Here is a 72,089-nt window from a genome sequence, read left to right on the forward strand (position 1 = left end):
GTGGTAATGGAAGCTGAAAATGAAATCTGCCCCACCCCCACTCTACTACCAAGCTACATTCCGAGGCTCCAAAATACTGTTTTAATAAGGTGCCACCTAATGGTCCTCGGGTGTTTATTTAGGGACCACCACTTACAATTTAAACTGGTATTCCAAAGGGCATATGTTTAAAAAAAGAAAGAAAGAAACATACAATTAATACAATTTCTCTTACTCTTCACTTTTCTTTTTATTATTCAAAAGTCAAGTATTACTTTTAAATCATCCATCCTCAATTTTGATTTAATGTACCGTCATTTCCCCAAGATATGAAATTTCTGAATCTCTTTGGAATACTAATTTCATGTTTCTAGGTTTAACAAAACTGTTGAAGTTTTAAATTCCACTCTATTTCCCTGAAATCTCAAGACAGCTGCTGATGCAAATTTTAATATAAAATATTTAGTCACAAAATAGTATTGCTTTTGTATGCACATAGTTGTAAGATTACTTTGCTTTTGTCAATAAAAACTATACCATCTTTCATAAAACTCTAAACAAATTAAGAACTGTGATGTAGAACACAAATTACACATGTAAAGCAGGTGCCAGCACATTAGGCTATATTACATCAAAAATGTTTTAATGGTCCCAAATATATATATTCAACAACTAATCATACACTCAGGGGGAGAGAAAAAACAAAACAAAAACAGAAACAAACTGAAACAGAAAGAAAAATTATGACACAAGTGACCACATCTAGAATTCCACTCAATCTTTAATCAAGTAGGAACAAATCCCCACTTTAAAAAAAAAAAAAAAAAAATCTGCAGTTTGAAGGGCAAAGGGAACAGATTAAAAAAAAGAGGATACTTTATTTTGCCCCTCCCCCACAGAGGTTTTCCAAACCTGTTGTAGCTTGACTAAAATGTTCAGAATGTACGATTTTAAAGGCAGGTCTCTTTATACAAAGAAACTGCTGGCATTCTTTTCTAGTGAGGAACTATGGCAGAAAGACTCATTCTTCTAAGTCTCAAACATGGTCCAAGAAAGCAGGTTCTGATTGTAGCAACTGACCAATCAATCCAGAGTTCCACTGACAAAACCCCTGCCCTGTTGGCTTTTTATTTCCATTTCCTTCCCTGAGAAAAGGGCAATGTGTGGTCCAAGCTGGAGAGCTCACAGGCTTCTGTCTTCCCCTAACTGCACGGTATCCCCCTCCTCCTGCTCCATTGAATTGGCACTTGATGAGCAGAAGTCCAGTGTGCTGCTGATTCTGTGTCAGTCATTCACAAGAGACCACTGCGCTTTGATGTGGATTTTTAGGGGGGAGGGGTAAAGAGCCAGTTTTGTCAACAGGTACTGATCACAGGCAGTTGCTATTATTAGGACTCAAATTTTGCTTTCTTTGACAGTGGTAATGTGTCTTCCTTGTCTTCATCCTCATCATCATCTTCATCATCATCAGGATAATCTACCAGACCCACGAGTCCTCCCTGTTCAAAAATAAGGATTATTTAAAGAACACAACAAAAACAGGTATTTAAAAATACCTTTGTTAAGTCTGGAAAATGCATGCCAATGCTGAAAACTATTTTATATACATTCTAAATTTTCCATATTTTTAAAAGTTTTTGTTTGTGTGATTTGAGACAGGGTTTCTCTGTGCAGCCTTAGCTGTCCTGGGCTCACTTTGTAAACAAGGCTGCCCTCAAACTAACAGAGATCTGCCTGCCTCTCCCTCCCTAGAATGCTGGATTATAGGCATGTAATGTTAAGCTACTTACAATTAAAATAGCAGCAACAACAAAAAATTATAATACTAGAAAACCACCCAGGAAACAAAACACCACTTAAAACTGGCTTATGACTAACAATGTATAAAATTAATTTTTTTGATGGTGTATGGGGATTCATACCTGCTGCTACATACCACTGCTACATACCTGGCCCTCTTCTGCACTTTTTGAGCTAGAGTCTCAAGTTGCTTGAGCAGGTCTTGAACTAGCAAGCTTCCTTTCTCAGGCTCCAAAGTAGCTAGGATTATTGGCCTGCACTATAATGACCGGCTCAAATTTATTTCAAAAGAAAGTCTAAAATGGTATCAAAATTAAAATGCAGAAGAAGCTGGGCATGGTGGCACACGCCTTTAATCCCAACACTCAGGAGGCAGAGGCAGGTGGATCTCTGTGAGTTCGAGGCCAACCTGGTCTACAAATGGGAGTCTAGTGCACAGTATAGCCAGGGCCACACAAATACCCTGTCTTGAAAAAGCCAAAAAAGAAGATAGAAAAGTAATCCTTCTTTTAGCTCTGCTTTTTTACCAGAAACTACTATAGTACAACTTGAATGGCTGTGAAAATTTGTATTGCTTTGCTCTCAGCCTATGCCTTCAATTCAACATTTCTGACTCAATCTCAGCCCTGAGGGATTGATCTCTTGCTGACGTCAGATAAAATGGGGCCTTTGAGATGACACAGGGAAGGGCACTCTAAGTTCAATCTTTGGGACCTACACGGCAGGAGGAGAAATGCTTCCTGCAAATTGTCCTCTGACCGCCACACACATGCTGTGTTGCGTCCACATACGTACAAAGAGGAATCTCCTGCTTCCCCTCCCAAGTTCTCACCTGGGTTCTGAGAAAGGTAATAAAGATTATGAACCTGTAGTTCATAAAAGCACACTATAGATTTGCACTGGACACGTAAGTTCAGGCAATGGTCCTGATGAGGTCTCACCTTCAGTTCACAGCATTAGCTAGCTCCAGAAGAGAGAACTAAAGAGAGAACCCAAGCATAGAGACGGCTGAGAATGCTTGAAGGACAGTAGGGAAGTCAGAAGTGTACCTTTGTGGTAATAGCTGCCGTCTGAGATGTACTCTTAGGGACGGATCCAGGAGAGCCTGGAGAGCCTGGGGACCCAGGTGATCCTGGAGAACCAGGCAGGCTTGTTGTCGATGACTGGCTGGTGAGGTTAGTCTTTGTCCCACTGGACAGGGAAAGTTTGAAACTTGGGCTCTGCCGTCCAGAAAGATTAGTTTTCAGAAGCACTTCCTTTTCTTCACTTTCTTTCACTAAAAATAAGAATGCAAAATAGCTGTCACTCAGTTTAATTCCTCCAAATGAAGTGACACTAAAACACAACTAGCCAGCTTATTTTTTTTTTTTTGCCAAGGAGCAACTGTGAATGAAGTCCAACCTATGAACAAAGCCTATCCAAGTACCAAATGCCACTATCTAGCAGATTTTACAGTGTAGATGTATGATCTTCAGTATTATTTAGTATTTGTAACCTCCAAACTGTTTTTCTTAAACTAGGAAAACTCAGCCTACACCGTCACACGGTCTGCGCTTCAGACTGTGAACTGTCATCCTATTCAGAGTAGCTACTAATTGTTTTCAAGAAATAGGACCACAACTGAGAGCCTCATTTTCCCTTCCCCGCCACTTCAACATACATTTCTTCCTTTCCATGAATTTACTTATTGGATCCATAATATCATCATCATTCTTAGTTTTGTCAGATGGCGACACCACAGCTTCTCCATCTTCCATGTCATCTTCATCTGTGTTAAACCACATCTCTTCTTCATCTTCTAGCGTTCTGGCATCTCGTCGATATCGATGATTCCTCAAGATGGACCGCATGCTATGAGAGAAAATGGAAATCATAAGGGGTGAGGCGTAGCTTAACAATGTCCTGCGCCCAATCCCTGGCACTACCAAAAAAAAAAAAAAAATTACACTCAAACAAATGCACAATTAAAAGACAGACCCTGGAGCTGGAGAGATGGCTCAGTGGTTAAGAGCACTGACTGCTCTTCCAGAGGACCTGGGTTCAATTCCCCAAACCCACATGGTGGTTCACAACTGTCTGTTACTCCAAGATCTGACAGAAAAAACACCAATGCACATAAAATAACAATAAAATAATTAAAAAAAAGATAGAACCTATCAAATCTAATATAAACCAGTAGACTCAAACTTCCTATTTGTATAATGATCACTGTCATAGATCAATTATTAAGCTCTGTAACATGAGGGGTTAAGTAATTAATGTACAGTCTTTTAAACCATACTACAGGGACTAGAGTTGGCACAGCAATTAGGACCTGGGCACCCAGTACCCAACAGCAGCTCACAACTATTTGTATCTAAAAGTCCCAGGGAAGCCAGCACACTCTTCTGCCCTCTGTGGCTATGAGGACAACATCCTCAACCCCACACCCACCCACAATGAATGGGGAAACCCAAAAACAACTCGAACTGCAAGTGTGGCTCTAGTTATAATTTATCTATACTTTCAGGAACAAATAAAGAAGACTAGCACAGGGGTCACCAAGATGGTTTAGAGAGTAAAAGGTGTGTTCTGCCAAGTATAACAAATCTGAGTTTGAGACCCAGAACCCACGTAGTGAATGGAAAGAACCAACTCCTGCAAATTTTCCTGAAGATCTCCTCTCCAACCCCCACCACTGGTCACAGTGTACATGTGCGTGAACACACACTGACAAACATCAAGAAAGCCAGCACCACACTGTATATTGCTGAGCAAAGAACACGTTCAAATATGTAGTAACTTACCTGTCAAGTTTGGGATTGTCTTGCCTCTCTCTTTGTTGTTCAAACCTCAATTTTAATCCTTTAAAAGTCTGCACATAATCTACATCTTCTAGTGCTTTCCAGTAATTTTCAATTACATGGGCAGTTAATGATTTTATATCTTCCTACAGAAAAGAGTTGTAGTGAAATAAATCAGATATGAAAATATCACTTTAACAAGATAAGGCATTAATGTGGCAATTCCCAAGGCTCACCAAAATTTCATAGTTATAATTTTAAAAATAGTCAAATGGTGAAAATGGGAATAGCATATACTACAGTGGCTCCTTCAATACTCTGCAGTTTTCGGTGTACCTGGGAAGTGTCCAGAAGTGTCCCCAGACTGTACCTTTAAGTCCTACTCTATTGATTCTGGTTCCCCAAGACTGGACACTGTGGTATATACACTGCAATCCCTGCATTTACAGGGTTGAGGCAGGAAAACTGTCATGATAGATCAAGGCCAGCCTGATGCAGAGCAAGACTCTCCCTCATGACAAAACATAGTAAAGAAGAACAGAATGTTCTGGAGCTGGACTTCTGTGGCAGTCCTGCAGTCACCTAAAACACCACCCTCAGAGGATCTCCTTCAGAATGGTAAGCTTTTCAAGTTCTGTGTGTCATTTTTGTTTGTTTTGTTTCTGAGACAGGGCTTCTCTGTGCAGCCCTGGCTCTGAGCACTCTGTAGTCTTAGAGATCCACCCGCCTCTGAGTGCTGGGATAAAAGGTGTGTGCCACCACTACCTGGCACCCAAGTTCTGTATGTATAGCTTATCACAATTCTTTCTTTCTTTTTTGTTTTTTTGAGACAGGGTTTCTCTGTGTAACCTTGGCTGTCCTGGACTCACTTTGTAGACCAAGCTGGCCTCGAACTCAGACATCCACCTGCCTCTGCCTCCCAAGTGCTGGGACACAATTCTTTCTTTTGTTTGAGACAGGGTATGAGGAGTACCAGGATTAGACTCAAGCCACCACCCCCAGCTCTATAAAGCATGCCAGATAGTTTTCAGGTTCTTAAAATTAATCTGAAGTGAATTACGTTTTTTTTGTAGCATGGTTCTTAAATTATCCTCACAAATTCTGAGGACAAAATGCCAGTAGTAGATACTCAAGTTCTCAGAGATTACAAACAAAACCCTAATGAAAAAGATAGAACCTACCACTCTAATAAATTCAAACATTTCTATTATGGCGGAGTTCATCAGATTGTAACGCGATCCATTGTTGAGAAATGCTTTGACTACAGGTTCAAATAAAAAACTTTTCATTATGTAGCGGTTATAAAATTCATCTTTTAATCCAATGATTTTTCTCTTAAAACGGAGGGCACCTGAAACATAGAGGCATTGCCGTTTAAACTTCTACAACTTAGAGTCAACAAACAACAGAATCTATTTAACAGACATCAGCATTCTCACACTCATTTGTATGCAGCATTTTATCCTAAACACAAGGATTTTAAGACTGCTAGAAGAAATAAAACAGTCTATGTCAGTAGGTTGGATAATTCATGCCTACAACCCAACACTTAGGAGGCTGTGGAAGAGGTCTGTTTAAAGTTCAAGGCTAGAGGGAAAGGACAAGAGATCCCCCACCCCCACAAAGGTAGTGCATGTTATCATAGAACACAAGTCTTAGAAAGCCAGAAAAGTTCTGGGAATACACCAATCACAATTGGCAAAAGTGCAATTTAGAGCTGAGGCAAGGACTGTGCTATCATATTCCTTCATCCCTTTAAATAGATTTTAAAGCAACTTAAAAAAAAAGCATTGTTTTATTAGGGCAATCCACTGTATTTTAATTTGACCTTCACACTTCTGGACACTCTTAATATTTTATTAAGTTCGTGTATTTACACTGGTTTATTTGTATGTGGTTAAAAAAAGACAATAAACCACAAAAATCTGCATGCCCCCAATATTGCCTTCCCACGGTTTAGGTGTCAATTTAGATTGTTTTAAAATGCGGTCCTCTATTCTCATTGTAGCGAGTATGCTTTTTAATTTTCCCCTGGTTTTCCTTTTAATAATTAATTAGGCTTTAACTTACAGATCAGCAGATATATATTTGCATCTTGAGGTGTGGACTGTTAAGTCACCATTCATCAAGATCCAAATATACTTAGACAGTAGACTTCAGCAAAGCCCTCTTTAACCTATATGGAATTATCAGTAAGTTAATGCCCCAATTACTGTAAACAGTTTAAAAAAGCATACTCACTTCATGTAGTCACATCGTCTTCGGTTGGCAAGATTAAATATTGTGTTTGTATTTTGGTTTCTTTGGAGATCATGGAAGTGGCTCGTTAAATTGCCAATTTGTTATTAATCAAGTCCTTCATGAGCAGGTAGCCAGGCAACCATGCTGACACGGTTTCTGGGTGGGAAGGCAGAGGAGTAAAGCAGCTCAATTTTTCTTTAGTTGGCACAAAGAGGTCCACAAGTGAATGCCCAATTAGGTACAGTTGGTTAGAAACTGCCCTAACAATCCAACTTATTTAAGAGTGTATCTTCATAAAGAAACACTCTGGGCAGGGAGTTTCAAAATAGTTTAGAGTAATAACTGCGGTTTATTTTTAAACTACTGAAAAAATGTAAAAGCATAGGTGTGGCAAAGAGCTTTTAAGCAGTAAGAGGCATTGGTCCATGTGGTGAGTGACGGCCTAACGAGGGTTTATCTCTAACACAGTGACTTCTTTTGGTTTTGGTTAGCTGGCAAAGCTAGCTTTACTTTCTTAGATAAAAACCTACAGCTCATGCTAACATGTAAATTTAAAACTTTTAATAATTAAAGCAGCAGCTATTATTAGTATTCTAAGATTTGGTAACCTAATGCCGCAGGCTTTGTGGAGACTTGTGCTCTATCAAAACATCACGTTAGCCCCAATACTATTTAGATATGCAGTTCCTAGGCATGTGCAAAAGTCTTCTACCTTCCCAGAATTCAGTGAGGCCAGGACATGCAGACAAGACCCTTAACCTGTTGAAAGCACATCTACCAAGGAAGTGCTAACGTGGATAGAATGTAGTTCTTGGTGGGCTTTTTGCCTCTCTCTTGTATTTCCATTAGTTCTAATTTACATCAATAGCATTTGTTTAAACTCACCCCCCTCCAATACAAAATGTCCAAATACCACTATTCTTCGCTATCGAACAGCAAGTTGTTTCCCATATTTTACCAGTCAATTCTTTCTCTCTTGGTTTCTCTGTGTAGCCTTGGCTGTCCTGGACTTTGCTTTGTAGACCAGGCTGACCTAGACCTCAGAGATCTGCCTGCCTCTGCCTCCCTGAGTCCTGGGACTAAAGGTACCACCACTTCTGGCTTACCAGTCAATTCTATAAAGTACAGTCATTCAAAAGAGATTAGAGAAAGCTCCCAGTTGTGCTGAATTGATATATGATAGCATTTTCAATGTAAACTACACTCTACTTCCACTCATAACACCATCAATCTTCATTAGGCCAGGAATCTCTTATGTTCAGTTTTGATCACATTTTTTGTGTAGTACATGACATGAGATTTCATGGAGCAAGTAGGAAACTCATTACCACACATGGAACTAATACTAGAAGCTTTGTAGCAAGGCTCTGCTACTCCTCCATTGATGCTGGGGATTGAAGGCAGCCAGGGCCTTATGATGTTAGCACTCTACCAATGAGCTGCCTCTGGCCCTACAACAAAGCTTGAAAAGAAATTTATTCTTTTTACAGAGCTCTGTTTCTGTTCTCCATTTAGTACTGTGGGAGTGGAAATGTGTGTGCCATGACTCGTGTGTGGAGGTCAGAAGACAGCTTTTAGGAATTGGTCCTCTCCCACCATGTAGGTTCAAAAGACCAAACTCAGCAGGAAGCTGCTTTTACCCACCAATCCTCCTCTCCAGCCTGAATTCAATACTTTGTAACAACACTATCTAGTTAAGATAAAAGTGCCCCAAGTCTGGGGCTGGAGAGATGGCTGAGAGGTTCTGAGTTTAATTCCCGAGCTCACAACCATCTATCATGAGATCTAGTATCTTCTTCCGGCATGGGAGCGGAATATTATATAAATAATAAAGAAATAGATCTTTAAAAAAAAAAAAAAAAGCGCCCAAAGCCTTTAAAAGGCACAGTAAGTAGAGTTCTTGTTAAGCTATATTTAAAAAGTGACAAATACTAATTAAAGATCAACATATAAAATTTAAGCTCCGTTACGTCTCCAAACTACATTTAACTATTCACTGTCTTTTTACTTACAATGTGTATGTAACTTATAAATTTCTCTCTGAAATAGCATGTCTTTTTATTTCAATGTATACTTTTCTTAGAAGAACCATGAGGCTTTTGTTTCCCCAAATTTACACAGTTCTCACTGCATACTATAAACCCAGGCTTTATAATGGGCTCATTCCTGCTGACTGCTATTGTCTGAGATGTTCTCACCCTCAAGTCTGGGAAGAGAGGCCCACTGTGAAGGAGTTAGGTTTCCAAGTAACTTGTCCCAGTTATAAAATACGAATAGAATATACCTAAGAAGGAAGAATAGTTTCCAATAGGATTTCCGTCTTATAAAATGATACGTAGCCCTTACTGGATTATAATAAACTCTTTTTACACAAGAAAAGAAGACAAAGGAAGTGCCTGAACTAAAGAAAAGGCCTTCTCTTCAGGTTCCATGTCCTGACACTCTCCTGATCAGCAAAACACACCACTTTCCTACACCTAATATCTTAACTTCACATTTTGTTAACAATGTCATTCTCTCTCATGAACAAGACAATTCAAGCTAACACTTTGTGAAAACTTCCTGATTTGATGCACTTAGAACAAGCTATTACTATAATTCTCTAAGTTCAGTTAAGTTAGGTCTTGATTTTCACCTAGCACTCTAACAAACTATGAAAGCAAAACTAACTATAAATGCCATGCCATCAACTGTAAGACTTACCTTAGTTTGAGATGACAAATATATAAAGACATGCATGAAATATAATAGTAACCTGTTTTTCATCTCCTCCTTACAGAGTCTCTCTATGTAGCCCTGGCTAGCCATGAACTCACAGAGATAGGCCTACCTTTTGGAGTACTAGAACTTTAGGTGTCAAAGTATCTGGCTATTAAATAAAACTATTTTTTTTAAAGATTTATTTATTTATTATGTATACAGTGCTTTGCTTGCATGACAGAAGATGGCATTAGATCACATTATAGATGGTTGTGAGCTACCATGTGGTTGCTGGGAATTGAACTCAGAACCTCTGGAAGAGTAGTCAGTATTCTTAACCTCTGAGCCATCTCTCCAGCCCAATAAAACTATTTAAACTCAAACTTTGTATTCAGTTTTCCCTTTCTTTCTCCTTTCCCCAGATACAGACCTGAAAGAACTTGGCCTTGGTACTACATCACCTTTCGGGAAATGTTTTTATGTGTACAGTGTTTTGCCTGCATATATACCCGTGGACCATGTGTGTGCCTGGTGCCTGTGGGGGCCAGAAAAGGGCATCAGCTTTGCCCTGAAACTGGAGTATAGATGTTGAGTCATCTTTCTAACTCCTAAAGCCCTTCTTTATATGTGTTGAGCTCTCTGGTAGATGATTTTTTTTCTTTTTTGTAGTCCTTGTCAATAATATAGATACTATAACCAAAGTTATTCAGTGGAAAGTAAATGAACCCAATATCTTCTTCAAGTTGTAAAAAGGCATATTCCAAGCACATGTATTTTCACCAGCCGTGTCAAACAAAGAAAACCGACCAGGGGAAACTTAAGTAAAACATGAAGCCTTTGCGGGGAAAAAAAAAAAAGATCAAACACACATACACAAAAACCCAACTTACCTTTATTTAGTTATTGATTGATTGGTTTTTTTTTTTTTTTTTTTTGAGACAGGGTTTCTCTGTGTACCCTTGACTGTCCTGGACTCACTTTGTAGACCAGGTTGCCCTTGAACTCAAGAGATCCGTCTACCTCCCAACTTACCTTTAAAAGCCAACTGGCAAAAGTTAGTTGGCAGTATCTCAGCCTCCAGAGTACCCCTAAACTTCGTCAATCAACTTACCAATAACCTTAGTCAGGAAATGCAAACTCATTACCTAAGAAGTCTAGCTATAGCATGACCAAAGCAATATTGATTAGCTTACTTCTGATTCACAAGTATGTTTTACTATAATAAACTAAGTTCTCAGCACCGTGAATGTCAGCTTTAAAAGAGCAGAACTAAGTCAGGTGGATCTTTGTGAGTTTCAGGCCAGCCATAAAATAATTTCCTGTTGCTCTTTGGCTAGGGGTACAGTGCAGTGGTCAAGGGTATGCAAATGTTTTTGGTACTGGGCTCAATTCACAGCACCATACACAGAAACAAAAGTTACAACGTGTAAAGCTAAGAATGGCAGCTTATATCTGTAACCTCCGCAGTCAGGCAGCTGAGGCATGGAGATTTCTGTGAGCTTAAGTCTGGGCTGCAGAAAGACTGTTAATAAAATTTTAAAACAACAGAAACAAAAATGGACCCCACCCACTCCCAGCAAAACCAAACTAACGAAAGCTATATATAGTATGAAATAGTTCACAAAACCTTCTCCAAAAGGTCCACAAGTACATATTTCAGGCTTTGTGGGCCATGTAGTCTCTGTGTTGTTGTTGTTGTTAAATTAAGCTGCTCTTTTGACCAGGGAGATACCTCCCACTTCGGATGAAGTGTCTTCCTTAACCCCTGCCAAACTACGACATCAGGGCACAGAACTTGCAGTAAAATCCGAGGCCTGATGACCCTCAGTCAGTGATGTTCTCAGCAATTAAAGCTAGTAACTGAACACTACAGAAAGATAACAATTCTTTAAGAAGCACTTACATAATGCCAAAAAAGCATGCTTGGAGGCCATAAGAACCAGCACTCTGCGAAGGATGTCCTTGTTGATAATGTAGTTCTTTATGTGGTAGGTATGGTGTTCCACACAGAATGTTAGCAATTCCAATACAAGTGCCAGTAATTGTGCAGTTTGAAAATCATCTAAAATAAGCAAAACACGATCATATATGTGGTGGACAGACAAGAAACAGTGTAAGAAGCCACACCAGACAGATAACCTTCATTTCTGGTATAAATATGCTCTCCCTGCTTCCAGTGATTTCATTATACTCTGTGCTGTTTATTACTAACCACAGTGAGCTCACAACACAAGATTAATTGATTAATCTTTAAAGCCACCAAGTCTCTCCAGGTTCCACCGCCCCCACACCCCCCGTTCCTACTGTTTAGCTTCCACAGATTATGGCACAGTACCTTCTGCAGGTTATTAGTAAATGCTGGGTGTTTTTTGTTTTTGTCTCTCTCTCTCTCTCTCTCTCTCTCTCTGACACCCTCGCTGTCCTGGACTTACTTTGTACATAGACCAGGCTGGCCTCAAACTCACAGCCATCCACCTGCCTCCCAAGTGCTGGGATTAAAGGAGTGCACCACCACACTCAGCTAAATGTGTAAATTTGGAAACAGATCTCAAATTTTACCCAATATAAATAATTATAGAAAGAAGCAAAATGATATTTTAAAGACTTGATTTCTAGAGTCATACAAGGCAGAAGCCAGTGGATATTTGTATGTTTGAGGCCAGCCAGGTCTACACCTGAGTTCTAGAACTCAGGGTTTCTCTAGAAACCCTGTCTCGTGCCCCCCCAAAAAAAAGTAAAAAAGAAAAGTTAAGCTACCTCTTTTTTCTTTAAAAAAATTATTTATTTTTTTATTTAGTATGCATACAATGCTCTGCCTGCTTGTACCCCTGCAGGCCAGAAGAAGACATCAGATCACATTATAGACGGTTATGAGCCACCGTGTGGTTGCTGGGAATTGAACTCAGGACCTTCAGAGGAGCAGTCAGTGCTCTTAACAGCTGAGCCATCTCTCCAGCGCCACCCCCCTTTTAAACAGAATTAGTTTCTATTAACACCATGAATAATACTATAGGAGTATGCTTTAAATTAAACATACTACATTATGAACTTATTAAGGGGAAATAATATATGGGTTCCTAGATAGAACTTCAACAGCATTTTCCCAGTAACAACTATAAAACACACACATAAATACAAGTCCTAAGAAATAAACTGCAATAGTTTGCCATGTACCATGGCACATACCTGTGATCCCAGCACTGGGGAGGCTGAAACAGGAAGATTTGAGACCAACAGAGATCCCATAACAAGAGCTCTCAATCAATCAAACCAACGAACCAACTAACCTCTCACAAACAAAACAACATGAAAACAAATTACTTTTAAACAAATTTTATCTCAAAGTCTCTTGAAAATCCATATTAAATCTCACTCAACCTATTTATATAACTGTAAGGATCGCTACTTCCTTCTTAGGGTGCATCCTGCTGTCCCTGCCTTTGTCTCTTCTTTTACAGACTTAATTTATTTTTTATTTTATGTGCGCTAGTATTTTGCCTGCATATGTTTCTTGGACCATGTGTGTGTAGTACCCACAGACGCCAGAAGAGGGTGTTAGATGACTTGGGCCTGGAGTTACAGACTGTTTGCTGTTAGCTGCTGTGTGGGTGCTGAAAATCAGCCAGGATTCTCTGAAGAGCAGCCAGGGCTCTTTAACCACTAAGTCATCTCTCTAGCCCCAAAGTCTTAAATCTAGACTTACTCACACCAGCTTTGAGTTTCACAGTTCAAGAAAGCTACGAACCTGTATCATCTTACCTTTACTAGGCTTGTCTTCTGTTGTATTTGCTAGTAAGGGAGCAGTGAGAACATGCATACAGTGCTTGTAGAAGAAACCCAGAAATTCAGTCTTTTCTGTTTTCTATGGAATCAAAAATACTTCGATGAACTTAAACTGTATTGGTTCCTACCAGCAATAAAAGCATACTACTATGAAAAAGGAGAAATGGCTGTGGCTTACATTGGCAGTGGCTAGCATGTTCTCTGGGTCAACTAAAGTTCGAAGCAGGCCCATGAGTTGGACTGCTCCTCCAAGCTCAGGATCTGTATCACAAATCATATGTTCTATAATGAGGTTGATGAGCAAAATATCCTGGTGATAAAAATATACATAATACAGATTACTAAGACACATATTATAGCATTACAGCTAGATCTAGCCATCTTAACTTCAAATAAAATAGAATGACTGATTCATTGAATATGACAGATGGAAGTGTTCTTTCTTTTAATGGGTGGTACAAAGACATTAGAAAGTATCTGTAAAAGTTTCTTTTTCTATTATCTTTTTTTTTTTTCCCTCCCCCTTGTGAGACTGGGTCTCACTATGTAGTTTTGGCTGTTCTGGAACTCACAGGCTGGCCCCCAACTCGTGGAGATCCGCCTGTCCCTGCGTCCTGAGTGCTGGGATTAAAGGCGTGTGCCACTACTTATGGCTTTTCATATTCTCTTTAAACTTGTCTGATCAGAGCGGTGAAGGGCACAAAAAACCAAAACCCCCTACAAAGGTCAGGCTTGATGTTAGACAGGCTTCGCTTCTCTAGTAACTCCATCTACCTTCTGCCGAAAGCTCACGGGCGTCATGGCGTCAAAGTAAGAATACTTAGTTACAATCTAAAACCTGCTTTACTTTCATTGTGTTTACTTTTGTAGTTTTCCATTTGTGGAAATATTATTCGAGTAAAGTAAGACTGGAATGTACAGAACACTAGTATATATGTCGATTCCATGGAAACCAATTTCTGGCTCTCCTAAGAACCTTCTAGGTCTGGTGTTCTTGGCCCAAGAGATAAATAAAAACCAAGAAACATAGTGAGCAAACTCCGTCTATGTATGCAGTGGTAAGACAGACAAAGACAAAGAAAATTACAGACAGTATATGGAAATGATTGGTAAAGTAAAGCCCAGAGGTCTGATACATGTTCGTGAAATGTGAGGATGTACAGGCTTGTATGTCTGCTCACCCAGTGGCTACAGGGCCTACAACAACAGTCTTTAGTTTTAATTACTCAAGATATTCTGGTTCTCAAGATAGGACTATTTCACAGAAGAAAAAGGTGATAAAAGATTCAATAGTTCATGGTGCATTTCTGTATGTAATCTAGCGCTATAATTTTAAAAACCATAAATATAGATATTATAGGCATTCAACTTCAAACTGGCACAGCAGATTTTTAAGAAGTAATAAAAGCTTTGTTTTTTGTTTTTGTAACAAACACTGTAAGCTCAAATTCTGTTGACACCCCTCCCCGAGAAGAGACATCATTTCCCCTTTCTCAAAGCATTTAAGATAGCTTCAATTTTTTTTTTTTTTTTTTAAGTTTTTCGAGACAGGGTTTCTCTGTGTAGCCTTGGCTGTCCTGGATGGAATTTGTAGACTACGCTGGTCTTGAACTCAGAGATCTGCCTGTCTCTGTTCTCTGAGTGCTGGGATTACAGGTGTGTGCCACCATGCCAGCACTTTAATCTATTCTTAAGTAAATGTGGCTTCCAAAAATGTGGGAGGAAGGAGAAAAACTCAGAACCACTGGTCTAATATATAACAAAATTTAACCTACACTACCGTGACAGTCTAAACTACTTTTAAAGTGAATTTACCTAGTCTAATTTCATATTAAATGCCACCAGAGTACATGTGAATGTACAGCTTGTTCGTTCCACCACAGGGTTTCTCTGTGTAGCCCAACTCTGTAGACCAGGCTGACCTTGAACTCAGTGATTCCCCTGCCTCTCCCTCTTGAGTGCTGGGATTAAAGGCGGGCACTACCACACCCAGCATGTACAGCTCCTTTTGCTCTTAACCACTGAGCCATCTCTCCAGCCCATCTCTTTAGTTTTGATGAATTCTCAGAATCCACCTCTGCGAGTGCTTGCCAATAAAAGTTACTCACAGTTCCACATACAAAATGGTCAACTGATTTAAGGGTTTAAATTAGACATTATAGCCAAGTCAACTTCACAATTAAAAAAGGTGATGTCAAACACTAAATTTCTAACTAAGGCAAATTAAGGGGAAGTCATCTGACATTATGGCTACATGTCCCAAAGAGCAGTCGTGAATCTTAAAAATATATAACCCAGCTATAACCTCCTACTCATAAATACTTACTATTAGTGTAAATAATATTTACCTTGCTGGTTATTTTTTGCTCTGTTAACTTCTTACTTACATCATCATTCTGTTGTGCCTCCTGCATGACAAACTCTCGTACCATGGATGGGTTATATTCAACCAAGTATGAGAATATATCAGTAGCAGCACTTCGCACCTGTGTATCATCCATGCCCTGCAAAGGGAAAGTATCAGTCTCTAATAAAAACACTGAACTTTTCGGGCGTGGTGGCGCACGTCTTTAATCCCAGCACCTGGAGGCAGAGGCAGGAGGACTGCTGTGAGTTTGAGGCCAGCCTGGTCTACAAATAAGACCAGGACAGCCAAGATCACATAGAGAAAACCTGTCTCAAAAAACCAAAACCAAACAAGGAAAACACACACACATAAACCCACTGAACTTTATCAATGAAATAATCTAAAATCTAACAAAAGATATGATCACAAAGCACTGCAACATAAGAAGAAACATCCAAATGGTTGCTGGGAAGGAACTATTTTTCTGGTGGTGTAGCTACCAATAAAGTTGCTCAATGCTCCAGCAGATAATTCCCTAGTCATGCTTATTTATGTAAGCAACCCTAACTAAAATCAGTGGTCACAAAAACAAGAAAGAAAGAAAAAGACATGAAAGTAAGATAGGGATGAGTTAGGCAGAAGAGGGGGGGGGGGTTCAGTAAGAGTGGAATGGGGGAACACGATCATAACACACTGAATGAAATGGTCAAAATTGTAAAAATTTATCTCAGGGCTGGGGAGATTCCTCAGCAGATAGAGCACTAGCCAAAAAAGCCTAAAAGCCAGAGCTCAAATGCCCAAACTCCAGGTAGAGCCATGGATGAGTGTGCACATTTCTAAACCCAGGGCTCCTATGACAAAGATGGGGGGTAATGACAGGAGAATCCCTAAAAGCACCCAATCCAGCTGGTTAGTATGCAGTGCATAGCAACAAAAGCAGGAGGCATTCTCTCAAACAGGATGGAAAGCACAGATTGCTACCTAAGTAGTGCTACAGTCTCCACACGCTCAGTGGCTACGTGACCATACTTACATTCACACACACACACTTTACTGGGGTGGGGGAGGCATAAGGTAAAAGGAGACCTCTTATGAGACAAGGCCTGCCTTGTGTCTGCTGCAGTGCTGTATAGTCAAGGCTAGCTAGTCGGCCTGTGAGCCTCTGGACAATCCTGTCTCAGACGCCACCTAAACCAGGAGTTCTGCTATTAGATGTACATACATAAACATATAAAAATATATACGAATGAGATACCACATCCAGCTTTTGACGTGGTTCTAGGAATTGAACTTTAACCATTAGGCTTGCATGGGCAGCATTTTTCACTAGCTGACTCAACCTCTCTAAGATATACTTAAATCCATCCCCCAACCCCCAAAAGGCCAAGAGTGCTTAAATTAAAGGCATGACATGAATCACAATACCCAGGCCTGCCTTTTAACATTTCATTTGATAAACTACAAAGCTAATTATTAAAGATGTAATAAATTATTGTTTGTATTTATGTGTGACAAGGTCTCACTGAGTAGCTACTAGCTCTCAGTAGCCGGGAATTCATTGTGCACAACAGGCCAGTCTCAAAGTCAAAGAAATTCTCCTGCCTCTACCAGGGATTAAAGGTGTGTACTACCACACCTAGCAGAAAATTATTATTTTAATGAAAGATTTATTTATTTTATGTATATAAGTGCTATTGTCATGCATACCAGAGGAGGAAATAAGATTCCATTACAGATGGTCATGAGACACCATGTGGTTGCTGGGAATTAAACTCAAGACTTGAGAAGAGTAGCCAGTGTTCTTAACCACTGAGCTATCTCTCCAGCCCCCAGAAAATTAGCATTATTGTTATTGTTCTTTTTGGTCTTTTGAGACAGGGTTTCTCTGTGTAGCCTTTGTGTCCTGCACTCGCTTTGTACAACAGGCTGGCCTCCAACTCAGTGATCTGCCTGCCTCTGCTGGCGTGTGCCACATGAGGGGGGACTTGTATTGTTTCTTTTAACTTTATGTAATAGACAGTATTAAATATCAGCTATACTCAAATGCTTTGCTTATTACATAAAAAGGGTTTGCTGTTACTTAGGTATATATGTATGCATGTAATAAAGAAAAAGGCCATTTATTTGAGAATAAGAAGGGGTATGAGAAGGAGGAAAAAGAGGAAGTGATGCAATTTCAAACTATCAAATTGTGACATCACATTCAGCTTCTGATATGGGTTCCATAGGTAGTTCAGAATGAAGAGAAGCAAACTTACAAGGATGACTTCTAAAGCTGGCAATATGCCCATGTTTGACAAAGTCTTGAAAAAAGCATCTCTGTTTTGGGGTTGTAGCGTTTGAGAAAATGCACAAAATTCTTTTAAAAAGTTAACCTGCAATCAGGACAAAGAACAAATGTTACAAAGTTAATGTGCAATTAGAGAAGCATTGAGAAGGTGTAGAGGTTTCGCTTCCCTGCTCTCCTAGTATCTGTTTTCTTACCAGTTCTTGTCTTTTCTCCTCATCTGTTGCTTCATCTGTTAGTTGTGCAAACAAATCTGTCAGAAATTTTTCATCTTCCTATGAAATGAATGACAAATTTAGTTATCTTACTAGTAAAACTGTATAAAGTACAATTTTGGCTTGGTAAAACAAAGATGACACTTTTTTTAAAGGGGGAAAAAACCCCAAACTACTAAAAGATACATATATATGCATACTGTGAAACATGGGAGCCCACACACCTTTATTCTCAGCAATAGAAAGGCAGAAGCAAGTGGCTCTCTGAGTTTCATGCCAGGCTGCCTGGTCTACATAGTGAGTTCCAGGCCAGCCAAGGCTACATAGTGAGAGCCTGTCTCACACCAACAGCCAAACAAACAAAAAGTTAAGCAGGGGATTTTCTATCAGAAAGATTACCTTTGTATTTTGACAAGACTCTTTTCCCAACCCTATCAGGAAGTCTCGCACTCTCTGCAGGCCAGTGATTCCTCTACTACTACTGCAGGAGCCCAGTCAGGCAGTATGTAACTGAATACTATAGATGTATTACAATGAAACTCAGCCTAGTGGCAAATCTTTACTATAAATAAATAAATAATCAACCACAAGGGAGGCAAAGGGAGAAGGATGGAGAGTTAAAGGCCAATATGGGCTGCAGTGAGGTCCTGTCTCAAACAGTCAAATAAAACAAACACGTACAATGGAGCCAGTGTTTGCCAAGATCATTTTTCCAAGCTTATACAAGCTAATAGTAGAAATTAGGTTGCACAATCTCCAGTAGGAATGAAAACAGAACTTTCTTCAGGTTTCAAAGATACAAAAAAATGATTCAAAATTTTAAAATGTTAAAATTGCCCAGCGTAGTGGTGCACGCCTTTAATCCCAGTACTTGGGAGGCAGAGGCAGGTGTATCCCTGTGAGTTTGAGGCAGCCTCGTCTACAAATCAAGTCTAGGACAGCCAAGGCTACACCAAGAAACCCTGTCGGGGGGGTGGGGGTGAAAATTAGAGCTCTTAAATAAATATCGACTATCTGAAGATACCCATTACATATATATCCCTTAACACACTAAATTATTTTGAAATAATTATTTAACACATTAATTTTGAAAAGGCTGCAAAGGATTCTACTATAGGGTACTATTCTAGGAAGTGAATGGCAACACAGATCCTCCCTGGTCCCCAGTGAACTTTCCTCATTACAATTTCTCATCTAGAGATAGTTAATAATTTAAATCTATTTTTTTTTTAGCTGGGGGTATATTTAATACTACTCCAGCTACAGAGTGTAAATACATGCAGACTACTGTGTAGTTGTTTTTAAAGAAATTTATCTATATATTAGGAGTGAGGGGAATGGTGTGCTAGAGAGCACATACAGAGGCCAGAGAATAACTTCTGAAAGTTGGTTCTGTCCTTCTAGCATTGAACCATGTTGGTGGTCTTAGGTGTTAAGTATTATATTCACTGTGTTCGGTGTTTAGGAAACATTTTCTGTATGACACTCTATAATGCTGGTTATTTCTTCTAAAAAGTATAAATATACATAAACAGCATTATTCTGACCATGTTTTCTTCTTTTTTAAAAAAACTAATGAGATTCAATTTCAATATACATCCCAGATAAGCGTCAGAATATTTAGTGCTATCACAGAAGAACTAGTCAGTGGTAAAGTGTGATTTTGAATGTGTACATATAGGAGGTTGGTAGGAAAAAATTATACTCTAGGGGCTGGAGAGAAAGCTCGGTGTTTAAGAGAGCATGCTGTGCAATCATAAGAACTTAAGTTCAACTCCCAGCACCTAGACAGAAAGTTGGGCATGGTTCCATATACACACACCATCAGCGTCCCCTGAGCGGGGTTGGAAACAGAGACAAATAAGGACACATAACAATGAAAAAGTATAGAGAAAGGTTCTGCCTTAAAGGAATGAGTCAGCAAGTAACAGAGAACACCCTCGGGCCCCCATGTACAAAGGTATGTGTACCTGTAAACACATGTACAGATATTACCACACCCACACAAAATAGAAAAATTCTATTTCAACTAGAATAATGTTTTATCAAATACTATGTGACACAGATCACGTACAAACCGATTATTAATAGAGATCCTTTTTTAAACCTAAGTTTTGCAGAAACATTCCACACTTTACTGCATGGTTTTACTTGATCTTCGGACACTTCACAGTCTACTATGGAACTAGTATGACTACTCCTCAAATGGGAAATTCAAGGGGTTAAACAACCGTTCAAATCACATAGCAGCTATTAAGTAACAAGTAGAGTCCAAACTCTCAATATTCTCAACTATTCCAAAAACATTCTTTTGGAAGGAATATGTGCATATGTGGTTATAGGTACCTGATGTAGGTAATAGGACCAAACTCCAGTTCTCTGGAAGAACTGCACATGTTCTTACGCCTCTAGCTCCATCAACTATTTATTATTAACGTTAATTTTCCTGAAGTTGTTCCCTTTGTAATTTATGACACCCAAGACTGTTTAGATCTCCAGTGCATGCTAACTAAATGCTATCATGCTTGCCATCCCTACCCACAAAACAACCATGAGGTCAGGAATATCATTCTTTATCATAATGTAAAGATTTAAGGAAACTATTATTTTTAACGTAATTAGCATTTTAAATGTTAATCAATCAAAGCAAGTACCTTTTATAAGTAGGGAAGGGACAGAGAGGACAGGAAATGGACAGTGGCCCAACTTACCTGTAACATACCAACAATTTCTACTTTGTTGAAAAAGATAAAGGAGTGAAGTGTTGATAACATGTTTTCTTCAAAGACTGAAGGGGTAGGGAGAACCATATCTTGTATATACTGAACTCTGTATGTCTGATGAATTTTTTGTTTTAGCTCAGGATCTGATATGGGAATCACTTCTTTAAACTTGGCTGTTTTTGTTAAAAATTCCCTATGTTTTCGTGGTTGTGATAAAGTTGGGTCATATTCCAAGCATCCAATGACGTCCATTATACATTCCTCAGAGAACATAACCTCAAAAAGAGCAGTTCGATTCAAGAGGAAGATCCCTTTGATAATCTCATATAAGTGATGCAGTCCTTCAACATTTTCCAAATCCTCACACACATGAAAAAGCTCTAAAAGCTTTTTAATATAACCCTCATTTTCCAGCGCTAGTGCGAGTTTCTCACGTCGGAGGGGGGAGGGTAAAGATGATGCCACGAGCTCTGCAATTTCCTCAAGTCGACTTAATTCACAAGACGGCAACTCTAACCCAGGTGAGGACATATCATCAAATCGCTCCTCTTCAGATTCATCCACTAGGTCCTGAGTGATGTCCACTGAAGGGTCCTTTCCTTGAACCTATAAAAAAAGATTTTATGGTAGCTAACAAAATTCAATCTGTAATTCTAAACTGAAGCCTCAGATGAAAAAGACATTAAAAAAAAAAAAAAGCTGTAATGACATTTCAAGTCTTAAGAACCTTTTATCAAACTTGATACAACTGTCTACTATGCTGTAACTCTCCAAACAACATGCTTTCATGTTTATGCAAACATTAAAAAGCTGAGAAACTGAATACACGATCTCCTGAAGTACAAGCATCAGGAGCAGCCTCCTAGGACAGCCTAAACTGAGACTGTCAGAGTCACTTCAAGACCTACACACAGAGGGCTAATCAAAACATCCAGTCTTCTGTCCATGGCTATCTTTTCTAAGCAGGAAAAGTTCACAGAAATATTCCTAAGACTGTGCCATACATTAGATAGTATCTCCCACGCTCTTCAAAATCAAGTAAAATTAGGAGCTTTTGTATTTTAATAATGCTATTGCTATAATAAACACACATAAACAAAAAGGAATATCTAATGCCATTTGATTCCAAAGACCAGGGGCAAACTAGCTATGGACCAAAGTGGATCAGTGGTATATTATAAATGCTAGGCAGTAGTCCCATGATTAAGAAAAGCTGGTTAGTTCAAAGTGCAGCTATAATAACAAAGCCACATATACAGTAAGCAAAGTCTGTTTGTGTAGACCTGTCCACAGGGATACCTGCTGAAAGTTAAATTAAGCAAGCAATAAAAACATTTTCTCTTTACCAAACATACAAATTTGTAGCCTTCGTGATTCTCCAGAAGCGCTTCTGTTATGAATCCCAACTTTATGTCACTTAAAAACAATTATGTGCCTTTGTTGCAGGACACAGAAGTCTAGCAGGAGCTGGGTTATGTCTGTTGTGGAAGACTTGGCACCAACAGTCTCAGTTTGATATCCAACTCATTCTGACAACACTGAATGAACTACCAGGCAAGATGAGCGCAATAGTGGCACGTCCGTTCTGGGGTAACCAACTGCACTCTGATTAGATCTGATGAACAGATCTAATTCAATGAACAGAATTCACATCTGGTACTATAAATCTGGTCAAAAGTCCATGGCTAGGGAAGTCATAGGCCCTAGTACTGAAGCTACCACTGTTGTCTTGCTAAGGGGACATGATGTGTTTGCTGCATTTCCTTCTTAAAAACTGTTATTGTAAGCCCAGCACTCGGGAGGCAGAGGCAGGCAGCTCACTGTGAGTTCGAGGCCAGCCTGGTCTACAAAACAAGTCCAGGACAGTCAAGGCTAACACAGAGAGACCCTGTCTGGAAAAACCAAAAAAAAAAATTTTTCTTTTAAACTGTTATTGTTCGTATATTAATGTTGCTGCCAGATCTGGTTAGAGAAGCTTCTTTTTGTGGTGGTTACAATGATGGTTGGATGTTCAGCCAAAAAATAGACATCTTTATCACTCTCTTGAAGGGTGATTCAGAAAACATCACTGAAGAATGAGTAGAAAGAATCTAAAAGCCAGAGAGGGTGGGAAGGTATTATTGTAGACCACTGTCTTCTGGGAATGATGCTGCTACAGCATTCTTGAACTCACAGCAGCTAAGATTACTTGTAACAGTGGGCCCATCAACATCTTGTCATGGAAGTGGGAGGGGATCATGGGGCCCCATCTCCCGACCCTGGGCATTCATATACAGCTAATGTTCAACGAGGGACGTAGAGAGAGACATCTCCTTTAGTGGTGTAGGATACCCAATGCTCTTCCAACAAACAACCTTAGCGACACTCACTGGGATGGAGGGACAGATGGATAAACTGAAAGAACACACACACACACACACACACACATATCATTAAAGTAGAAGAGGAGTTCACTGGGAAGAGAAAAGGTATTAGTGGGGAGTGGGACAAAGCAGAGTAGAAGAATGTGGTGAATGATTAACAATAATTGTGTATAAGCTGGGCATGGGGTGCAAGCCTTTAGTCCCAGCTCTCAGGAGGCAACATCTGTGAGTTCAAGGTCTCAGTTTGGTCTTCATATTGACTTCCAGGTTAATCAAGGTTACAAAGCCAAGACCCTGGTGGTGCTGAACACGAGGATGAGGCATGAGAGAGAGACAGACAGACAGACACACACACACACACTGAAACTGATATTGATTATTTTTCCAAGGGTTGATAGCTGATGTCTTGAAATATGCTCTGAAGTGATATGATCTTGACTTTAAACCAGTAAGCTGCACTACTTTAAGAATGCCACACACAGGGCTGGAAAGATGGCTCAGAGGTTAAGAGCATGGGCTGCTCTTCCCAAGGTCCTGAGTTCAATTCCCAACAACCACATGGGTGGCTCACAACCATCTATAATTAAATTTGGTGCCCTCTTCTGGTGTGCAGGTGTATATGGGAACACAACACTGTACACTCAATCAATCAATCTTTAAAGACAAACAAAGGAATGCCACACACATCCAATTACTACCAGGAAATAGTCCAAGTTGGTTCTATGTTGTTGTTGTTGTTGTTTTTTTTTTTTTGGTTTTTCAAGACAGGGTTTCTCTATGTAGCCTTGGCCATCCTGGACTCACTTTGTAGACCAGGCTGGCCTCGAACTCACAGCGATCCGCCTGCCTCTGCCTCCCGAGTGCTGGGATTAAAGGCATGCGCCACCACGCCCGCTCTATGTTGTTTTTTACACACAGAATGGTATTACAGCTTCTGGTTCCTAATACCCAAACTATGTTTTTTATCTACGAAAAAAAGGCAAAAATTTTATTCATAAACTAAATTAAAGATAAAAATGGACCTCGAGTTCAGATCCAGGAATTACACCAAATAATGGTAAAAGGACTCTAAGAAAGAGAAACATGTAAGGACTCTAAAGCAAAATGTAATGGCATCTGTAGAGTGAGACAGGATCTAGAAAATTATTAAGTCAGAGGGCTGGAAAGATGGCTCAGTGGTTAAGAGCACTGGTTGCTCTTCCAAAGGACCAGCTGTCTATAACTCTAGTTCCAGGGTATCTGGCACCTTCATACAGACATACATGTAGGGAAAACACCAATGTACATAAAATAAAAACAAATAAATCTTAAAACAACAACAAAATTATTAAGTCAGAACCCACAAAATAGTAACAGTAACTAAAGGCCAGGCTGTGGTGGTGCATGCTTTTAATTCCAGCACTTGAGAGGCAAAGGAAGGTTAATCTCCGAGTTCAGCCAGCCTAGTCTACACAGAAAAAACTGTTTTTAAGAAAAAGTAACTGAGAAATAACACTTGATGGGTATTTTTAAGAGGTAGGGTCTTACTTTGTATCCTAGACTGACCTAGAACTTTCTTTGTAGGCAAGTTTAGCCTAGAATTCCTATCAATCCTCTTGCCTCTGCCTTCAAGTGTTGGGATTATAGGTGTGAGCCACCAAGTCCAGCAAGAAAGGACAGTTTGAAGGCTGGAATGACTCAGCAGTTAAGAGCACTATCTACTCTTCAATTCCTAGCAACCTCATGGTGGCTCAAAACCATCTATATTGGAATGATGCAGGTGTACATGCAGGCAGAGCACTCATACATAAAGTAAATAAATCTTTAAAAAAAAAAGACAGTTTGAATATCATTGGAGAGGAATACATCATAAGATAAAACATAAAGTACCTAAGTAAGCTATTATAGAGAAAGCATACAAGTAATGAAAATTGGTTAATAAAAAACAAACAAAAAACAAACAAAAAAAAAACAAAAAAAAAAAAAAAAACACAGCACAAAGACTAAACCTGGACATCGTGGTGCATGCCTCTAATCCTAGCACTTAGGAGATGGAGGCAGCATAACCAGGTGTTTAAGGTCAGTCTTAGCTACTTGACAAGTTCAAAATCTAGCTGAGCTGGGACTCTGTCTCAAAAACAAACAAGCAAACAAACACCAAAAAACCAAAAACCTCCCCAAACAAAATACCCCATAAGCTGGAGAGATGGCTGAGCAGTTAGTTACCAGTGCCTGGTGCTCCATCATGAGGACCCTGGTTCAGATTTTAGCAACCAGGTTGGACAACTCACAAATGTCTAAGTACAGTTCCACAAGGATTCAATATTCTCTTCTGGCCCGACACTAGCACACACATGCATAAACACTCAAGACATACAGGTATACGCTTAAGTAAAAATAAATCTTAAAATACAACAGTGTAACAAAGACTAGGGAATAGGCTAAAATATAACCTAGATGGAAGAGCACTTGCTTAGCGTCCATGAGGCTTTCAGTTCAATCCATAAACAGAGTAAAAAACTCAGGTATGGTAGCTTACATGTGTCATCCCAGCACTCAGGAGATGGAGGAATGCACCCAGCTTTTGGATAATTAGACTAAAACCATCCTTAGCTACATAGGCAAGATCAGGACCGACCTGGGCTACACGTTTTAAGACGACTTATGAAAAGGCACAGTAAAGATGAGACTATAATCAAAGGAGAGCCAAGGAGGACAGATACAAATCCAGCCCAGGTTTACTACTTTGAATATTGGCACGCAGGCAGAGGCTTACACTGAATGTTAAAAGAAGAAAACTGTGCCATTTGCAGTAACATGGGTGAACCTGGGGAAAGTTCAGCTACATAAAATAAGAAAAGCTCAGGATTTCACTTATATGGAAGCCAGGAAAGATGAGCTTTGGAAACAGGAGTAGAATTCTGGGTATCAGGGGCTAGATGTGGGTTATTTGAGAATGGGGTTATTGTATACCATAATTATTCACAATTTATCTATAAGTTAAATAAAATGAATAAAAAGGTATTAAACATCATTAGTCACCAAGAAAACACAAAACAAAATATCAAGATTTCATCTCATATTAATCAGAATGGCTAACATTAAAAAAAAAAAAAAATGACAGCAGATGGTGGCAAAGATGTAGAGGAAACATTGCTGGTGGGAACATAAACTAACACAGTCACTATTGAAATCAGTACAGAGGTTCTTGGGGGGAAAAGCAAACAAACTAAAAATAGAGCCACCACATGATGGGAGTTTTAACACTCGTAAGTAAACATTTGAAGGAATTTAAGTCAATAAATCACAGATACAAATATGTCCATGTTTACTACACTATTTAAAACAATCAAGATAAGGAGCCAGCCCAGAAACACATCCACATCATCACCAGGTGGATGGATAAAGCCCCCCCCCCCTCTCTCTCACACACACACACTGGAGTTTTACTCAGTTGTAAAGAATGAAATGTCATTTGTAGATAATGGAAGCAACTAGACATCATCAGGTTAAATAGATTAGACAAGACAGACAAGCATGCTTCTTATGGAGAGGATTCAGGATTAATAGAACATGAAAGTAGACTAGGGCCTTTATGGGTAAAGAGGGATTTTGTCTTTTCAAGACAGCGTTTCTCTTTATAGCCCCAGCTGTCCTTGAACTCAGAATTGTGCCTGCCTCTGCCTCCAGAGTGCTGGGATTAAAGGCATGTGCTGCCACGACCAGCAAGTCTGCTCTTCTTGCAACTGTCCCCAGCTCGGATGTCCATCCTTCCTCTTGCTCAGGCCAAAACTTGTGTCCCTCTTGGCTCCCTCTTTGCTTTCTACGCTGCCTTCAGGAGAGCCTAGCTTGCCTCTCACTGCCCCTCATCTCTCAACTGGGGAACCAACACCCCCCTGCCCTGTTGCCCCACTTTATCCTTAGCATAACCCTGAGGAAGGAGATCTTAAGGGGGAAACAAGTTAGGTAATGGAGAATAAGAAAGATAAACTACATGTTTTCTTTCATAGGCAGAATCTAGACTTCAACACATGACAAAAAGCAGGACTACATGAGGAAAAAAGGGAACTGGGGGAGGAGGGACAAGGGACAGTAATGGGGGCATTAAAAATGCACAACAATGTACTTATACTTAAATATCATTAAGAAACCCACTATCTTGTTTACTGAGTGAAAAATTATTAAAGACAGTGTATTGTTTCTCTATTCTTATAATTACCTGACATATTTTCTCCCAGATTTCATCGCATCCAGCTTTTTCTTGAAAGCTAAGGGCCAAGTCATAATTTTCTGCTTCAGACCATACAATCAGAGTATCCTTTGGGGGAAAAAGTCTGAATGATTACATGCGTTATCACAAACTCTTCAAGGTATATATATAGCAAATAAAGCAACAAGGCAACAGGAATTCAGAACACCATCTTTTACATTTCCAACACTGCTACTAGTAATAATCAATGCTTTTTTACACTTCACTCTGTCAAATATACACGTGAAGCAATGTTTTAAAAACAACAGAAGTCTGGGGCTGGAGAGATGGCTCTTCCAGAGGACCTGGGTTCAATTCTTGGCACCCAAATGGCAGCTCATAGCTGATTTTTGTTTTGTTTTGGGTTTCTTTTTTTTTTTTCCCCCCTCGAGACAGGGTCTCTCTGTGTAGCCTTGGCTGTTCTGGACTCACTTTGTAGACCAGGCTGGCCTCAAACTCACAGCGATCTGTCTCTGCCTCCCGAGTGCGTGCGCCCCAACGCCTGGCTTCCTGGCTGTTTATAACTCCAAGATCTGGCACCCTCACACAGACATACATGCAGGCAAACCATCAATACACATACAAATAAATAATTTTTTAAAACCTGTAAGTTTGGCCAATATATGAAAACACTGTAAAATGTATACAGAATACTTACATACTAAAAAACCAAAACTACTGTACAAAGACACAACACATAGACACATTTTTTTAAAGGCTCATCTTTATTTTATGTGTGTTGGTGCTTTTCTCTGCATGCTTGTGCACATTTGTGCAACACCTATGGAGGCCAGAAGAGGGTTCTGGATCCCCTAGAGTTGAAGTTACAGGTGGTTATGAGCCACATGTAGGTGCTGGAAACAAAATCCAGTCCTCTGGAAGAGCAGCCTGTGCTCTTAATTGCTGAGCCATCTTTCCAGCCCCCATAGTGTTTTATAGTCTTATTAAAATGCTCAACAAGAAGTCTACATAAAGGATTAATAAAACCTGCCCCACCCCCAGCTGTCAACAGCTGTTCTTTACCTGTAGCTTCTTCGGTCTCTGAAATTATTGGCTAAACCAGGCATGAATGAACCCTGTCTCTAATCCAACACTTAGGGGGCTGAGGTAGGTTGACTGCCTTGAGTTTTAAGCTAGCAAGGGCTATGTAAGTCCTAAGCCATGCTACACTACAGTGTAAGATCTGCTTTCAAAACAAATATGGTTAAATCTGTAACATGTAATCGGCTATGGTGGCGCACACCTCTAATCCCAGTGTTCGGGGAGGCAGAGGCAAGTGGCTTGCTGTCAGTTCAAGGACAGTCTGATCTACAAAGTGAGTCCAGGAGAGCCAAGGCTACACAGAGAAACCCTGTCTCGAACAAAAACAAGTAACAGATGAGCCTCTTATTTCTTTACACAGAGGTTTTCAATACTTTCATAAAGGCACCATGCTTCAAGGAACAGCACATTCCCAGCTTCTACCACCCTTTCCTCCCATTCCAATAGGGCTTTATTTTAAAATCTTTAAAATCTTTAAATTTTAAGAGAGACGGCTTACTGTTTAACATTTGTTGTTCTTGTAGAGGAGCCAAGTTTAGTTCCCAGAACTCATATGGTAGCTCACAACTGTCTGTCACTCCAATTCCATGGAAGCCAATGCCCTCTTCTGACCTCTACAGGCAACAACCATACATGTGGCACACATATATGCATACATGCAATATGTCATACAGTGCTGCTCCTGCAGACCAGCTCCGGGAACAGTGGAGAGAAGAGAGGTGGATCCGAGGTAGGAAGAATTGAGCAGGCCGTGAACAGCTGGTTAAGGTAAACCAACCTTTGGTTGAACAACTAGCTAGAGGGACCAGCTGTTGAGGAGTGGTTAAGGAATGGAGGAAAAAGAAATACTCAGATACTCAGGCATATGCGGCACAAGCTGAAGGTCTTAAAGCCCAGGAGAACTTTATTCTCTGGCTCTCTATCTGTCTCTGTCTTGCTTGCTGTCTGACTGACTCCTTGCTGTTCTCTTACTTTTCTATCTCTCTTCTTGCTTGTTGTCACCTCAAATCTGTTACAATATAGATAAAAATTTATACTGTGGAGCATGGTGGGGCATGTCTTTAATCCCAGCACTCAAGGAGGCAGAAGCAGGCAGATCTATGTGAGTTCAAGGCTAGCCTGGGCTACAAAGTGAGCCCAAGACAGCCAAGGCTACACAGAGAAACCCTGTCTTGAATGCCACCCCATCCCCCCCAGCCCCCCCCAAAACCACCAAACCAAACAAGCACATGTGTGTTGTGGAAAAGATTAAGCTTTGTCACAGGTGGAAACAGTCTTGGAGGGCTTTACCCTTGGGGCACCCCATGAATACCTTGTGACACACTGAGTGGAGCCATCCTGGGCCTAGAATTCAGGAAGCAGACCTGGGAACCCCAACTGGGCTATTGTTTTTCTAATTGACCCTCTACAGGAGAAGGAGACCGCCCTTCCCATGTGACTCAGGCAGGTGGAGAGGAGAACAACAGGTTAAGCCCTGGCTTGGGCGCGTGTGGAGCAGCGAACAGGCCAGATCAGCACAGAGGGGCCAGAGAGACACCTAAGGACCTGTCTCGTGGAACGGATACCAGAAGGTTCACTCTTTTGTCCCTTTAACTTTTTTTCCTTCTTGTGTAAGCTAGTTGGGTTGTATAATAAAGTTTAATTGTTAAAAAACAGAGCCAACAGTGTGTTGAGGGAATGAGCACTATGGATATACATGTGGAAGACACAAGACAGTCTGTGACAGTCTGTTCTCTCCTCCCACCATGTAGATGCAGGAGCTTAAACTCCAGGTTGTTGGGCTGGACAGCAAGCACTTTTACTGGCTGAATCATCTTACTAGTTCCAGAATTTAATTTTGAAAAAGGGTCTTATAGTATTGCTCTAGGTGGCTCTGCACTGAGCTGAGTAGTTAAGATTACTGGTGTATGTGCCTCAGTATCTAGTTCAGAAGCCTGTATTCTTAAAAGGCTGGGAGAGTTAATAAACAAGTCCAACATCAAAACAAAGGGTCCAATGAACCTGTGTGCCCACAAGGCCTACAGCAGGAATTAGCTTTGTAAACTGGAGAAAGCTTTCAGGATGAACTGCTCCTTTGACTGTGACACTTGAGCTGCTAGGCTCAACCAGAAGGAGCCTAAATGTGGGTTTTTAAGGATACATCAAGTGGCAATCCTCTGCACCAACAAGGAGCATCAAACAGTTTCTAGAGCTAATAAGCTAGAGATCCTGAACCTGCCTTACCCTTGAGTCAAGAGTCCAGGTAGACTTCCACATCGACAGGCTAGAATAGTGGGCTCCCTCTACCTAACCTCTGGGATGTCTTCCTCAGAAGGCCAGCCTGTGCTCTGGATGCATAAAGGAAAGTGCCCAGCCCCATTTGACAGTCTGGAACAGGAGTCCTTTGTCCTGGGCCAGCCTCAACCCGAAGACTGAGGTTTCTCCCAGGGATCCATGAAATTCTCCTCAACCCTAGAAGCCTTCAAGGATTAAGATAGATCGGGAAGGACCAGATTCCACTGAGTACTTGAGCCGAGTAATGTCTGCCTCTTGACTGCTGTTGTCCCAACCGGATAAGCCCACGGTCCTTATCAATCAATGTCTCCATACCCTCCTCATGTTGCTCAGGAACATTTCTGCCAAGTTTTCAGTTTAACAGCAGTGTTGGGGCTAGCGTGTCTATTTCCTTCATGACTGCTGCCCTTGAACTCTCTAAGCACCTACCTGTTCTCCCCAACACCTCACACTGTTTCCATGTTCTATGGCTAAAATAGGATCAGGCTGTCCAGGCGTGTCTGCCTCAGCCTCCCGAGTACTGAATTACAGGTATGTAGGTACCACCAGCATAGTTAACTTTACGCTTGTTCTACGCCCCCACTGAGTTATGTTTGTCTGTTTTATTTTTCTGTTACAAGGCCTCAAACTTTATAGCTGAGGCTCATGATTCTGCTATCCTGGAATCAAGTGCTAGGCTCATAGGCATGTGCCACCACACCCAGCCCTGACCAATACTAACGTCCTTCTAGACTCATTTTAATACTTAATGATAAAGCAAAGTATTTCTTTATGTGTTAGAAAGAAATTTTTTAAAAAGTACAGTTTCAAACTGAAGTTATTTTAAAAATCCTTTAACAGCACTCTAAGGCCCTACTGAGGCTATAACAGACTCCTAGCTATAAAATATTGTTCTAGAGGACAATCTAACATTCTGTCTGCAAGAGCACCTATGATAATAAAAAAGGGAACTTTAGCCACTTGGCTATGTTAACAGTAGTTGATTATTACAGCAATGGTTGCTTTTTCCTTCATGAAAAAAGGAAGAAATGGCTACTTTAATTTTAGAGAACCATGTATTGCTAGAATACCTGTAATATGAACTCAGCTTTAGGCGGCTTTTCTTCTTTTTGATTTAAAGTTGTGGCTGAGGACTAAGGAGAGAGGCTTAATGGGTAAAAGCACTTAGCTTTCAAGCCTGAAGAGGCCTTCAGAATCCAAGGCAGAAAGAGTGGACTGACACCGAAGTTGTCCTCTGACCTCCACGTGTACTAGCGCTCATACTCTCACACAAAGTAAATAAAATGAATTGAAAGAGTGGGGGGACACCCCAAAATCAGTAACGTGTGTGTGTGTAGAAATGGTTAGGAGCACTTGTTGCATAACCACGAGGACCCCAGTTCAGATCCCAGCAGGCATCTCAGACACCTGTAACTCCAAGGGATCCACCATTCTCTTCTAGCTCTGAAGGTACCTGAATACATGCAAGCGCGCGCGCGCACACACACACACACACACACACACACACACACACACACACACATAAATAAAACACCTAAGTGAACACATGCTTATCAGCCTGCAAGAGACAGAGTTCTTTTATCAGCATCAGAAAGCAAAATACACCAAGGCTAGAGAAGGTTCAGTAGCTAAGAGCACTTGCTGTTGCAGAGGATCTAGGTTCAATTCCCAGCACTCACACAGCAGTTTACAACTATTCCAAATTCCAAGTTCATGGGAGCTAATTCTCTTCTTCTGATTGATACCTAACTCCCGAGGAAACCAGTCATGCACATGCTACCCAGACATACATTCAAGCAAAATATACATACACTTACTTAAAACAAACATACATCACCTTTTAATCATATATAGACTGGTAGAAATCGTAGACCGGACATTCAAAATGGCTCAGGATATAAGTGACGGTTGCCACCAAGTTTGACAAACCAAGTATGATTCTCAGAATAGAGAAAATCAGCTCCCTCAAATTGTTCTCTGACTCCACAGGTCCGAGATACACACAAACACAAAATACTTTTTAATTATCAGTTTGGTAAAATGTTGTAATCTGTTCTGATTTTCTTATTGTAAGGAATCAAGTTAGCCAGGTATGGTGGCACATGTCTTTAATTCCAGCACTTGGGAGGTAGAGGCAGGCAGATGATGTGGGTTCGAGGCCAGCCTGGTCCACAATGTGAGTCCAAGACAGCCAAGGCTACATAGAGAAACCCTGTTTTGAAAAACCAAAAGGAATCAAATGGTAAACTATTCAATTACCAAACTGAAAAGATAATGCACAATACACAACATTTTCACTTATTTACCTGTTGTTTCTGGTATGCAGTGTTAGGATTTATTTTGGACTCTAGAAGAAGAGAACCTATAAAACAGGGAAAAAAACTGTTATTGCAAAACAGAAAAATCAGATTTCCTTATATATACACATGCTTATTTTCTCAGTTAGTTACATGTATACCTTCACAGTTAAGAAACAAATGTTCAGTAAATGTAATTTGAGGTTGGCCAGATGATGGCTCAGCAGGTAAAGTGTTCTCTGCAAGAGCCTGATGACTTGGGTTTGATCCTGGAACCCTCCGTGGAAGAGAACCAACCACTTCTCAAAGCTATCCTCTGACCTCTACATGTGCACCTTGGCACAAAGAGCTATTCTCACATATACAAACAAAACAATGAATACAATAAAAACTTAAATACACTAACTTATAGCTTAAGAAACACACTTGCTTTTTGGGATTTTTGGTGGTAGTACAGGTTAAGACCAAGTCTCAAGCATTTGAAACAGATACACTAAACTACGTAGCAAATATACTTTCAATTTTTGTCTTTTTTTAAAAAACAGGACAGGCACGATACTATGAGGAATGAAGACTGGGAAGCAATAAAAATCTAGCCATTTGGTGGGTGTGGTGGTACACACCTATAACCCCAGCACTCTGAGAGGCAAAGGCTGGCAGATCTCTGTGAGTTCAAGGCCAGCTTGGTCTACAAAGTCCAAGACAGTCAAGGCTACATAGAAAAACCCTGTCTTGAAAAAAAAAATTTTTTTTAATCAACAAGTAACAACTGTACATATTTGCACAGCACAATATTTCAATAAATAACTTACTGACCTCAATCAAATTAATAACGTTTCTATACCATTGTTTTGTTTGGAACCTAAGATAACCTGGGGTTAATAATGTCTGATATGCTGTAGGATTTACAGAATACTTTTAAATAAGGATCTTAATACACTGTAACCAGTGTGGTGGAAAGAATTCACATCAAGCATTAAGTAGCTATCTAAGTTAACTCAAAACTACATATGAAGGAGAGGTAGGTTTCCAGGTCACCTTCAGAAGCCTCGATTTTCTATTTCTTTCTTCTACTTTTTTTTTCTTCTATTTTTTCCGTCCTTCCCGTTGTGTTCTCACTATGTAACACAATAAAAATTATGATTCTCATACCTCAGTCTTTTGAACAGCTCTGACTGTGAGCATCCACCATTTCTACCTCACATCTCATCGCCCAGTTCTAGTTGGAGACAGAGTATCTCTAAAAAGAAGTTTTGGCTTGAGAAATAAATAATTTTTCTCTGCAGCTGTCCTTCTCCCTTCTCACATTACACGTTACAGTTGCTTCACACATTCCAAACAGTGGCTAGACAGTTGACAAAGAGCCAGTGCTTACTACTTCCACATTCACTTTGTCCTTATGCTAAATGCACTTAGTAAATGTATAAGCAACCTTTCACTATCGGCTCAGAGCAGTGCAAAGTAAGATCAGCCATACATTAGCATTCACCGACTCAGAAAGGCTCCATTAAAGCCTCTTATCCTCTCAGAATTTAAGGTAACTAAACATTTGCTTACCCACCCACCAAATCCCAGCTCTTTAGTCTTTTTTCTTTTGTGCCCCTTCCTAATTTCTGGCTTACTGGGGTGCAGACAAGAATTACCGTAATTTGGGGGGGAGGGGGTGTTAATTGCCTTTCTTTCTCCAAACTTTTGCCAAATTATAAAAAATTCCCAGTGCATTTAATTCTATTCACAATTTTCAGATTTTTGTTTTACAGATTAAGACCCACATCAGTGATACACCACAGGAAAAATGCAGGCAAATTAACAGATATTTAGAACTTCTGAAAATGGTAAAGTCATAGGAAAAGACACAGCTTGGTGGCATTGTACATCCTTAGCATGTACAAGGCTCAGTTCAATCCCCAGTACTAAGAAAATAAACAGATCCTGCCCCAGTTAACTATCTTTGTATTTTTCCAGTTCCTTTACTAGAACAAAAATTGAATTTTATTATTTTCCACTAAGATGATGTTCAGGCATATATGCAATTATACATAAAATGGTTTCTATGGGAAAAAGCAGGGAGCTAGTAAGATGGCTCAGCAGATTCAAGCATGTATGTCTCTTTCAAAGGACACAAGTTCAAATCCTAACACCCACCTCTGGCTCCAGGACTCTGTCTATACCAGCACTCATGTGCTCACCACTCCCTCCCCTACACACACTAAAAATATTTGGGGGTGGGAGGGGTTGAAACAGGGCTTCTTTAATAGTCCTGGCTGTCCTGGCACTCTGTAGACCAGTCTGGCCTCAACACTCAAGAGAGATCCACCTGTCTCAGCACCCTGAGTGCTGTGATTAAAGGCACTCGCTACCACGCCGGCTTAAAATAAATCTGAAGCATAATCTAGCTCAACAAAATCCGTTATGAATTACAACTTGAATCCTCAAAAGCAATCCATCTACATTTTGGGAGCTAGAAGTTAGCCAGAGATACACAGCAAGACTATCTGAAAACAAAACAAAACAACAATGTAAGTCTAGAAAAAGTACAAGAATTAAAACCAAAACCTACCCCCCCCCCAAAAAAAACCCAAACAAACGAACAACAACAATAAAAAACAGCCAAAAGCCGAACCAGCCAACCACCCACCCATCGCCACCACAAGAACCCCAGGTGTTTTTAAAAAAGAAACTTCTATTTTAAGGGCTAGGGATAGAACTCACTGGCAATGCTTGCCTACTAGATGAGGCCCTAGGTTCAACCCTCAGCACCACAATTTTATTTTAGAAGAGGTATTAATTATATCTAAAGGTAGAGAGTTGAACAAAGAAAAATGTTCTAAAATTAGATCGAGGTAATGGCTACAACCTTGGGCTACCTTAAAAATTAAACTATGGTTTTGGGTTTGGGTTGTTGAGTTATTTAACATGTTCGAATTGCTTTTAAAGTGGAAACTAGAGAGCAGTTAAGAACCCAGGTGTGGTGGCGCACTCCTTTAATCCCGGCACTGGGGAGGCAGAGGCAGGCGGATCACTGTGAGTTCGAGGCCAGCCTGATCTACAAAGTGAGTCCAGGACAGCCAAGGCTGCACAGAGAGACCCGGTCTCGAAAAACCAAAACAAGCCAACCCAAACCAGGTTCAATTGCCAGAACCTACATGGCAGTTCACAACCATCTACAACTCCAGTTCAGGGAATCTGACAAATCTCTTCTGGTCTCCAAGGACACTACAATCCCATGGTACATAGACATATATTCATAATACATACACACATGCATACATGCATACATACATACATATATAAAATCACACCCCAAAAGTGCAAAGATACTGGTGACATATCAAGAGAGAAACTGCCAAACGTTATGTAAATGCTGTTATGACGTGAAGTAGATTTCCTACAGAGGAAAGATATCCAATATACCACAATACCATTGTCTAATCTCAGAGGTCACAGATAAATGTTAGTGGGGGTTGGGGAGTGGAAGCTACTGAAATGTGTTCTTCCTATAAAAAGACAAGTGCCTTTCCATAGGAGAATGGGATTCTAAATAAATCATGTGGTATGACTGATAAGCAAACCTCACCTAGCGGTAAACTTAAGAAGTTAAAGCACTGGAGAGATGGCTCAGTGGTTTAGAGCACTGGCTGCTCTTTCAGAGGTCCTGAGTTCAATTCCCATCAACATAAAATAAATAAATCTTCTAAAAAAGAAAAAGGTTACAGCAGGACCTGTATTTTCACTCAAGGAAGTCCTAAGAATGTCCTGGATAAGCTTTAATATCTGTGTTTATACTGTGTCAACTGTCACCAATGAAGTTACTAAAGAAGTTGTCAAGCTGGTACTTATAATCCAATGTCAAAGGCATGTCCAACTTCATGGACTTTAATGAAAATGGGATGCTCCAAAAGTTAAAAGAAAAATAATTTGCCAGGTGTGGTGGTGCGCACCTTTAATCAGAGCACTTGAGAGGCAAGGCAGGTGGATCTCTGTGAGCTCAAGGCCAGCCTGGCCTACAAAGTGAATCTAGGACAGCCAAGGCTACACAGAGAAACCTGTCTCGAAAAACAAAACAAAAAACAAAAGCAAAAAAAGGAAAATAATTCATATATTTTAACATATACTTCTATTTGACACAGAATAACTGAATTTGTGGCTATCCTAGGCTACATAGTAAACACTTGCTCTAAAAACAACAAAAGGCATATGGACTTTGACACTGCTTTAGTAAAACATGAACCACTGGAATAAACTGTAGATTTTTGGTTGGCTCGTTTCTTGAGTTAGGTTCTCATTAGGTGTGTGGTGGTTGGCTTTGAAATCATTTGTAGTGCAAGCCACCTACAAATTCCTGAATCTCCTGCCTTATCCTCCCAAATGCTGGTATTTCAGGTGTGTCACCATAATGGGTGTAAGGGGAAAAAAATCTATAAGCAAGTATTATGCTTATTTGCTTTTATGCTGAAGGTATTCTGATTTTGGTTATATCCTTTCTCCTGAAAGTCTCCTATTTTATAATTCAAGTAGTTTCAGACATACCCAACCCATCAGCTAGAAGCTCCTTTTTCTCCAGTCTTCTCAAAGCTCTCCACATGTCTAATCCATGCGTCCACGCACCATCCAACCATCAAACTCTTTTATTCAAAAGCCAGGGCTCAGAAGACGGGTCAGTAAAGTAACTTTGCATGCAACCATGAAAATTTGAATTTTCCAAAAGCCTGGCATAGCAGCACACTTTTGTAATCCCAACATTGGAAGAGTAGACATGAATCCCTGGTGTGTGCTCGCCAGCCAGCCAGCCACTTTAGCCTAACCCACAAGCCCCAGACTGATGTAGAGAACCTGTCTCAAAAACGCTGGCACTTGACTGTTTGAAACGTGTCTCTAGCTATTACTAAATGTCCTATGTTGAAGACTGGTAATAAACATGAACCGAAAAAAGAAAAGGCACGAAATATTGTTTAGTGGTAGATTTAACTTAGCATGTGCAAGTCCCTGGTTGTGATACCCAGAACTGAACGGGAGAAAAAATTTAAAGAAACATACACACCTGGCTTGGCAGCTCCTAAAAGAGTGGAGGCACACCAGCACATCCAATGCCAGCCATTTAATCCCTACTAACAATTATTTTTCAGATACCAAGCCCTTTTTCATTTTCTTTTCAACCTTCTCAGTAATGTTATAGAGCCAGGACAACAGAAAGGGGGGAAATTGCCCAAAGTTGAAGCATTTTATCACCATCCCCAAAAGCCTGAGTAAAATAAGACCATTTAGAACAGTGATTCTCAACCTGTGGGTCTCAACCTCTTTATAGCAAATCTGTCTCCAAAAATACTTACATTAAAATTCACAACAATAGCAAAATGATCCTTAGCAGAAGGGTTCAAAGGCTCTCATCAAAAGCAACACAGGCTTCTGGCAAAAGGAACTTAATAGTCTGCAGTAAGCTTTCAGGACAGTCCTTCCCCACTCCAACTCCCAAAACAACACAGGCATGTGATACACAACATCTTTCCCAGCAGTTGGTTTTTGTTTTGATTGATTGATTGATTGATTGATTTTTGAGACAGGGTTTCTCTGTTTTAGCCTTGGCTGTCTAGGACTCACTTTGTAGACCAGGCTGGCCTCAAACTCACAGCAATTCTCCTGTCACTTGCCTTCCAAGTGCTGGGACTAAAGGTGTGCATCACCACGCCTGGTTTATCCCAGCAGTTGGGAGGGAGAGGCAGGTAGATAGATGTCTTTGAGTTTGAGGATTGTGTTTCAGGACATGCAGATCTACATAATAAGAGAGACCCTACCTCAAAAAAACCAAAAGAACAAAAAAACAAAACCAAAAACAAACAAAAACAAAAAACAGAACAAAACCCAACAACACAAAAGAAAAACACATCTAACCATTATTGTGTTAATAATCAAACATTATTTTCAACGGAATAGTTATCTAAGTCTTTGTTTCTTTTCTTTCTTTCTTTCTTTCTTTCTTTCTTTCTTTCTTTCTTTCTTTCTTTTTGGTTTTTCGAGACAGGGTTTCTCTGTGTAGCCTTGGCCATCCTGGGCTCACTTTGTAGACCAACCAGGCTGGCCTTGAACTCACAGCGATCCGCCTGCCTCTGCCTCCCGAGTGCTGGGATTACAGGGTTTCTCTGTGTAGCCTTGGTTGGCCTGGACTCACTTTGTAGACCAGGCTGGCCTCAAACTGGATATACCCGCTTCTGCCTCTGAGTACTGGAATTAAAGGAGCGTGCCATCACGCCTCGCTTCAATTTTAGTTTCTAATATGTAAGTATTAATGGATAAAACCCAAATGAATTGTGTGGGATCCTCAAAGTAAGAACGAAGGTATTCTAAGTGAAATTTTAAGAAATGCCACCGAAAGGGTACTGCACAAATACACAGAATGGAATATTAAGCCTCTTTTATGAGAGGTTTGTATAACTGACAGAGACAGCTGAACTATACTAATATAACAATAACGGATGACCAACAAACGTGGTTCTCAGGAAAGCAACAAAGAAAGTCTCAGAGAACTCTAAACTAATTGGTACACATAATTAAAAACGAAGCCAGGCATGGTGGTGCATGCCTTTAACCCCAGCACTTGGGAGGCAGAAGCAGGCAGATCACTGAATTCAAGGCCAGCCTGGTCTACAAAGTGAGTCGAGGACAGCCAAGGCTACACAGAGAAACCCTGTCTCGAAAAACCAAACCAAACCCTCACACACACAAAAACAAACAAACAAACAAACAAAAACAAAAACCCAACCAACCAAAAATAAATAAAATACAAGCAAACAAATTTTTTTTTTTAAGGTCTAGCAAGCCCCAAGACTAACAGACTCACATGATGGAAAAACTGGCTCCCATGGGTTACCCAATCTCTTCCTGAGCCTGTGTGCACAAACAAATAGCATGTTTTAAAAAAAAATTTTTTTTTTAAAATCTAGGAAAACCAGGAAGAGATGCTGCAGAACCTACATTAGGATAAGGGAGCTGATGGTTTAACCACTGTGTTTCATGCCATCTCTTCGGTGCTATTTTCCTCACTTTTGTTCAGTGTTTTTATAGTAGAGACTTGATAACAGAATTCAAGAAAATCTTTAATGGAGCCCAGGCTGGCGACAACAGGCTACTTGGAAAGTGAGGCAGAAAGAAGCTATGTGAGCAAGTTGAGAGAAACTCATCTCAAAATAGAACCAGCTGGAGAGAGGGCTCAGCAGTTAGGAAGAACATACACTGCCCCTACAGAGGACCAAAGTCAGATTCGCAGCACACACACCACCTGACTCACAACTACCTGCACTTGCAGCTCCATGGGATCTGACTCCTCTGGCACTAGAACTCACTTGCACAGATCTGCACACATACACATGTTTAAAATAATCCTGGGCTGGGGGAAGGCAAGCAAAAAGAAGGCTACTGTTGTGTGTAGCTCAACAGTACAGTGTGTCTGTTATGTAAGACCCAAGTTCACCTCTCAGTGCCTCAAAAAGCTAGTACTGCAAAAACAGAAACCCAAACAACCCCCTCTTCCACACCCACATTTCTTGTTAAGTGTAGAGGGAAAAACTCTGAAAAACTATTCAAAGAATAAAAACGTTAAAATTTATGGTTAGGAAAACAATGCTATGTGTATTCACTGAAAATTTATGTGAAACGCCTAAGCCAATCTCTAGTATACAACTAGCACTTAATAACAACGGTTTGCAATAGGAAGTGGAGCTTTGCCAGTGGTGACCCAGCAGCACATTACAAGCCCTTAGGTCATGACACTGCTTAGTCAGCATTCCATGCAAACTGTCACCACTTCTAAACTTCTAGTACATATACATAACTGGAAAACTTTATGTGGATCTCATATCCCTTCACAAAAGAAGCTGGATCAGTACAGAGTTCTTGGGCTAGGGATGGTGTAGCTCAGTAGAGCATCTGCCTAACATGTACAGGGCAATGTGCCCAACCCCCGTGCTGAGGGTTGGGACAAGCTGAAAATTTCAGAGCTCTCTATCACTAGCATCAACCAATCCAACATCCTCTTCTCACCGCCACGGGCACCACAATTGTGAACATAACCTTCCTTCTCCATAATTAAAGCCAAGGGCTGGAGAGATGGCTCAGCGGTTAAGAGCACTGAATGATCTCCCAGAGGTCCTGAGTTCAATTCCCAGCAACCACATGGAGGCTCACAACCACCTATACTGGAATCTGATGCCCTCTGCTGGCCTGCAGGTGTGCATTCAAAGAGAGCACTCATACATAAAATAAAGTCTTCAAAAATTATTTTAAAAACACAAAAGTTAGGTCAGCCCCCATAATACTCAGATCCCATGAACTACTCCCATCACTGTCTGATGGTCATTAAACTTGTCACATTTAGTTATTAAAGTTTTGGTTAATTTACCACTGCTAAGTCTTCTACAAAGCTGTTGTACACAAATTTTAAAATGTACTTCCTTCAGAGTACCCTACTGACACTGGGCTCTTGACTCTGGATAACTAAACATACATCCCAAAGCTTACTATAGGCAAGATTCTATATGAAGACTGACTTAAAAGAACAGCCATGAAACCACAGATGCTATGCTTCTTATCAGAGCAGCTAAAATAGAAAACAAAAAACAGAAGGAAAACCCTTTCCACCCAAAATACTTCTTTTTGGTTTTTCGAAACAGGGTTTCTCTGTGTAGCCCTAGCTGTCCTGTACTCGCTTTGTAGAACAGGCTGGCTTCAAACTCACAGAGATCGGCCTATCTCTGCCTCTCAGAGTGCTGGGATAACAGGTGTGCACCACCACGCCCAGCACCTGCCTCTTTTTCTAATTATAGTGTGGGTAGTGACAGACTACATAACCAAAGAGTTCTAGAAAATCCCACTAGTCAAGCACAGAATCCAAGTCTCAGTAGTCAGTAAGCAGTGCTACCTTGAATATGTCCCTATTTCTCCTTTCCTTCACGTCTCAATTAACAGAATTCAATCTATTTAATGGTTACACAAGTAACTCAGATGACAGATAAAATTATCTTGAAATGTAAAAATATTTTACAGAGCTTAAAGTAGGGCTGGTAAGATGCTATGCTTCTGCTAAGTCTAATGACTTGAGTGCAGTAGGGACCCACATATTAGGTGACCCTTCTGACCTCCTTGTGCGCGTGCCTGCGTGTATACACACACACACCCTTCTCCTCATAAACAAATGTAATAATAAATAACCTTAAGTAAAACCCAAACATAACACAATTTTTGAAGCCAGGTAGTCCAGACACTTAAGAGGCTGAGGTAGGAGAACCAATCACTTGAGTCCAGGACTTTAAAAACCAGGGAGGAAGGGGAAAAACATTTTTGGTGGGTAAGGTGGAAGGGGTTGAAGATGGTTTTCAATACAGGACAGCAAAGCCTCAAATTGAGAACCATTCTCCTGCCTCAGATTCTGGAGTGGGATTAGAGGTACACCACCATGCCCACTCCAAACACTGTGTGTGTGTGTGTGTGTGTGTGTGTGTGTGTGTGTGTGTGTGTGAAGATTTATTTTATGTGTTCTAGCTGTATGTACACTTGCATGCAAGAAAAGGACATCAGGTTCCAGTGCAGACGGTTGCGAGCCACCATGTGTTTGCTGGGAATTGAACTCATGACCTCTGGAAGAACAGACTGAGTGCTCTTAACCACAGAGCCATCTCTCCAGCCCCAAATACTATTCTTGATATTGTCCAAGCAACCCAGAGCGAAGAACATTGGTATGATTTTATGAGAAGAGGGCGTATTTTTAAGCTAAGGTATAGCTCAGTGTAAAACACTGCCTGGCAAGTATAAGAACACTCTCTTCTGTTTGGAGAAATTCCAACTTTTAACTTTTCTTCACCAATTCTAAAACTGTCTAGGTTTACATTATTATTCATAAGTTAAGAGGGAAATGAAACAGAACACTAAATCTCTGCTGGAACACAGAACTACCATAAAACCCAAGAGAGAAAAAAAAGTAACTCACCTTTATTAAAGAAAAGGGTATGCTTGGGGCTAGAGAGATGATTTGGCAGCAAGAGCATTTACTGCTTTCCACAGAGGACCTGGGTTCAATTCGCAGCACCCACAAGGCGGGCCACAACCATCTATAAATCCAGTTCCAGGGGATCTGACACCCTCTTCTGGCAACAAACACACACATTGTGCATATCTATCTATCCAAATATCCACCCACCCACAACATTCACCACATAAAATAAAAAGACTAAATCTAATTTTAAAAGAGGGGTGTGTTGCTGGGCATGGTGGCATATGCCTATAACCCCAGCTGGGGAGGCAGAGGAAGGTGGATCTCTGAGTTCGAGGTCAGCCTGGTCTACAGAGCGAATTCTAGGACAGTCGGGCTACACAGTGAAACCCTGACTCGAAAAATCAAAAAGAAAAATTAAGCATCTTATTTTTCAGTTTTATGATTTGTTTTTGAGACAAAGCCTTGCTATTTACTATTTAGACAATGATGTCCCAAAACTCAGTATGTAGACCTAGTACTTGGATCACACATACATGCCTCCAGACTCTGCTAAATTCTCAAAAAAAAAAAAAAACTTGAAAAACTCAGATCCATGGAGAAAAAAGAATGTTATCATATATACAATCAATGCTTTTGAAAGATTTATTGGGGAGAATGCAATTGCTGGCGGTCAAGCCCATCCTTGATAATTTTTTAAGTTTCCTTTTCTTTTTTGAGAGTCTCTCATGAAGCCTAAGCTAGAACTAGGGTTACTTCTGCTTTAGCGCCCCCAAACATTCCAATTACAAGGAAGTGTTAGAATTATACATTTGTGCCGCCACACCTATTTCTCTAATTTTAATTTCTACTGGAAAATAACTCACTTTATGGAAAACCAGAAATACTTCCCATTTTGCCAGGCATAACAGCAGATGAAGGGAGGAGGACAGGAGCTCAAGACCAGTCTTGGTTGCGTGAGACCCTGCTGCTCTTATAGTGGATGGGGTTCGGGTTTCAGGACACACATGGTAGCTCATGACAGTGAGGCCCAAGGGATCCAACACCCTCCTCTGACCCTCAAAGGAACCAAGCACGCATGTGGTGCATATACATATATGCAGGCAAAACAATCATATAGACAAAATAAGTATTTTTTAAATAAAAAAAAAAAAAACAAAACCCCTTCATTGTTCATCATAATGAAAAAGTTTTCTTAATTATATGTAACAGAATGGAGAACCATACAATAATGGGTGAGCCAAACTAGTAGTAGACACCATAATTGTAAGCAGCCAGGGTAGGACCCTATCTAAACAAACCAATGACCTCAGGAGAGCCTGGGGTCTGATCTCAGCACCACACAAGGCACAATGGCACAACAAAACTACTCTCGGCACGAGGAAATGGACGCCGATCAGAAACTGAAGGTCATCCTCACCCCATCGCAAATTCAAGAGCAGCCCAGGATGAAATTGTGTTTTCTTTGAAATAGTCTTGGAGGTCAAGAATAAAATAGCATGTAAATAGACCGTATTTACCATCTCAGTTATCTATAAAACATGGCTAATTCTAGTCCCTACATATGAAAATGGCTTTTAAGAATTATGTCTGTAACTACAAGTGAATTGCTTAAAGAGGCCCAGGCACATAGGAGGCCCTCAATAAACTTTGACTATTACTCATCTTATTTAGAATTTACCTGTAAGGGGGAAATGCTTTAGTAATAAATCCTACAATTTTTCTTTGTTTAGGCCTGAATTTGAGATTCTCCTGCCTTTCTACCACACCCAGCTTAAATCCATTCTCTGGAATTAGCTTTCCTCACAACACAAATTTACAAGTAATTATGTTTAGATCCTTTCCCTCTTGTGTAAAAATAAAAGCCATTTTAACTGTTCTAATAAATTAGAACTTCAAAACTCCAAATGGGAGAAAGAATTAGAGGCTATTTCCTAAGTGATTAAAAATATAAAGGGCATAAAAACACCAGACTTTTCAGCCTGGTGGTGGTGGCACACGCCTTTAATCCCAGCACTCGGGAGACAGAGGCAGGTGGATTGCTTTGAGTTCAAAGCCAGCCTGGTCTACAAAGCAAGTCCAGGATGGCCAAGACTACACAGGGAAACTCTGTCTTGGGGAAAAACAAAAAACCACCACCAACAACAACAACAAAACCCAAGCAACAACAACAACACCAGACTTTTACAACACCTTGTTAGGAGAAGAGGGTCTCCAAGACAGTAACAACTTATCCTTTCAGGCTTATTCTTTCAAAAGGTCATTGTAAAACTGGCTGGCTGTGGTAGCTCACTGCCAGTAATCCCAATACTTGAGGGGCTCAGGCAGGAGAATAGCTTTGAGCTGCAGCCCAGCCATAGCTATAGAATGGCTCTAAAACAAAAAACAGACAGGATGGATGAGGTAGTATACGAATAATTCCAGGATGTGGACAGGTAGAGACAGGAGGATCAGAACTTCCAGATTTTTGGCTACACGACATGTTTGATTCCTGCCTGGTACTATAGGAGACTCTGTTCCTCCACCCCCCAAAAGCAACAAAAGGGTCTTTGCATAATCAAATAAGGCACAGTGATATGAAATAAGGTCACATGTATTATTTCTGAAATTCAAGGAACTGATCTAAAGCCTATATATAGTTATAGTTAAAATATCACAACTGAGCCGCTTGTTGGAGGTAGTGGGGTGGAAGATCACTTGCCTAGCATGTTCCAGACCCTGCACTGCATTCCCAGTTACCCCATCCTCAAAATAAGCAGCTAACAACCCTGAAACCCACACTTCCAATTTACTATAAGGAAAGTTTTCCACATGTACAAACAGGTAGAGATAGAGGCTGTGTGACAGTTGCATACACATTCAACTTGAATATTAACCGCCAAGTAAGAAATCAGCTCTAGGTCAGGCAGGAGTGGCAAAAGCCTTTAATCCCAGCACTTGGGGGGCAGAGGCAGGTGGATCTCTGTGACTTCCAGGCCAGGCTGGACTACAGAGCGAGTCCAGGACAGTCAAAGCTACACAAGGAAACCCTGTCTCAAAAAAACAAAACAGAAATGAAAAAGAAAAAGAAGAGAAGAACTCCGCTCTGGAAAATACCTATTGTAATCAGAAAACGTCTTTCAGACCAAGTCTCACTAACTGCCTGCCTGTCACCTTAGAAGAAGAAGAAGAAGAAGAAAAACAAAAACAAACCTGTAGCTTTAAAAACAAAACAATGTTAACTTATGTTGGGTCTCATTATAAAGATCATCTATGGGCACTATACACCAAATTACCATTTTTCAACTCAAATCAATGTTTCTACAATCCTCAATTACAGCCAGAAGACTCTGGCTTTTCATGGATTGAGTTCTGGGTACAGTTCCAAGAAGAAAAATCTTTGAAACAATTTGCAATATTTCAGACATAAAACAATTACAAACAGTTCCCAACTGTAAAACTGCAGATTAATGCAACAAGGTTACCTTACTTATACTCAAAAGAAACAATTTGAGCAGTTTTGCCCAACATGTATATTTTCTTTCATTAAGTGAAACCCACAGAATGTAACTGGAAAATGGAAAACTACGCAGAAACGTAAAATCGTTATTTTGAACAACTTGGTCTTTGGACCCTGAAGACTGTTTCACAAGCAGAAGGGCATACTCAAGTTTTAAAATTATTTCTCCCCACCTGCTCAGTGAGTCAAATGAGGACTATATGCTGAAGCAATCAGAAAAGTTTGCAATAAAATGTTCCAAAGGTTCAGGAGTCCCCACAGTAGAACTACAAAGTCTTCCTTCTTAGCCAAGCGTGGTGGCGCACGCCTTTAATCCCAGCACTTGGCAGGCAGAGGCAGGTGGATCTCTCGAGTTTGAGGCCAGCCTGGTCTACAGAGCGAGTTCCAGGACAGCCAAGGCTACGAAGAGAAATCCTGTGTAGGGTTTCTCGAAAAACAAACAAACAAACAAACAAAACCAAAACCAAAATAAAACCCAGAACAATAATAACAACAACTTGCCTTTCTTATGAAAAGGACAACCAACCCCGGACAAGACACATGCTGTCTTCTCAAGCCAAGGCAGCATTTTCTGTCCGGTAGCGTTGCCAGATTTATAGACTTATAGACCAGTACCGCCAACCCTTAAGATCTTTAAGGTATAGGCGGAAACCGTTTAAAAACAAAACCCGAAAACACCAGAGCAGCGAGCGAGCGCTCTCTCTCCACGTGTGCAACAGCTATTAAACTTCACGAGCTCCAAGCAAGGTTTCACGTCTGCTCCGCGGATTGGCGAACTAAGGGGGCAGACGGTATCCGTTCAAATGCCTTTCTCAAGGTCACGCTCCCGCAAACCCCCACGCCGGGCCGGGGATCCCGGGTCTCTGACCTTTCCGCCCCGGGGAGGCGGCACGGCGCAGCGTGCTCCGCTCTCTCCCATCCTCGGCTCGAACGCTCACCACCACAAGGTTCTCGGGCTAAGGAGACACCTCGGCTACCCCTGCGTAGAGCTCCGCGGGACTTGGGGACCCCGGGGCGGCGCTCCCCGCCCGCCCGCCCGCACCCCCCACCCGCGGTGGTCCCAGGCCGAGCGCCACTGCTCCGCGGGACCCAGGGAGGGCCACTCACCGTCGCTCTCGGCCCTGACGAGCAGGGACATGCCCTTCAGCCGCTCCACGTAGCCGGAGGACACATGGCCGGTGCCCCGGTCGTCCCACTGCCGGTCCTCGTTGAGCGTGTAGACCTTCACCCGCCGCCGGGTGTCGGTCATCCTGCCGGCCGGGGGGCCCCGCCCGAGTGGCCCTCGGGGACGGTGTCCGGGAAAGGCGGGCGGCCGCAGACGGGGGACTCCGGGACCTCAGTGCCGCCGCTGGCCGCCGCGGAGCTGCCCCGCCGCCGCCGCTCGCATGGCCCGCTCCCGGGTCCGAGCCCTGGGCCGCCGCCGCCTCCTTCTCTCGCCGCCCGCTCCTCGGCGCTATTGTCCGGGCCGGATGAGCGCGGCCGCCCAGCAGCCCCGGGCAAGGAAGGCGCCGCGCTGCGCCGCCGTTCACACAAAGGGGCAGCTCGGCTCACAGCCCTGCTCCTGCCTCCGCCATGACCTCCGCAGAGCCGCTTCCCGCGCCGCCGCCGCCTCCGCCTCCTCAGGCCGCCGCCGCCGCCATGTTTTCCTTCCTTGTACCTGGCCCAGCCAACTGCAGCCGGAGCCTTCGCTCCGCTCCTCCCGCTTAAAGCATCCGAAGCCGATGAGCTAGCACTGCCGGGGAGACTCGGAACGCCCCGGGGCCACCCGAGAGCCCCTGGCTCTTCTTACAAGTCGCCTTCTCTACTCCACCGCCTCTTCCGTCTTCCTCACAGAGCCAAAGCCGCCGCCATCTTGGCTCGCCCCTCAAAAGCGGCGCGCGGGGCCACCTAGGCAGTAGCGACAGGGGCGGCCCGCAGGCCCCACCACTTAAAGAGACAGGACCGGAGCCAGCGGCCTCGCTGCGGCGGAGGCCTCGCACCGACGGAGGACGCGGAGCTGCGGGGGTGGCGGGAGCGGAGGAGGCGGGACGCGAGTCGCGCCGGTGACGGACCGGGACTCCCTCGCGATGCCCTGCACGTACTGTCGTGCAAGCGCGGGCTGCGTGTGCGTCCGTCGCACCCTGTATTCGTCATCAGCTCTGCCCTGGGGTGGGAAAAGGGGTGTGGAGTGGGATGGCGCCCTTGCGAGCCAGTCTGGCGTTCTGGACTCTGACCCGGGAGCTCGCCCTTCTCCGTGTGTGCCTTCCCGGACCGCTTTGCAGTCGACCCGGGCTTCCTCCTCCCTTGGGTTGAAATTTGAGAAGCTTCTGGGAAAAGACAGTTTGGACTGCGAGGTCGGCGGGATGCGGTGAGCCACGCACTGGGCCGGGCAAGTCTAAACACTCGGCGCGGTATTCATTGCGTGGCATAGCTCGCAGGGGTCGGTCATTTTGAGCGCTCACCTCACCATACAGAGGCTGCTCTCCTTTCTCTCTTGGTCATCAGAGCTGTTCTTTAGCCGCCCCCCCCAACCCCACTCCTTTTTTAAACAAAACAACACACACCTTGAAGGGCTTGCGAAGATAAATGCAGTACTGTTTGATGAAGATGAATTTTTATTTTTATTTTCTGACACAGGGTCTCACTATGTTGCTCTGACTGCCCTAAGCAACCGATGTGAAAAGCTGGGCCCTTCCTCACCTCCTTCAGATACAAGTGCTTGCACAGGCATATCTGAAAGCATTTGCAAACAAAATTAGGAAACACGTAAAAAACAAACAAACAAAGCAGTTGCTGTTTCTAAAGCCTGGAATGCAGTCGTTTCAAGCATCAATTTGGAGCTCATGGGCTCCAAAAAGATCAAATTATCAATCAGTATGACCCACTGGTATGCTGATTTTTTTTTTTTTTTTTTTTTTTTTTTTTTTTTTTTAAGCTGTGGTTCTCAATCTTCCTACTCCTGTGACCCTTTAATACAGTTCTTCCTGTTGTGGTGACTCCTCCCCCCCCCCCACCAGATTATTTTGTTGCTACTTCCTAACTGTAACTTTGCTATTGTTATGAATCATAATATAAATATATGCCATGCGGAGTGTCTGATATGCAACTCCTACGAAGGGGTCACTTGATGACCAGGGCGTTTGATAACTGCTGGTTTTTGGTTTTGTTTGTTTGCTTTGTTTTTGGAGACAAGAGTTTCTCTGTGTAGCTTTGGCTGTTTTGAACTCGCTTTGTAGACCAGGCTGGCCTCAAGCTCACAGCGATCCGCCTGCCTCTGCCTCCCAAGTGCGGGGATAAAGGACGCGTGCGCTGCACACTGAATAATTCCTTATCTGCCTTAATTCTTTACGCATCAAGCAGGAGACTGTTGTTTTCATCCCTCTGAAACTTTTGCTGGAGGAAAGAAACGAATAAAGCACACCTAGCCAGACTCACGGTGGTTGTCTCCTGTCTTACTCTGATAAAGGAAACCATTTATAAGCTAATTTGTGTCACCTGGAGCCATTCCCCTCTAGAATAACTTTATTCTAAATTGCTATACTCTGGGTCTTCCTAGTCCCTATAAAGTGTATTTTAGAGACTTTGAATCAGGCCAAACCAGAATATGTGTGTCTCAGAATTTCTGAGTAGCCCCTACTCAGCAGAGCTGGGATTAAATAGATATTTTAATACAGATTTAAGCAGGAGTTAAGAGGAAGTGAGGAGCTCACAGAGACATCCTCCAGTACATGAGTTAAGGCTTCTCAAAAACTCAGTTTTAGCGGGGGGCGGGTGGGGGGGTGGGTGATGGCGCACCCCTGTAATCCCAGCACTCAGGAGGCAGAGGCAGACAGATCGCTGTGAATTTGAGGCCAGCCTGGTCTACAAAGCAAGTCTAGGACAGCCAAGGTTACACAGAGAAACCCTGTCTTGAAAAACAAAAAGACTCACAATTTTTGTGGTGGCTTTTTGTTTGTTTTTACTTTGTGCCACAACAGTCAAATACATGATTTGGGCAGGTTTTGAAGTTACTGTCTTCAAAAGATTATTAAGGATTCTAACTGAGATCCTGAGTGGCAACTGACAAGATTACAATTGGTAAGGTAAAACTCTGGATCACAAAGACATGGGATTGTAGGATATCTTTACTGTAGTTAAGATTGACAGTCTGCAGGGCCGGGTGGCACACAGCTTTAATCCCAGTACTAGGGAAGCAGAGGCTGGTGGATCAATGTGGGTTCAAGGCCAGCCTGGTCTACAAAGTGAGTCTAGGATAGTCAAGGCTACACAGAGAGACTCTGTCTCAGAAAACAAAACCAGAAAAAAAAAAAAAAAAAGATTGACAATCTAACAAAATTCCTAGAAAGTGACTGAGGAAAGGAATGAGACCCAACCTAAGGTGGTGTACATTCAGGCCTTAGGACTGGCTCATTGCTATTTTGAAAGAAGAAAATATATATACATACATACATACATATACATATATATATGTATATATATATATGTTGACATATTTTAAAAATCTGTTTTACTGGGTTCTTATACCTCTACCTCCCTTCCAACCTCCCCGCCAACACTAGTAGGAGAGAAAGAAAGTTAGAGGGGGAAAGAGGTGTAGACCTCTATAGACTACTTTCTGCTGATTAGGCACATAATAGAGTTTTCCTTGAGGCAAGTCCAATTTTGTTGTCAAAATCTCCAGCAGTTCAGCAAACACAGCAGTAGGACCAACAGGGAGCAGCCGCCACCACAGGTCTTCTTGGGCCTCTTCCATTCATACCCTCTCCAGAGTCCCCAGAATTAAACTGCTGGCTAAGAGCACGCCCCTGCTAGAGCACAAGGCAAATCACAATCACCTGCTGTGAAGCAGTCTCTTATCCCACACCTGGGATTAAAACAAAAACATTCATATAATATAACTGGGTTTTTAAAGAAACCAAAACTCTCTCAATATGTATACACAAAGGGACCATCTCTATGTTGGTAATATCCATAGCAAAAAAATTTTTACAGTGGTCTGGGTGGTGATAGCACACACTTATAATTACAGCACTCGGGAAGCAGAGGCAGGTGCATCTCTTTGAGTTCAAGGGCACTCTGGTCTACAGCGTGAATTCCAAGACAGCCAGGGCTACACAGAGAAACCCTATCTCAAAAAACCAAAACCAGCCAACCAAACAAAATCCTCACAGTGAAATTCTTCGGGCTGCAGAAATGGCTCACAGGTTAAGCACACTGACTGCTTTTCCAGAGGTCCTGATTTCAATTCCCAGCAACCACATGGTGGCTCACACCCACCTATAATGTGATCTGATACCCTCTTCTGGCCTGCAGGCAGAGGACTGTATACATACATACATACATACATACATACATACATACATACATACATACATATTTTTTTTAAAGAGGGCCAGCCGTAGTGGTGCATGCTTTTAATCCCAGCACTCAGGAGGCAGAGACAGACGGATCGCTGTGAGTTCGAGGCCAGCCTGGTCTACAAAGCGAGTCCAGAACAGCCAAGGCTACACAGAGAAACCCTGTTTCGGGGGTGGGGGGAAGAGAAAAAAAGAAATTCTTGTTCCTCTGCTGGTGGGAAGCTTCAATCACTCTGGGGCTCGGGGCTTGGTTGACACCAGGCTGTACCCTACTATAAGTTACTCCATTGTGTGTGAAACAGTTCAGGTTGCGTCTGGCCTGAGGAGACCCCATTTTACAAGCAGCTCTTTATTCCATTTTGAGGGAGAAGGATGACTGCAGCTCCTGGGTGAACCCATAAGTTTACCATCTACCAGGCACCACCCATCCAGCACAGACTGATAAATGACATTCCTGGGAGTATGAATCGAGACTGTAGGAGCACATAAGTCTTTTAAAATATCAAGGCTGTTTATCAGGTTTTGTTTTGTTTTTTGTTTTTTGTTTTTCAAGACAGGCTTTCTCTGTGTAGCCCTGGCTGTCCTGGACTTACTTTGTAGACCAGGTAGACCAGAGATCTGCCTGCTTCAGCCTCCCAAGTGCTGGGATTAAAGGCATGCTCCACCACACCCGGCTGTGCTATGTTACTTTTTAATTAATGGTGACAAATCACCATGACCTAGGCACAACACTGGAGCCATAGCTGAGAGCTTATATTTTCAGACATTTCCTAGGAGGAAGTTATTTACTTGGCTTCTGCTTCTAGGTCACAGTCCATTGTTGAGAGAATTGGGACAGGAACTCAAAGCAGGAACCAGAAGCAGAAGCCTTGGAGGCATGTGGTTTGTTGGTTGCTTTGCCCCCTCTTGCTTGCTTTTCTTATAAAGCACCAGACAAAGTTCTCAGTGAGTGGTGCCTCATGCTGTGGACTGGGTGCTCCTGCATCAGCTGAGAAGACAATCCCCAGCAGACATGCTCATAGGGCAGTCTGGTAGAGGCAATTCCTTAAGGGAGTGTTTTCTCTCAGAGGACTCTAGGCTGTATCAAGTTGACAATTAAAACAAAGCCGGACATATAAGATCTATTTAACCAGAGGAACGTGAAGCAATCTTTTGCCTTCTATTCTTGTGCACACAGCCAACTCTTTCACTTTTAGATTATTCACAGTACCAAAAGTTCACATGTGGGGGACAAAGCAAAGTTCCAGATACAGACTGCTATTTGTTGGCTTGCCACATTTTCATTTGTTTGTTTGTTTTTGAGATAGGGATCCTCTGTGTAAGAGTTCTGGCTGTCCTGGACTTGCTCTGTAGACCAGGCTAGGCTTGAACCCAGAGATCGCCTGGCCTCTCTACCTTTCAGGTGCTAGGATTAAAGGCCTGTACCACCACCACTGCCAGACTCAAACTTAACTCTGATGACAAGAAATTTGTGAATAGAAAGAACAAAATGTGGCAAGCCAAGCCAGGTAGTGGTGGTGCATGCCTTTAATCCCAGCACTCGGGAGGCAGAAGCAGGCAAATCTCTGTGAGTCTGAGGCCAGCCTGGCATACAGAGTGATTCTAGGACAGGCAAGTCTACAGAGAAACCCAGCCTCCAAAAAAAGGAAAAAAAAAAAAAGGCTAAAGAGATGGCTCAGTAGTTAAGAGCGGTGCTTGCTCTTCCAGAGGTCCTGAGTTCAATTCCCAGCAACCGCATGGTGTACATGCAGGCAGAACATTGTATAAATAATAATAAAGAAATAAATCTTAAAAAAAAAAAGACAGGGTTTATTTGCTGGGTGGTGTTTGGCACACGCCTTTAATCCCAGCACTTAGGAGGCAGAGGTAGGTGGATCTCCATGAGTTTGAGGCCAGCCTGAACTACAGAATGAGTTCCAGGACAGCCAGAGCTGTTACACAGAGAAACCCTGTCTCAAAAAACCATAAAAAAGCCAGGCGGTGGTGGCACACGCCTTTAATCCCAGCACTCGGGAAGGGGGGGGCAGAGGCAGGTAGATCAATGTGAGTTCGAGGCCAGCCTAGTCTACAAAGTGAGTCCAGGACAGCCAAGGCTACACAGAGAAACCCTGTCTCAGAAAAAAAAATCACACACACAAACACACACACACACGCACACACACAAAAGTTAAGTTTGTCAGCGTAATCTAAAGCCTATCTGCTAATGCATTAGTTATACACAAGAATGTGGGAACATGGGCTGGAGAGATGGCTTAGAAGTTAAGAGCACTGTCTAGTCTTCCACGGGTCCTGAGTTCAATTCCCAGCAACCGCATGGTGGCTCATAACCATCTATAATGAGATCTGGTGTCCTCTTCTAGCAGGCAGGCACACATGCAGGCAGACCATTATTATACATAATAGATAAATAAATAAATTGTCACTGTCTAGACAGTCAGCTCTCTGTCCTGTCAATACTTTTGAAAGTTGCTTGCCTACACTTCCTTCATATTAGATAGTTTTTCCTTCTGGGGTCTCTGATGGGGTTGACGACTAGATAGCCACTGTATTAATACAAGTTTAGTTAAAAAAATTTAGACATTAGGATAAGAATCAGTAGCATAGGATAATGGAATAATTTCTTAAAAATAGTTAACTACAAACGGACTGGTCCTTGCAAATATTGACTTAATGGATAATTCTTATTTTGTTGTATATAGCTTATTTTATTGAATAGAAAGGGAAAGATGGAGAGATAAACCTGTTTTTTATGATCCCAAGTGTGGGATTGGAACGGTCTTGTGAGAGAACAGGTACGGTTAATCCACGAGAAGACCAACCACCTCGTGCGGGGGCCTGATTGTTGCCAGCTGAAAAGATCCCGTGAACAGACTCTAGGAGAAGATATATAAATGAGCCCAGAACTGGAGGCGGGGCTTTTGGAGACTTGGGATAGTTTTTGGCTCTTCAGCGCTCCACTTCAAGACGCTCCTAGAGAGAACTGCTTGAGTGAAGGCTTCAGGGCTCTGGCTCCTGCTGAGGTTTCGGGTTCCAGTTATTCCAGGTTCCAGTAGAAGAAATTCTGCTGATTATGCCAGGAAAATCATTCCTCAGAACTGATATCATTATGGTTTTGTTATTGTATTCTTTAATCCCCTTTTCCAATATTTTTCAGTTAATCGGGTTATAAGTGACATATGCTCGGTTAATAAGTTGTTAATAAAATATATTTGTTAAGAAAATCGAGCCTACAATAAATAAACAAATAAATCTTTTTTTAAACAAATCTTTTAAAAAAGAATGTGGGAACATATTGTCCAGTTTATTGAAGAATAATAACACGAACAACTGTGAATTGACACACTAGGCCATTATCTGTACTTTGTTTTTTTTTTTTTAGTAGTATCATGTATTTGTCTTTTTCTCTGTCTTCATTTTTTTGTTGTTGCTTTTGTTTTTGTTTTTCAAGACAGGGTTTCTCTGTGTAGCCTTGGCTGTCCTGGACTCACTTTGTAGACCAGGCTGGCCTCGAACTCACAGCGATCCGCCTGCCTCTGCCTCCTGGGGGCTGGGATTAAAGGCATGTGCCACCACAACCGGCCATTCTCTGTCTTCATTTTTTGAAAAATCCTGATGCTGGGGTTCCAGTGCAGGGCTTTTGCTCGATAGACAAGAACTCCACCACTGACCCCCAGCCCTCTGCTATTTATATTTTTAAATCCTCTCAGTTTCCTCTCCTTCTCTTTCTCCTTTCTTTCTGCTTCCTCCCCTTTTCTGAGAGGTCTTATTATACACCCCAGGCTAGTGACCTAACTCTGAACTCACTCAGGTAATAGAGAAACTTCTAAACAATTCGTTCTTTAGATTTGAAAAACTTAGTATCTAATCCCAGCATTTCAGAGGTGGAGGTAGGAAGATCAGAAGTGCAAGGTCATCTATGGTTACATAGTAACCTTGGTCCTGGGGGAAAAAGAGTAAACATAAAAGTTTGCGTCTACTCAAGTTCTGAGAAGGCCTCCATCTGCAAAAATGCTCACATATCTTCCTCCCTTCCATTTGGGAGTACTGGATCCCTTCCAGGTCATGTCAAATTCCTGCTTCCTTTTATGTCTCATACTTTACTAAACCCCCAATCCTGTTATACACAGTTTAACATCTTTGATGTCCAGATGACAAAGAACTTTTTATTTGGAAGTATTATTTTTGTGGTGGGTTTATTATTATTATTATTATATTATTATTATTACTGTTGTCGTTGTTGTTGTTATCTTGACATAGAGAAAATGACTTGTCATTTTTGAGTATACAAGTGCCTGTGCACCCATTTCTCTTCACCACTTTAAGACAGAATTGTATATATCCCAGGATGGACTCAAACTCAGTATGTAGTCAAGAATGTTCTTGAATTTTCCTGCTCCTTCTCTCTGTACTTCCAGAGTATGAGTAATACAGGTCTATGCCACTATACCTGGCTTCTTTTCCACCTTTCATAATCCAAAGTAGCAAGGATGCTAGATATAAAAAGTATTACTTTTAAAAAAATGGCACGGTCTTGCTATGTAAACCAAATCCTCCTCAAATCTCTGTTTCCTGTCTTTGCCTTCCAAGTGCAGGTATCACCATTGCTACACTATAGACACTTTTTAAACTGTCTCTAATGGCCTACAGATTGTGCCTTGGTTTTTGTAATTCCAGACACTCTCGCTAATTTTTTTAAAGAGGCCAATATGATGTTCCTTAAATAATGAAACAATTCAGTCTCTCACTATCTAGTCACAGTAACTAGGGTTTGCTGTACTTGACAGAAGTCAGTCCAGTAGAGAGTTTGCATTTTTCAGACTGTTACCAAGCGAGAGGGACAGGCATGTGTATATTGTGTATACCCACAACTCCATTCTCGATGTAAAGAAATGTCCACACCACTGAAAAGAAAGCAGAACATTCTGGGGGTGGAGGCTCAAGCTATCTCCCATGGCAGAACAGTTCCTTCCTGAGGTCTCTTGGTGAGATGGCTTTGTCCTTCCTATCTGTTCCCTCTCTACCTCTGGAATTTATCCTGCTTCGCTGGATGCAGAAGCAACCTTTCTCTTAACAACTGCACGAGAAAACACCTGAGATGGCTTTTTTGGGGAAAAAAAGATTTATTTTTTTTTGTATCAGTGTTTGTCCACATGTATATATATGTGTGTGTGTGCCTGGTGCTCTTGGAGGCCAGAACAGGGTGTTAGATTTTCTGTGACTGAAATTACAGGCACCTGTGACGCCGCCCTGTGAGTGGTGAGAAACAAAACTGGGTTCTTTACAAGAGAAGCACGTGTTCTTCATTGCTGAGCTGTCTTCTAGTTCCAAATATCTACGATGATTCTAAAGCTACTCTCAGAGTGCCTTGAGATGCCTTGGTGTGTGAGTAAAGGCACTTGCTGCTAAGTCCAATGACCTGAGTTTGATCCTTGAAACCCACATGCTGGAAGGAGAGAACCAATTCCCCTAAATTGTCCTCTGACAGCCACACACCTCTTTCTCTCCCACAGAAATAAAATAAATGTTAAAAAAGTTACTTTCAAGTTCTTCGGCATTTTTCTTTCTTTTTAAACTTTATTTTTGTCTATGAGTGCTTTATCTGCTAAAGAGGGCATCAGATCACATTATAGATTGTTGTGAGCCACCATGTGGTTGCTGGGAATTGAACTCAGGACCTCTTGAAGAGCGGGCAGTGCTCTTAACCACTGAGCCATTTCTCTAGCCCCTCAAAGACAGTTTTCAAAGACTCCAAGAATGGAGTCTTTGCTGGTTGTGATGGTACATGCCTCCATTTCAAACCCTTGCAGGGACAGAGGTAAATGATCTCTGTGGGCTTGAGATCCTGTCTCCTCAGAGAGAGAGAGAGAGAGAGAGAGAGAGAGAGAGAGAGAGAGAGAGAGAGAGAGAGAGAGAGAGAGAGAGAGAATATCTTGGCTGGGTTGGAGAGATAGCACAGAACTCGGGTTCAGTTGCCACAGTTGCTATCACCCACATTAGGAGACTCACAACTGCCTGTATCCTCAGTGATGGGATCCAATACCCTTTTCTAGCCTCTGTGGACATCTGCGTATAGATGGTACATATATATTCATTCACACTCAGACATATACACATAAATAAGATAAATAACCTTTTTTCTAAAAAGTGGAGTGTTGGGACTGTGGATGTAGCTCAGTTGGTAGAAAGTTTGCTTAGCACAAACAAAACCCTGGATTTGGTCCTAGACACTGCTTAGACCAGGCATGGTGGAGAATGCCTGTTATCCCAGCACTCGGATGTTGAAGCAGAAAAACAAAATTTGAAATTCAATATCTTCCTTGGCTTCACAGCAAGTATGGGGCCAGCCTATACTATATAAGAATCTGAGCAACCAAGAAGAGTCTCAGCCGGCTGAGGTAGCACATGCCTCCCAGTACTCTGGAGGCAGAAGCAGTAGTATCGTGCATTTGTGGCCATTAAGGACTACAGAGTGAGTTTGAGGCCACCCTGAGCTATAATAAGACCCTGTCTCTGTAGCCTAGGCAGGGTTGAACCTTCCAAAACCTGTCCCCTCCAACCACCAAACAAACTAAAACAAAAGCAATAACAACTCCTTCCACCGCAGCCCCGGGCAGATCCCCGGCAGCTTGTGTCCAACAGAACAAAGCAGGATCGATGATATTGTTGACATCAGAGACTGGGACACAAGGGGCAAGAAACGTCAGCCTGTTCTCTTGGAATGCTTCCTGTTATACAGGAATTCAGCATGTGTCCTGCCAGGAAGGCCACCTGTGGCTGCACAGGTGTAGGGAGCTCTGGCTGAGCTCCAGATGACTATCGCCAGCTGTTGTCATGTGTGTTTCGTTAGAGAAGAGGAGGGCTGGCATTCCCCTGTCACTGCAGGAGAGGCCTCAGACCAGGGACTGGCCAGCCAAGCCTTCCTCATTCTTGACCCGTAAAACTCAAAGCACAGTAAAACATCTGCCCCAGAGCACTGGTTTTGAAAGTAGTTGTAAAACATAGCAACAGGAAACAGACTGTTGTCTGTTTGTATAACTGAGTCTATTTGGTTTTTGTTGTTGGTTTGTTTTTTGCTTTGTTTTGATCTGGTTTGGGTTTTCGAGGCAGGGTTTCTCTTTGTAGCCTTGGCTGTCCTGGATTCGCTGTGTAGACCAGGCTGGCCTCAAACTCACAGCGAACCTCTTGCCTCTGCCTCCCGAGTGCTGGGATTAAAGGCGCGTGCCACCACACCCAGCTTGGGTTTCTTGTTGTTTTGTTTTCTTGTTTGTTTGTTTGTTTGAGGTAGGGTTTCTTTGTGTAGCCTTGGCTATCCTGGACTCTCTGTGTAGACCAGGCTGGCCTTGAATTCACAGCACTCCTCCTGCCTCTGCTTCCCGGGGGCTGGGATTAAAGGTTTGTGCTACCGCAAGTCTATTTTCAAAGAGGGTAGAAACACATTTTCCCAGGACGGAGTGACTAGGATCTAGATAGTCTGTGGTTTTTAGGCCCTGGGCGTGCTAGCTGATTACCCTGAGGTAACACTCCCAGCTTCACTTGTAGAGTGCCTGCTGAGAAAGATTGAGGACCTGAGTTTGGATCCTGGTATCCACCTAAAAGATGAGCACAGTGGCTTATGTCTATGACCCCAGTGTCAAGGGACCCAAGGCAGGCAGATACTTGAAGCCAGCTGACGAGTGTAGGCAGTTAGTGAGCTCTGGTCTCTGCAACAGATCCCAAAAAGTAAGGTAAAAGGACTGGAAAAAGGGCTCAGTGAGAGTTCAGGTCCCAGCACGTCTATTGGGCAGCTCACAAATGCCTGTAATTCCAGCTGCAAGGGGTTTGGTGCCCTCTTCCGACTTTCATGGGCACACACAATACACACACACACACACACACACACGCACACGCACACACACACACACACACACACACATACACACACACACAAACCAGCTAAGGCAGAGAGTGGTTGAGGAAGATACCCAATGTTGACTTCTGGCATCCACGTGTATGCTACTCACTTGTATATATACATGCACATACACACAAGGAAAAAAAAAACCCTGCTGGTAATAGATACAATGTTTCAGGCCTATAGATTTTCTTTGTTAGTAATAGGGATTGAAGTGAGAGTCTTTCACATTCTAGGTAAGCAATTTACCACTAAGCCATGCTGGCAACCTTTTATTGGCTTGTTTATTATTTAATAAAGTGTTCATAATGTGCACACAGGAATGTGGCACATTCAAGGCATGCCTGTAGAGTTTAGAGGATAACTTTGAGGAGATGGTTCTCTTTCTCCATCATGGGTTCCAAGGGGTTGGATATTTAGGTTATCTGGTTTCCATAGCAAGCACTTTTGCTTCCTGAACCACTTCCCCAGCCACATTCCCAGTCTTTGCATTTCTTTTTAGCATCCTGAGAAAAGATTTTCCCAGGTTGGCTACAAACTCATTGTGTGTGACAGGTTGATCTTGAATTTGTCACTCTCCTGCCTAAGCCTCCAGAGTACCTGCTCAACCAGGCCTGGCTATGAATGGATTTTGAGCACAGTCAAGATGTCTGGCTCCAAGACTTGATTTGGTAGAGACTGCAACTCACCATAGCATTATAATGGCTGTACAGATAAATAGAGTGCACACAGTGAATACAGATGTTCGTACTAAAAAGCTGGGCTAGTTTTGGTTTTGTTTCATATAAATGATGTTTACATTTTCATTTAGTTGGCTTTACCTCCCCTCCCACTTTCTCCCCCCCCAACCCCCCAATGCCCCCACCAGGGGACCAGTCTGAGACAGAGCTTCACATAGCTCAGACTGGCTTTGAACTCACTTCCTGAGCGTCAGACCTACAGAGTGGGTGGCTGTGCACCAACACACCAGGCAGTGGAATTTAGCTTTTATGTATATTAATTGTATTTGAAGTTGGATCACAGGCAAATATGAAGAACTGGTGACATAGACTGAGTGTGGGACAAGATGCTTACCTATAATTTCAACACTTGGGAGGCTGACATAGGAGGTTTGCAAATTCAAGGGTAACCTGGCCTATGTAGTCAGGCACTACCTTTATTAGAGATTTGTTTTATTCTTATGTGTGTATATGTAGTAAGTATGTGAGTGTGTGTGTGTGTGTTTTGTGTATATGTGTAGGTATGTGTGTGTATGTGTGTGTGTGTGTGTGGTGTGCCTGCAGGGACCAGAAGATGTTTTCAGATCCTTTGGAGTTGAAGTTATAGGTGGTGGTGAGCATTTCAATGTCGGTATTGTGAACTGAACTCCAGCCTTCCACAAGAGCAACAAATGCTCTTAACTATTGAGTCATCTCTTCGACTTCCAGACACTGCTCTTTCAAAAAAACCAAAAAACGAAAACAAACAAACAAACAAACAAACAAAAAACCCAAACCCCCCAAAAATACAAATTTAAAAAGAGTGGGTATAGGCTCTTCCTCTTTAACTGAATAAACAGGAACACTGTTTTCCCAGAGCACTAGTCAAAGGTCAGTGCCGTTTCCCATCTCTGCAGGGCTAATTAAATGAGAGATTAGTGTGGAAAGAGAGAGGTCATGGTCCAAGCATCTGCCTTGCAGCCGAGCCTGCTCTTAGGAGGTCCTGAAGAATGCCCAAGCTGAGCGAGCACTGGAGCATCTGAGCCCAGAGAAGAGCCAGGCAGTCAGAGGAAAGGAAAAGCACAGCTTTGCAATGTCGTAATCCAAGGCCAGGAACCAGCTTTTATATCAACTGTGTCCTTTACAGGATGGCTCTCCTTCTCTCCCTTGATTTCGTCCAGTCATCATAGTGAGACAGATGTGACGCAGGATTCCAGAGCCATCCGTGAACCATCTTACCGCTTGTCCTTAGTTATCGATGGGAACTTGGTACTGTCCAAATGGCAGTTTTAGTTTTCTCAGCTGTGAGCAGGTGTAAGATATAAGGGTGAGGGGCTGGAGAGATGGCACAGAGGTTAAGATTACTGTCTGTTCTTCCAAAGGTCATGAGTTCGATTCCCAGCAACCACATGGTGGCTCACAACATTCTACAGTGAGATCTGGTGTCCTCTTCTGGTGGGCAGACACACATGGGGGAAGAATACTGTATAAATAATAAATAAATCTTAAAAAAGAAAAAGAAAAAAAGAAGAAGATATAAGGGTGAGAAGAAGGTATGAGGGGGTGGCATGGAGTACAGCTGGAGAGATGGTTTAGTGGTAACGAGCACTAATTCCTAGTTCAGAGGACCCAGGTTCGATTCCCAGGGTGTCTGTGCCCTCCTTTGTTTTCCACAGTGGTCAGGCATGCATGCTGTATATGCACATTCATACATGCAAAATATTCATAAAAATAAATTAATATTTTTTTAAAGACAAAGAAAGCACAGGCTTTCTCCTGGCTCTCAGAAACCCCACCCAGATATGATGCATGGCTCTGATCCCCATGATTGGGAGGCTGAGGCAGAAAGATCTCTGTCAGTGAAAGGTCATCCTACTCTTTCTTTGAGTGTCTAATTTTTTTCTGTATCCAGACTACTGTGGAACCACTGAAGTTTGTCACCAATAAGATTGAGACACAAGGTCCTCTCAGTCTTCAATCTTTCCTTCTTGTCTATCTGTGAGACTCTCCTGTCATCTGCTCTGCTTTTCTACTGTATGTCTGCCTGGCTTTTTCCCCCCTGTCCTGTCATTTTTCCTTTCGGTCCTTTAGGCATGGCGATGTCCTGGCCATTGAGACCCCATGATGTCCAGAAGCAACAATCTCACTGACTGCAGCTGCAGCCCAAGTTTACTCCATTCGAAACCTGTGTGGACCTGATGTTTTCCACTTTTAAAAGTTCCACAGTCTTTAAAAATCAGTTTAGAAATTCAGTCTCTTTAAAATAGCTAAGTCTCTCTGAAAAATTCAAATTCTCTCCAAAACATCCAAAGTCTCTCTAAAATATTCTAAAATCTAACAACTGTGGACTCTTGTGATATCAAAAACAAGTTGCATACTTTTTAACTTCAAGAGGGAAGAGCCAGGGCACAGCCGCAATCAAATCAAATCAAACCCAAAATTTAATAGCATAAAAGGTTCAGTGCTTGGTGTTTGGGACCCACTCAGGATGCTTTCGGCTCCACAGGGCCTTGGCAACTCCACTTGTCTGGCTCTGCCATGCACATCACACACAGCTTACCTCCTGGGCTCAGGCCAGTCCCTTGCCACAGTTGTTGCTGCCCTTGGTGCTCATCCTGTCTTACTGGCCGGGGCTTCTGTGGCAAATAGGCTGGCTGTATGTCCACCGATAGCCTCTCCTGGCTTCTTTTCAGACACTCTGACCCCGCCAGTTAGTGTCAACCCTCAACTTCTCTCCATGACCCATTCAAATCTGGGCCTTCTCCTGCCACTGAGGGTGCACCTTCACAAATGGCCTCTCCTGGCCTCTGGTAGTGCCACGCCTCAGCAGCGCTCTGTGATTCCTTCATGCTTTCCAAACCAGGCCCCCCTTGGGAGACTTCCATATTATCAAGTTCAGTTGACAGCATGAGATGCAGCCTTGGCTCCCTTTGGACCACAGCACCTGTGTGCTGACTCTGGGGAGACACTTCCTAGAGGCTTTTGCCTTAGGGATGCTGGTCTCTTCTTAACTGCAGCTCATTTGCCGTCCCCAGATGACCTTGATGGCGACAGCATTTATTGTCTCAGTAAAGCAAAGGTCACAGCCAATCCTTTAGCTCCAGATGACCAGAAACACAGCTTCTTAATCCAAAATATTAAACTGCCCCAATAGAGCGGTTTTCTTTTTCTTTTGTTTGTTTGTTTGTTTGTTTGTTTGAGACAGGGTTTCTCTGGGTAGCCTTGGCTTTTCTGGAATTCACTCTATAGACCAGGCTGGCCTCAAAGTCATAGAGAGCCATTTGCCTCTGCCTCCCGAGTGGTGGGATTAAAGGCATGAGCCACCACTGCCTGGCTTCTAATAGTGTTTAAGGGCCTCTCAAACTTCCCTCTGAAACCTCACAAGCCAGGCCTCCATCATCTGTTTCCCTCAGCACTCTCCTCCCCCCCTTCTTCCTCCTCCTCCGTTTTTCTTTTGTTTGTTCTTTGTTTTTTGAGACAGGGTTTCTCTGTGCAGCCTTGACTGTCCTGGACTCGCTTTGTAGACCAGGCTGGCCTCGAACTCACAGCGATCCGCCTGCCTCTGCCTCCCGAGTGCTGGGATTAAAGGCGTGCGCCACCACGCCCGGCTGCTCAGCACTCGTATCTTTGAACAGCCCACTGAGATCTGAGCACTCAACAGATTTTCCAGCCTGAAGGTCCAATGCTACTGCAACTTCCTAAGAAAACACATGGTCATGTCTGCCACAGCAATACCCCGTGGCTTGGTACCAATTGCTTGTCTTAGTTATGGTTTATATTGTAATGGTAAAACAGTACCGCCAAAAGCAACCTGAGGAGAAAAAGGTTTGTGTGGCTTACATGCCCCGGTTGCAGTTTGTTGAGGGAAGTTGACGCAGGAACCTGGAGGCAGGAACTAGATGAAGCAAGAAGCAGGGGAGAAGCTTGCTCCTCATGGATGACTCAGTTTGTTTTTGTATACCGCCCAGGACCATAAGCCCAAGGGTGGTACCATCTATAGAGAGCCAGGCCTCCCCTCATCAGTCATCAATCAAGACAGTACCTCCTCAGAAGCTTGCCTATTGGCCAGACTTGTGGGAGCATTTTCTCTATTACTATTTTCTCTTTCCAGATGTGATCCCGTCCCTCCAGGAGAGGATGCCTTAATTTAGAGGGAATGTTTCAATCGGAGGAAATTGCTGCACAAGAGCTGCCAGTCTGGTTTATTACTTTGGTGCTGGGTATGTGAACTCCAGTCTTTGTGCTCAGAGAGCAAGCCCTTGAGTGAGTTCAGCTCCCCAGTCCCTCCACCTTTTTGTTTGTTTGTTGATTCAGTTTTGTTGTCATTAGTTTGAGACAGTCTTACTAAGTACCCATAACTAGCCTTGAAATCAAGAGCTGTCTGCCTCAGACTGATACATGTTGAGATTCTAGATGTGGCCGGCCACTCCTGGCCTGAGTTCTTTAAAGGAAAACCCTGTCTTTAAACACAGGGTTGGCAAGATGGCTCAGAGGGTCAAGTGCTTGCTATGCAAACCTGATGATTTGAGTTTGAGCCCTAAAACCTATGAAAAGGTAGAAATAAAGAAGCATTAAAAAAAAAAAAAAAAAAAAAAAAAGAAGCAACTCCACAAAGTTGTCCTTGGACCTATACACACACACACACACACACACACACACACACACACACACACAGAGTACACATATACCAATAATAATTTAAACAATTTAAAATTTAAACAAAAATATTTTTTAAAATGTACAGGGGCTGGAGAGATGGCTCCATGGTTAAGAGAATATACTGCTTTTCCAAAGGACCTGAGTTTAAGTCCCAGAAACCATGTCAGGCAACTCACAAGCCCCTGTAGCTCCAGCTCCTGGAGGGTCAGGTTCCTCTGGCCCCTGTGGGTACTGACACTCACACCCACATACCTCCTCATGGGCATATACACATAACTAAAAATAATAAAAATAAATCTTACAAAAATCCTGTATAGAAACAGTATATTATGTATTAAATTTTACGGGTGGTGGCTTTAGAGAGAATTGGGTAACTCATTCAGAATGCGTTGAGCACAATTCTTATTACAGATCAGGTAGGACCTTTTAAGTTACAGGGTTTCATGATGTAGTCTTGGCTGGCCTAGAACTTACTATGTAGACCAAGCTGGCCTTGAACTCATGGATATCTGTCAGCCTCTGCCTCCTGAATGTTGGGATTAAAGCAAGTGACCCTAGCAGCCTCATGGCATTTTATTTGATCAGTTATTCTGAATGTATACTTTACTGAAATTCCAAGTTTATATGTATTTCCAAGGATCCTCCAGTCCTTGAATGCTTTGATCATCAGATGGCTCTCCAAAGGTTTGTTGTTACACTGGTTATATGGACCAGGAGGTGGGGATGCATCTCATCCTGAGCCAAGAAACAGGATTTTTCTTTTCAGGTGAGTCAACTTTTTTTTTCTTTTTCTTCTTCTTCTTCTTCTTTTTTTTTTTTTTTTTTTTTTTTTTTTTTTTTTTGGCTTTTCGAGACAGGGTTTTTCTGTGTGTCCCTGACTGTCCTAGACTTGCTTTGTAGACCAGGCTAGCCTTGAACTCACAATGATCCACCTGCCTCTGCCTCCCAAGGCTGGGATTAAAGGCGTGCGCTACCACCACCTGCGAGTCAACCTTTTGAAAAACTCAAAATGACTTTATCTTATGGTGAATAATAATAAACAAAACAATGCAAAACACATAGAAGGAGTTATTTGAGTGTCAAATCTATAGTTGAAAACATCTGATACCTGCTTTTTAAAAATACATCTGGCCTAGGTGTGGTGGCTCACACCTTTAAACCAAGCACTCCAGAGGCAGAGGCAGGTAGATCTCTGAGTTTGAGGCCAGCCTGGTCTACAGAGGGAATTTCAGGACAGCCAGGACTACATAGAGAAACCAGATCTTAACAGACAGACAAAAAGATTTAAAAATACATGTGAAATTGGAGATGTCTTTTTTGCTTCTGAGTGAGGAGAGTTAAACAATACAGCTTGTGGTCTAGTGCAACACTGGACCTCTACTGTCCATTAAATTTTTAGGACAGATAAGAACTGGGGCTGGAGCCAGTCAGTGGTGGCGCATGCCTTTAATCCCAGCACTTGGGAGGCAGAGGCAGGCGAATCCCTGTGAGTTCGAGGCCAGCCTCGTCTACAAAGTGAGTCCAGGACAGTCAAGGCTACACAGAGAAACCTTGATTCAAAAAACAACAAACAAACAAACAAACAAACTAGGCCTAGGTGTCGTGGCCCATGCCCTTAATCCTAGCACTGGGGAGGAAGTGGCAGAGGCAACCTATGTGAGTTCAGGGCCAGTTTGGTCTACATAGAGAGCTCCAGGCCATAGCGACACACTGTTTCAACAACAGTAAACTAAAAAGCAAATTGATTGGGGCTGAAGACCTATCGCCCACTCATCTCTACCCGGGTACTCAGGCTTCTAGAGATCTGTTCAACATGCTCCCTGACAAGAGAGGGTTCCCTTCGGCAGTGACCTCTGCTCTCTGTCTCTGTGCTCAGTGTATTTGATGCTAAATGAGGGTTTGACTTGATTCTTGTTTAAATTCTCTCTTCGTTTTGCTTTGTTGTCAGTGTTGGCTTAACCTGCTCAATATGTTTCTCAAGCCCTTTCAGGGACCTCCCCCAAATCGTGTGATTTGCTAAATGGCAACAATTCAGCTAATCTTTTCCCCAAGAAATTAATACTCTCACTAAAGATAATTTAGTATTCACTCTTGGGAATGAGTTCCATTTCTTTGGAATATTTGAGATTATTTTTAACTGTAATGATGATGATGATGATGATGACGATGATGATAATATTGCTTTAAAGATTTATTTATTTATTTACTTATTTTATGTTTATGTGCACCTCTTACCTGCTTGGTGCCACAGAGATCCAAAGATGCCATTGGATCTCCTAGAACTGGAACAGGTTGCCACTTAGGTGTTGAGACCCAAACGTGGGTCCTCTGGACCACAACAAGAGTTCTAAAGCCATTGAGCCACCAATCCAGCACCAGGATTGCCTTAAGCTTTTCTGCTTAGTAAATGCCCACGAATTTTGGGGCTCTGAGATCTCTTCTTATTCAGGGTAATCTTAGTAAGATATTGCTTAGTAAGAGGCAATTATAAAACAAGAAAAAGTCTCTGATTTTAAACAGTCAGTCCGAAAGCACATGAATTCTGTATGTTGCATGTTTGAAACCAATATCTGGCCCAATCACCGTCTTCTTCCAGTCCTCCATGATAGTCACATTCCCCTCTCCTTGGGTATTACATAATGGTTTTTGGCTTCTTCAAGAAACATGTATTAGTTACTATTCTATTGCTGTGATAAACACTTTGACCAAGGCAACTTATAGAAGGAAGGGTTGATTTGGCTTATAGTTCCAAAGGCATAAGAGTCCACCATGGCAGGGAAACAGCAGGCCCACAGCTGGAGTAACAAGCTGAAAGCTCACATCTTGAACCACTCAGGAAACAGAGAAAGCAAACTCGAAATGTTGTGAGCCTTTAAACTCTCAAAGCCTGCTTCTAGTGACACACTTTTTTCTAGGAATACTATGCCTCCTAAACCTGCCAAACAGAGCCATCAGCTGGGGATCAAGGATTCAGACGCTCACATAATGGGGGAATTTCTCATTCAAACTATCATCAAACCCAAAGGGCTTTCTTTTAATTTCCCACAGGGCTCTGAAAACATAGCCACTGGTGAGCTTCTCCCATAGTGTATAGGCATCCTTGTTGTACCCCTAGTCTCTGCAGAGCTTGGATCTACAGAATGGGCTCTAGGTCACAGGAACTGACTGAGGCAGAAAAGTCCAATCTGTATAGAATTTGTTACATTTTTATATTTTCCAGAACAATATAAACAAAACAAAACAAACCCATTTAAGTGATAAAATATTTTCCATGTATTAAAAATAAGAAATGGAATGTGGAACTATTGACCAACAGCAACTAGGATTATAACAGTACAATAATTCTATAGCATTGTATCAAATGAGTATTTTAAAAATGTAAATAAATCTTGTGGATGTGTTTCATGGAACCAGGAATTAAAGATAATCGATCATTATTGTTTGTTCACTATTCAGACTTTCATTTATGAGCTGACACTTATATTTGATGTGTCCTCTAATATATCTCTGAAATGCTCTCAATGGATGCATGTTATGCAATTGAAATACAAATCATATAAAAGTTAATCCCCCTAGCACTACAGATGTTGCAACAACAATTAGTGCATGTCCTGGAAATGGCAATGGTACCTCTGAAAAGTAAATCTGAAAAGAAAAAACAGGTACAAATTGCTCCTGAAAAAATACAAAGAAGAGATTCTATCTAGCATTTAAGATAGGTTTACAGAAAATTCCACTACAGAAAGTTCAATCAGGAGAGATCAATTACAAACTCTTAATGATTTTCAAAAATTGCCCGGAGATATTAACTGGCTACAGGCTATAATTGGATTAATTCACAAGAGCTGAATAATTTATTTCAAACCTTAGAAGGTGATAAGAAAATTATCAGCTGAGACTGAGGCTGAGCCTGAGAGAGAATTGGCTTTGGTAGAAAAGAAATTACAGGATGCACATGTGGATTGCTTGGAACCAAAGCTAGATTTTATTTTGGTTATTTTGCCTTCTACCCATTCTCCCATGGGAATTCTTATTCAGAGAGAAGTTTGTATCTTAGAATGAATATTTTTAGCACATAAAGACTAAAAAAATTAAAAACCTATGTAGAAAAGATTCTGAAGGAAAAAAATGAGACTTTGTTAATTAGTAGGACTAGACCCAGTAGAAATTGTGGTACCTTTTACTAATGCTGAAATTGCTTCATTATGAGCAAAAAATGAACATAGGCAAAGAACTTACATTTTTTTTTTTAAGAGATTAAGAACAAATATCCCCAAAACAAGAGGCTTCGATTTATAAAAAGAACTGGTTGGATTTTCCCTTGTATTATGATGAAAGGGACACCAATTTCTGGAGTACCTACATTCTATACTGACACAAGTAAGTCGTGAAAAGCACATTATAAGTCAGGAAAAATAAGTAAAGTGGTTCAGAGCCCTTATGATTCAGGTCAAAAGTCAGAGTTGCATGCCATTCTTATGGTATCATGTGATTTTCATGAATCTTTTAATGTAGCTACTGACTCTCAATATGCAGAAAGAGTAGTCTTACATATTGAAGCTGGTGAACTTACTCTGGATGATTCCAAATTAACTTCACTATTTATTCAACTGCAACAAGTAATTAGAAATGGAAATCATCCTGTGTGTATAACACACATCAGATTCCATAAAGGCCTACCAGAGCCTTTACCACAAGGTAATGATGAAATTGATCAGCTGTTAACAGGAAAGGTGCTAGAAGCCTCAGAATCTCACAAGAAGCCATGCTAACAGAAAAGGTTTGAAGAAAAATTTCTATCACTTGGCAACGAGCAGAGGAAGTTGTAAGGCAGTGTCCTACTTGTTCTTTGTGTAACCAAACTCTGTTACCTGCAGGAAGGAACCCAAAAGGTTCTCAGAGAAATGAAATTTGGCAAATGGATGTAATTTTGTATTGCAGAGTTTGGAAAATTAAAGTATATGCACCATACTGTAGACATATATTCAGAATTCCAATGGGTAACTGCTTTAAGTTCTAATAAAGCTGATTCTGTACTTACACGTTTATTAGGAGTTATGGATATAGTGGGAATACCTGTGCAGGCTAAGACTGACAATGCTCCAGAATATGTCTCTAGTAAGATGAAGCAGTTTTTTGTTTTTTTGTTTTTTTTGCATATTACAACATAAAACATATTACAGATAAACCACACAATCCTACAGGACAAGCAGTTATAGAAAGATCTAATCCCACTTTGAAAGATATACTTAATAAACAGAATGGGGGTAACAAAGAGGCCAAAGATAGACTACACAGTGCTTTATTGACTTTGAGTTTTTATTTATTTATTTTTTGGTTCTTTGAGACAGGGTTTCTCTGTTTAGTCTTGGCTGCCCTGGACTCACTTTGTATACCAGGCTGGCCTCAAACTCACTTTGATCCACCAGCCTCTGCCTCCCCAGTGCTGGGATTAAAGCCGTGCACCACTGTGCCCAGTTTGACTGAATTTTTTAAATGCTAATGAGAAAGGAACAACAGCTGCAGAGAGACATTGGGTAGTAGAAAAAAAAAACCTGCTGAGTTAAATAAGTCTGCATATTTTAAAGATGCGTTGACCTCAGAATGGGAGTCAGGGTATGAATTTTAACCTCCTGTTTCCACAGGAGAAGAAAAGCTATGGATACCATCAAAATTGATAAAGATTGGATTTGAAGAGGAGAGGTCTCCTTAATAAAGAGAGGTGCTAGTTCATCAGATAGCTTTATCATTCAGTTCAAATTGACTATAAAGGCTATTGTTTGGTATTAAAAACATTTAAGAGATTTAAAATATGTTAAGTAAGTTTAAAGGATTACTACAGTTAAAATTTGTTTTCTGTATCTATAAGAGTTGGAATAATTTGGAGATAAGATAAAAAAATTTGAGCAGGGTAGTAGTAGCCCAGGCCTTTAATCTCAGCAGAGACAGGGAGATCTCTATAAATTAGTACTTTTCTAAATTCTAGAGTTACAATGAACAGGGTGGTGATGGTTCACACCTCTAATCCCAACACTCAGAAGACAGAAGTATGTAGATCTCTAAATCCAAGGCCAGCCTGATACAGAGCAAGTTCCAAGTAGAGAAAAACTTAGGTCCAGGTGTGGTGGTTCACACCTTTAATCCCAGCACTTGGGAGGCAGATGCAGGCACATAGGAATTACAGTGATTTAAATGTAAAAGCCACCTGCAAAAGGCAGGCTGAAATTTAAAGTGAATATCTTTTATGATCTAAAAACAAATACATTTAAATGTTTCAGTTTTTCAAAATAATGTTTAAAATTTCAGTTGTAAATAGTACCTTTTCTAGTGCCAATTTTTTTTTTTTTTTTTTTTTTTACTCTAGCAAAGATATAACCTACCAAAGAAGGAATCCCCCAGAGTTAGAGGTGGGGAAGGGTTTGTTTGTTTGTTTTTGTTTTTGAGACAGGGTTTCTTTGTGTAGCCTTGGCTGCCCTGGACAGGGTTTTGTTTTTATCTTTCCAAGAGAACAAAAGCATCCAACTAAGGCACCCAGAGACCACTGAACAAGTGAAACATTTGAAGAAAAAGTACCAGATACAAAAGAAAAGAAGACAAGTATCCCAGGTGATCCAGCTTCACAGCTGCCTCAATAGCTGTTTCCTCAAGAATCTGCTTCCAGAACAACTTCAAAATGGCTAAGACAGTCCAGACTTACAGACTGGTTCAGTCAGGACTTCATTTAAGGCTGTATTTTCACAGCATATAGAGAGTGTGCTACAGCTAGCTTTCTTTGTAGGAACCAGGCCCGACTGGGCTGCCTGCCTGTCTTGCTGTTTCATGTCCTGTTTCTAGCAGCTTCCATGTCTGTGTTTATCTTGGTTAGCTAGTCATGTTTACTGCTCTGAAAATGCGCCCCTCCTTTCCTCGAGACTTGTCCTCCTGTGTGCAATCACCTCTTGAGGGATTTCACCTGGGGGGAGTGTT

The 72,089-nt window shown here is 41.7% G+C and overlaps 1 protein-coding gene across 3 annotated transcripts; it reads right to left on the reverse strand.

The window, feature by feature from the left end:
• Window positions 1-204: 204 nt before the first annotated feature.
• On the reverse strand, window positions 205-48,042 carry Ppp4r3a (protein phosphatase 4 regulatory subunit 3A). 3 transcript variants are annotated; one of them, XM_051150561.1, is made up of 16 exons: window positions 47,647-47,794; window positions 34,100-34,179; window positions 33,071-33,126; window positions 27,420-27,518; window positions 20,847-21,464; window positions 18,118-18,195; window positions 17,892-18,008; window positions 15,635-15,790; window positions 13,465-13,596; window positions 13,263-13,365; window positions 11,407-11,565; window positions 5,744-5,913; window positions 4,566-4,708; window positions 3,440-3,630; window positions 2,829-3,055; window positions 205-1,478 (listed from the first exon to the last, which is right to left on the reverse strand). In XM_051150561.1, the coding sequence occupies exons 5-16, from the start codon at window positions 21,387-21,389 to the stop codon at window positions 1,368-1,370; spliced, it is 2,130 nt and encodes a 709-aa protein (XP_051006518.1). In that variant the 5' UTR covers window positions 21,390-21,464; window positions 27,420-27,518; window positions 33,071-33,126; window positions 34,100-34,179; window positions 47,647-47,794; the 3' UTR covers window positions 205-1,367. The 3 variants fall into 3 exon arrangements, with proteins under 3 accessions (XP_051006518.1, XP_051006508.1, XP_051006512.1); XM_051150551.1 differs by lacking the exon at window positions 34,100-34,179 and having other exon boundaries at window positions 47,647-48,042; XM_051150555.1 differs by lacking the exon at window positions 34,100-34,179 and having other exon boundaries at window positions 15,674-15,790; window positions 47,647-48,041.
• Between the last annotated feature and the right edge of the window lie 24,047 nt (window positions 48,043-72,089).

The sequence above is a fragment of the Acomys russatus genome, chromosome 1 (genome assembly GCF_903995435.1).
Source record: "Acomys russatus chromosome 1, mAcoRus1.1, whole genome shotgun sequence".
Classification (NCBI taxonomy): Eukaryota; Metazoa; Chordata; class Mammalia; order Rodentia; family Muridae; genus Acomys; species Acomys russatus.

Coding starts and splice junctions, on each gene's coding strand:
- Ppp4r3a (XM_051150551.1), bottom strand. CDS start 47,788: ATGACCGACACCCGGCGGCGGGTGAAGGTCTACACGCTCAACGAGGAC. Junction 18,009..18,117: donor AGGAGAAAAGACAAGAACTG/GTAAGAAAACAG, acceptor TCCTGATTGCAG/GTTAACTTTTTAAAAGAATT. Junction 3,631..4,565: donor GACAATCCCAAACTTGACAG/GTAAGTTACTAC, acceptor TTTCTCTCATAG/CATGCGGTCCATCTTGAGGA.